At 35.0% G+C, this 72089-nt stretch overlaps 2 protein-coding genes and 1 non-coding gene across 3 annotated transcripts; all 3 read left to right on the top strand.

Annotated features, from left to right (window-relative positions):
- The first annotated feature begins 11484 nt into the window (after positions 1-11484).
- TRNAR-UCG (transfer RNA arginine (anticodon UCG)) lies at positions 11485-11558 on the top strand. The gene has a single exon. It is a non-coding gene; the product is annotated as a tRNA-Arg (tRNA).
- Positions 11559-49434: 37876 nt separating this feature from the next.
- On the top strand, positions 49435-50291 carry LOC127098468 (protein tesmin/TSO1-like CXC 3). Its single transcript, XM_051037077.1, has 4 exons — positions 49435-49694; positions 49781-49855; positions 49930-50050; positions 50124-50291. Exons 1-4 carry the CDS (start codon positions 49468-49470, stop codon positions 50259-50261), a joined length of 561 nt encoding a protein of 186 aa, XP_050893034.1. The 5' UTR covers positions 49435-49467; the 3' UTR covers positions 50262-50291.
- A 17864-nt stretch (positions 50292-68155) lies between these two features.
- On the top strand, positions 68156-70518 carry LOC127096180 (uncharacterized). Its single transcript, XM_051034787.1, has 7 exons — positions 68156-68188; positions 68921-69081; positions 69163-69409; positions 69608-69879; positions 69965-70039; positions 70114-70330; positions 70429-70518. Exons 1-7 carry the CDS (start codon positions 68156-68158, stop codon positions 70516-70518), a joined length of 1095 nt encoding a protein of 364 aa, XP_050890744.1.
- The last annotated feature ends 1571 nt before the right edge of the window (positions 70519-72089 follow it).

Raw genomic sequence — 72089 nt, 5'->3', positions numbered from 1 at the left:
AGTGGTATCACGAGCACCCGTTTAACTTGTGCTTTAAAATCGCTTATTAGATTATGGCTTCCAAACCTAAATGGGCGTATAATAGAGCATCTATTTTCAATGGAGAAAATATGGTTATTGGAAGGATTATATACGCGTCTATATTAATTCTATTGATAGAAATGTATGGAACGCCATCCAAAATGGCCCATTTGAAATTACTATGATCAATGCAGATGGTGCTGTCGTACCTAAACCGGAAGCACAATGGATTGCGGATGATGAGAAAAAATGGTCATATGATTGGAAAGTAAGGAATATTATAATATTTACTTTAGGGATTGATGAATATTACCATGTTTCTCATTGCACAACCTCTAAATCTACGTGGGAGTCATTGCAAGTTGCCCATAAGGGTACAAATGAGGTCAAACAAGCTAGAGTCAATACTTTGAACCAAGAGTTTGAACTCTTTCATATGAAGCATGGTGAAACCATTGCCGATACACAAAAGAGGTTCACTCATCTTGTAAACCGTTTGAATGCACTTGGTAAGCCAGTTTCTAATAAAATTGTTACTAACAAAATTTTAAGATGTATTAATAGGGAATGACAATCTAAGGTCACTGCAATCAAGGAAGCTAATAACCTCTTGACATTAGACACAACTACTTTATTTAGTAAGCTTTAATAACATGATCAAGAGCTCATGTGCTTGGAGAAACATGAGAAGAAGCTTAAGAAAGAGGAGAACAAAGAAAAGGAGGTGGAAAAGAAGTCAATTGCTTTAATAGCTTCTAGTTCTAAGTCATATACTAAAGAGCAAGATGATAGTGGAGCTAGAGATGATGACTGTTCGGATGATGAAAAAATGGAGTTGTTTGTTAGAAGGTACCATAAGTATATTAAGAGAAATGGAATAAAGCATTTAGACAAGAATATCATCAACTATAGAAGGCATTCAAATACCTCAAGGGAAGATGAGAATAAGAAAGAAAAATCTAAAGGTTCATGCTATAATTATGGAAGAGTCGGTCATTACAAGTCGAATTATCCATTGCTTAAGAAAGATAAAGGAAAGGGCCAACAAAAGAAGTCTAGCAAGCCTAGAAGCGCACACATAGCTTGGGAAAGTGATAGTGAATCCTCAAATAAGGACAACACAAGTGAAAACGATGAAATGGAAAATCCTTGCCTCATGGCCTATCATAACAAGAAGAATGTAAGTCATTCTAAATATGAACATATTGATTAAATGTCTTATTTTCAATTACATATTGCTTTTGAAAATCTATATGGTGAAGCCGTAGAAGCTTTTAAAAGGATGAATTAAATAAAAGAATATTTTCATACTTAGAAGCCAAAGATTTAGAAACTGAAAAAAAATGGAAGCTCTTAAGCAAACCATGTTAGAGGCTTCAAAAGTTGATGTTGAGGAAGAGAAGTATTCTTGGTTTGGTTGTGAAACTTGTCACATTTGGAAAATAAAGTTATTACCCTAAAAGCCAAATTGAACAAGGATTTAGAACCAAAAGTTACCTTCACTATTAATCTGACAAAATTTAAAAGTTCTCTAAATGTACCATACAAAAGGTATAATTTTGTTGTAAGGGAATCAAATAGCAAAAGTCACTCTCATCATCACTTGACTTGTCACAATTGTTTCAAGAAAGGCCATACCATTGATAAATGCAAATTTAGGAAATAATTGGTTCCTAAAGGTGTATTTCGGTGGTTGCCCAAGTGCAACAATGTTTCTGCTCACTCTTAAGGATCCAATGAAAATTGGGTACCTAGCATTGTTGCTTGATCTTGTAGGTTGTATGTCTCAGCTCCATAGAGAGAATGTGGTTTCTCTACACTAGATGCTCAAGGAATATGACGAGTGACATTTCCTTTTTCATTGACTTCATGACAAAGAAGAAGGGCTATGTGACCTACAAAGACAATAATAAAGGTACTATACGTGGTAAAGGTAGTGTAGAAATTACTTACTGTTGAAGAGTCTATGCATGTCAATTTTGATGAATCTTATCTGAGAAATGTCGAGAAAGATATTCCTTTTCATGATGCAGGTGTATCTTCAGAAAACATACTCAAAGACACCGAAGAAGGAATCTATCAATCTGAAGCAGTGAAACCTGAGAAGGAGGAAGACGATGATCCTGAAAAAGAGAAGGATGCGAGTCCAACTAAAGTGGATGAACTTCCCTTGGCTTGGAATACTTCCAAGGACCATTAAATCAACAACATTCTTGGAGACATCACCAAAGGCGTGACAACACACTCTAAGATAAGTCATTTATGCTATCACTTTGCATTTGTGTCACAAATTGAACCTAAATTGATGAAAGAGACCTTAATTAATGAGCATTTTCTTTTGGCCATGCAAGATAAGTCAAATCAATTTAAAAGAAATGATGTGTGGGATCTTGTCCCACCTCCACAAGATCATCAAATTATCGGCACTAAGTGGGGTTTTAGAAACAAAATTGGACGAAAACAGAGTGATAACAAGGAACTAGGCCCGACTAGTGGCTCAAGGATATAACCAAGAGGAGGGCATAAATTATGAGGAAACTTATGCTACGGTTGCTCGCCTCAAGGCTATATGCATTTTACTATCTTTTGCATGCTATAAATATTTCAAACTATTTCAAATTTATGATTGATGATATTATATTTGGTTCTACTAATATGCAATTGGTTAAAGAGTTCTCAAAGTTAATGCAGGGCAAAATTGAAATGAGTCTAATGGGGGATTTGACTTACTTTCTCGGACTTCAAATCAAGCAGCTCAAAGAAGAGACGTTTGTGTGTCAATCAAATATTGCCAAAAGTTTCTTCAAAGCTTTGGAATGGAAAATGCAAAGTCAATCGACACTCAAAAGCCCACTAACAGGAACTTAGACAAAGATGAAAGTGGTAAGGATGTTTACTTCAAAAGGTCTATAGATTTCGTTAGAAAGTTCTATTTCATGTGAGTGGATCCTCCATCTCTCATCCTATGACGTATTATCGTTTCACTCATCTCTTCGTGTGTAAGTTTTTGTTTCATATGTTGCTTATATGTCTCTTATATGAGATTTCATGTTTATGTTTCGAAATGTGTGGTACATTTGATAATTGATACATTTCATGCATGTTCACCTTCAAAAATTTCATTGTTGAACCAAGTGTTTCAATCTATATGTTTATAGTGACTTCATGTTATTAGTTCATCATCATATGTATTTCATATTGTTTCTTCACATTTGAAGTATTTTTTGATTCTATTAATGTTTGATCATGTTATTTATTTACTCTTGCATGAAAATGATATTTTTGCATGAATTTTTCTAAGTCCACAGTGTATGCCTCAACACAATCCATCATAGGTCGTAAGAATTAGTTGAGTTTCATTGTGGACCAAGTATTTTTGCATGCATTCTATTTTCATGTTCTTATGTTTCATTATTATTATGTTGTTATATTATGACTTTATTATGCTAAATTTGTAATGAATTTCAAATATTTTTGTCTTAACTGAATGTTTATTTTTGTTTATGCAATCTTCACTTTAACGTAATTCTATGTGACTGCACATTATCATTGGTCAGTTTATCTTTGCAACGCCTCTGAGTGTTATATAAGTTGTTATGAATTTTACATGATACTTCTCATGTTTTGTGGCTTTGTCGCTTTTTGATGTTGTCAAAACGGGAGAAGTTCATGCAATAAAAAAAGTCTATTAATGGGGAGCTATCATCAAGACATCAAATAATTCACACGTTTTGCCATCATAAAAAAGGGGGAGTATGTGAGTGCATTATCCTCTTAGAAATGTTCTGAATGATGTCAAAACTAGGACACTTAGTATTTGTGTACATTGAATCTTATTCTCTCTAGATGTGCATTTTCATCTTAGAACACTTAAAATCAGGTTAGAAATAAGTTTACAAGTCAAAATTATGGTTTTATATGAAAAACAAGGTTATGGGTCGACTCCTTCACTCTTGGGGTAGACACATACTGAAGGCCTTTTAAAATCAAAGTTTATGCCTTCTATGTGTCAACACATAACATTTGTGGGTCGATACATAACATCTGTGAGTTAACACATAACATCTGGGAGTCAATACATATTGAAGGCCTTTTAAAATCAAAGTTTATGCTTTCTATGTGTCGACACATAACATCTATGGGTCAGCAAATAACATCTAGGAGTCAATACATACTGTTTTAATTTTTTCCAAACTTGTAATTTTGCTAAAAATATGTTTTTTCAATTATTTCTTACTTACTTACTTACTTACAGACACACACACACACACACACACACACACACACACCACACAACACCACACAAACACACACACACACACACACACACACCACACACACAACACACACACTCACACACACACACACATACACACACACATACACACACACACACACACACATACACACACACACACATACACACACTCTCTCTTCTCTCTCTCTCTCTCTCTCTCACACACACACACACATACACACACATACACACACACACAAACACACTCACACACACACACACACTCTCTCTCTCTCTCTCTCTCTCTCACACACACACACACACACACACACACACACCATACACACAAATACACATACAAACACACGCGTACACACACATATATACACACAAACGCGCGTGCACACACACACACACACACCATACACATAAACACACACACTCTCTCTCTATCTCTCTCTCTCTCTCTCTCTATATATATATATATATATATATATATATATATATATGAAATCATTTTGTTGGGTGCCATCTGGAAATAATATTGATAAGGTCCAATTTAGGGTTTTTGTAATCAAATTGAGTTGTGTATTCTTTGGGGATTTCATTGATAAAACTAGTTAGGGTTTTCCCTCCAAGATCAAGGGTGATTTGAGGGGGGTTTTGCACAAGTATTTGCAATTTGGATTCAGCCGAGTGAAACCTTTGAAGAAAGGAGTTTCTGTCAAAGGAGTAGCGGTAACCATATAATCAATTCAAAGGCTTGGGACATGATTTTGCAATTTGGATTCATCCAAGTGAAATCTTTGAAGAAAGGAGTTTCTGTAAAAGGAGTAACGATAATCGGAGGATCAATTGAAAGGTTTGGGATACGATTTTGCAATTTGGATTTAGCCGAGTGAAAACTTTTAAGAAAGGAGTTTATGTCAAAGGAGTAGCGGTAACCGGAGGATCAATTGGAAATCTTGGGTCACTTGATCTTGCTTAAGGTCAAGGGAAGAGGAGAAGATAAAATCAATATCAAACTTAGGGTTTGGAGGTTTGGATTGCTATTTCTCTCTTGTATACTACATTTGCAAAGATTAATTCAATATCTCAATTCTATTTGGAATTGGGGGAAGACGTACCTATAGTGAGGACAATTGGGGAACTCCCTAAACAAATCTTCATATTCTCTCTCTCTCTCTCTCTCTCCCTCTCTCTCTCTCTCTCTCTCTCTCTCTCTCTCTCTCTCTCTCTCTCTCTCTCTCTCTCTCTCTCTCTCTCTCTCTCTCTCTCTCTCTCTACAATTGGATAATTCATTTTGTGTGCAATTTCATATACTGATAATTTTGTATGTGTTGAAGTATTTCAAACTATTTTGTAAGATAATTGCAATCTAAACAATTTCAATTGGTATTTCATATTATCAACACAAAGGAAAATCAGTTTGGTGTTTTTCAACATCTATATATTCAACCAACCCCAACCCCGACAATCATACTCTACTCTAAAGAGTATCAACATGTATATTTTCAGCGAATACCAACCCCATTACGAACTGTTAGATTCCGACTAATACCCGAATAAGCACTTTTTTTATTCATTTTTCCAAGAGAAAATAAGATAAAATCACCACTTTCAATCGGGGCACCATATGCATTTTAATTATGAAAAATAGTGGTTAGACTACTATGTTGTAGCCATCAACACACCTCTAATTGGAGTCCACTTGGAATGTTTTACATTAGGGGACACGCACCTTTGGGACCTAAAAGCTGACAATTGTATGAAAGTATAATTCTAACTGGCTGCAATTGAATGGAATTCTCAATTCTTAGGATATTAGAGAATCATACCACAAGTATTATACCATTTTCAAAACAAATTGAATATCATGAAGAATGAATAGGCCGATTTTGTTTTGCGTGCCTATTTTTTCTGCATTTATATCATGTAGGAACAAATGAGGATCTTCCTTCGTTTTTGTGTTGATCATCTCTTGTTCCTTTAAATGATTCATAAATCTTTTGATGTCCGAATAAGCGACACCATATCTTTATCAAAGTCATAATATTTTTCTTCCTCGGTCTTGAGAGCTAGACTTTTATTCTTTTTATGACATTCTTCATCATTTTCTAGCCTTTTCAGCTCCATATTGTGTTCCTGCAATTTGCCAAATAAAGTAGCCAAATCCAGGGAAGACAAGTCCCTATATTCATAAATCACATTGACTTTAGGTTTCCAACTACAATTTAAGCATATAAGGACTTTTATCACCAAATTCTCATTTTGAAATACTTTTTCCATAATTCTCATGTGATTCACAATGTGAATGAATCATTTTGTATATTCTGTATGTTTTAGTTAGATTTCATTATGAAGAGTTTGTAATCATGGGTTAATGTGTTCATCCTAGCCTTTACTTTACCTCGATTGTTCTTTCAAGGGTAACTTGAAGGATGTCTCACATTTCTTTTGCAATCTCGCGGTGAGAAACACATACAAACTCACCAAGACCAAGAACAATAATGATGATACTTTTATCTTTCAAGATGCAATGCATTTTTTTATTCTTTGGTCCACTTATCTGTATCTTTGTTAACCAGAACACCATTAACTTGATGTGAGAACAAAATGACAAATTTTCACAGCTTTCCAAATATCATAACCCATCCCCTTTATGGAGATTTTCATCTTCTCTTTCCACAAAGCATAATATTCTCCATTGAAGGATGATGGTCTATTGTGATACGTTTGAAGTCATTCTTACCTCATCGGAAAATTAGTCTTATATCGGGAGTTAGAAATGATACTACTTGTTGACTTGGTGACTCCAAACACATGCATGAAGGTGAGGTGAATTAGGATATTAGAAATTCGTGATTAATTTATAAAAACTTATACTTTTGAAAACATTCATGTTAGAGGATATGAATCAGATAGAAGAAATATTGAAATGAACAATGATACACATAAAAAATTAAAAATAATCAACATAAAGTAAAGCGAAAAAAGTTTAGAGAGAGTGCACCAAATATTGATTCAGGTTTTCCTAACGTTTTGGCCTACTCCCATCACCAAGAGTTTTCTCTTGAGGGTTCAACTAAAATCATATTTGAGCTCTTATAGGATCATCCCACGAACCTTCAACAACAATCAAATAAAACTTTTACACATGCTTAGCTCAAGAACCTTCACCCAAGCTTTTTCAAGTTTACCTTTCAACATTTAAGTCCTTTAACAAATACAAATCACAAGAGAATCATACTATTGAATAAAGAAAATTCAACAACAATTTAAACATAACTCTCACAAAGACTTTTTAGTCTACTAGCATTACGATAATTCTAGTGAAAAATAAAATTCAAAAGCAGATAGAGTAGAAGAAAGACAAAGAGGTTTCTATTCACATTTTTTTGGTGTAAAAACGAAATAAGGAGAAACCTTTTTAATATATAAATTTTTTGCTCAAAAAATAAAATGATCCATAGGCCAATTGATTGATTTAACCGATTAACCCTATATGGTAAACAATTAAAATATTTCAAAATACAAAAACTTAATAAAAAAGGAAACCCTGAAACACTTATACGACTTAATTGATTAACAACTTTTCTAATTGATTAAGAGGTCATTCACATTGCTTTATGTGATTGGACCAAGTCCTTAATCGATTAGGTAGTGTGTAAACTTTCCTATTTGATTAGAAAACAATTCTTAATCAATTTCATACAATCCTTGATAGGTTTTCAAGAAGTTTTATGCAATCAGAGAGTTCGAAAAAAAATTGTGTGTGTGTGTGTGCGCGCGCGCGTTTGCCTCGGTACTTTAAGTTCTACTCTGCATATTTTACATTTTAAAATGATTAATCTAATATTCTAAGTGCAAGACCAGACGAACTTTCACACTTTATCTCTTTCAGACTTCTAGATCCTTTGCTTGTTTCATTGACTTGATTAACACTTCAATTTAATTTTTGAATTGTCTGACTAATGAGGATTTAAATATATTCTCGATCAGGTGCCATCATCAGAAGATTCACTTGATAGTTTATATTAACTCCCTTATCACAAAGTACTATCAACATCCAAAATCCGTTTGAGGGAGAGGAGTGGTTATAACACCCGAGGCCGAAGAGGCGGGGAGTGGTCGCCCAAATTCACATCGGAATGAGAGGATCCTGAGGCTGTGCAGGTATGAGACTTCATGGTTGAAGGAAGAATTATAAGTATTGATTGGTACTACCTATACCAATAAGATGCATCTTCTTTTCAGTAGCCTAACAAATAAAAACTCCATAGTTAAGTGTGTTTGACTTGGAATAGTATTTGGATGGGTGACCTTTTGCGAAGTTTCCCGGAATGCGTGTGAGTGAGGAAAAACATGCTGAAAAGATCCATGTTAGTTTATAGGGTCAGCCGGTAATCCTGAAAGTATTATGGGGCGTTAAAAATGGTATTAGAGCATGCCTTTCCCAATACGATGTGGTTTGGGGACGAACCAAGCGAACAGGTGAGCATGTAACACCCGAGGCCGAAGAGGGTGGGGATTTGTTGTAACAATCGAGGCCAAAGAAGGTAGGGGGTGTTCACCCTAATTCACATCAGAATGAGAGGATCCCGAGGTTGTGCAGGTATGAGACTACATGATTGAAGGAAGACTTATATAGATTGATTGATATTACATAGACCAACAAGATGCATCTTCTTTTCAGTAGCCTAACAAATAAGAAATCTATAGTTAAGTGTGCTTGACTTGGAGTAGTATTTGGATGGGTGACCTTCAAGAAAGTTTCTCGGAAAGTGTGTGAGGACAAAATATACTAAAAAGACATGTGTTGGTTTGTGGGGTAAGTCGGTAATCCTGAGAGAAATCTAGGGCATTACAGTCATCATCAAAATTAACTGATTATTATATCTACAAACACATAGATCCACACCAACATCTCGGCGTTACCATTTCAACTTGTCCTTGATACAATAAAAAGAGCGACAACCCAAGATATCATCGTCTATCCAACAACATTCTTCAACATCGGTAGGGAGTTATGGAGACACTTTATTCACCATTTCATCGTTAATGTTCAATGAAAAAATGACGACCATGATTCATACATCTAGCTTGTTCCTCAAACCACCATGTTGCCTCCCCAACACTAAGTGATTACTTGATCTGACGCTCTAAACACTTAAGCAAACACCTACACTTTAGGGTCATCCATGACATTCTCAACAATAGTGGAATTGACTAAGTAGATATTTCCAAAGAAAAATGCCACACTGACATGGTCCATGTTAATGCGAGTGGGATAAAGCTCACTATTTCTTGGAATAAGGTCGATCACTAGTGGCCCAGTGGCAGAAGTGACATCACTAAGTTCTACGAGGGGTTTCTGCAAAGGAATTTCTAGGGTTCTGCTTGTTCAAACTCAGACTAAATATAAAAAATGAGAAGGGAGAAAAGGGAAATACCTTGATGCAATTTCGATAGTATAGATAAACTGGAGAAATACTAGATCGAACAATAAACTTGAATGTAAAAGGCTACACCAACAAAAAACCAAAGTCATTCCCTACGCGCATGGGACACATGACAACCATCATTGTAAAAAACGTTTTACTAGAACGACGCACATTTAATGCGTATGTTCCCCATCCCAACTACTCTTACTCAATAAATAGTCTTTATTCCACGTGCAAGATTACTACGATTCATACTTCTAGGATGACCTTAAATACTTTTACGACAACACTTCATGACTAACAATAAGGACTTGTGAGATAACTGTTCTAGACTGTCCAACGACCCATAAGACCAACCAAATCCACACAGGCCTAATCTCTTCGCGTTACCATACAAGTAAACCTGCCTCACACATCACCACACATAAGCATGAATCCCCTTTGCTCCGAGCCACATGATCTCCATTCAATGGCCACCCATGTTCTACGTTGGACAATAGAAAGACAATTACAATTGTCTCCCATATATAACTGTGATTCTGAGTCATGCTTAAATACGATTCAACTCACACATGAAAAATTCCACCTCAATCTCTTACTAACTTGAATATCAAAATGCTATAATTTTTTGCAAGTACTCTTTCCATCTACCAGAGAACAATCTCAACCTAATAAAAATCCTCTGATGCTCTTCATTACCTAATTTCGTGCTCTATTTCAATATATATTTAATATTAAAAAAGTTAAAGTACTAACTTAAAAATATTAAATATGTAATAGGAAAACTCAAAAACACTATTAGGTAATACGATCTACACTACACTGCTCTTAAACTATTTACTTTATTCTTTTAATTTAATCATTGTAGTTGATAACCCAACTATTCATTAAGCTACTCTAGAATAGATATATCCGTGTGTAAAAATTAAGTTTGGACAATCAATCGGTTTGTTGGGTTGATATCAGACTCAACTTAAATTCGATGTAAATTACAGTTTCATTTTAAAGACCCAATTTTGATAAATAAAGTTTTGATTTTTTACAAATCAGTCAAATCGATTTGACGGGTTAATGAGATGGATTTGATCAGTTTACTATTGCGCTAAACCCATAAAAATAACCTTTTTATTTATTTATAAAATTCACATATATTCATTTTTCTAATTTTTTTAGAAAACCTATCAAATAGAGAATTATTTTTTTATTATTGAAAAAAATTATTACTACATGATAATATTTCTAATATTATTTAGTATTAATTTGATGATTATCATATTTTAAACTATAAATTATATTTCGTATTGTATATTTTGTACTCTTACATAATGACACAATTGAATTATAAAAATTGATAATGTGACAATATTATGAATCCATTTTTATAATAGATCAACTTTATAGTAATAAAATAAATAAAATAAATATTAGTTGGTTTCAATCGAATTTAATTTTTGATAAGTTTAAAAAATTATCCGAATTTAATCAAATCAATCTTATACCATTCAAATTAAACAACTAAATCGATCTGACTCATTTACACAAAATAAAATAAAATAAATAAACGAGTCGGTTCGAATTTATTATCCCTAATAAAAATATTAACTCGCCTAATAATTTTCCAATATGCATTAGCTATTGTCCCGTTTATAGTAATTGGAAGATTTTTTATTAGTAAAACTTCCCCATTCAATTAATGAAATTCATGAGAGCGAGTTTTCTTGTTCCATGAAATGAGAACTGTTTCAACTAGTCCTATCAAAATAAGTATAAGCTAACACAAGTGACCGCATAGCGCAGTGGATTAGCGCGTTTGACTTCGGATCAAAAGGTCGTGGGTTCGACTCCCACTGTGGTCGATCCTATTTTTTAGGACATTTTTTTTTATTGTTGATGTCCTATATCTTGTTCTGTGCTGTCTGGGGAGGCGGAAAAAGTAGAATGTGAGTTGGTAGAAAAAAGAACATTAAAAAATAAAAAAATTAAGAGGTGGAACACTGGAAAAAAGTAAAACGTGTGTGTTAGTGAGTCACTGTGTGTGTATTATATATACCAGTTCCTTCAATTTGAGTTGCTGGAATTTGAAATTTTTAGTTTAATGTTTGAATTTCTTTTAATATCGGTTTATGTTTATGTAGCTTTTATTTGTGTGTGACATGTTTTATTTTGTAGGTAAATATTTATTTTTGCGGCTTCCATTAGTCATCCTGTATATTTCTCATATATATATTTTTTTGTGATCTGCTATGGGTAATTAGTTAGCATTGAGAAAACATCAATTTTGTTTTTTAGGAATATAGATCAAATATTTGGTAATGCCTCTTCCGGGAGATTTTAAAATGTCATCCCCAATTAAATCTGACATCTCCTACTTTTAAATTGGTAAAACTTTTTCGATTTGAAAATTGAATGAAATTTTTATTTGAAAATTTCGATAAATAAAAATAAAATTTTCAGTACGAACACAATTTTCGGTATATTAGAAATTTCAAAATTTTCGATAAGTTTCAAATAATTTCAAAAATTTGAAATTTACTAGTTGATATCAGAAATTTCAATCAAATTGAAATTTTTGGTAGTGTTATTTGTTTGAAACTTTAAACGCTCGGGATTTTGTCGATAATTTTGGATGGTTGTGATTGCACCGACAATTTTGTGTGGTTTAGAGTAAATGCAAAGTTGTATAAATACGGGGATCATCTGATGTTTGATAACTACATCTCAAAAAATGTCTCTTCCTCAATTTTCGATTAAGGCAGGAGTGTACTTCAACGGAGCTTCACCTGTCGTAGAGTTTCGACTTCCGGATGACACAACATCTCTCGCCGACCTGACGTCGAAGTTGAATGAATTGTTGTCTGATACCGGAAACAAAAATGTGAGAAAGACCGAGTTTCATGAAGATTGGATTATTACTGACAATAGGGTGAAATACAACCTTATTGAGTTGAAGATCGATGAAGATGTGAATGGTATGTGGAAATTATTTCGCAGGTAGGATAATGAAGATGATGAAACGTCCAGAATCATCTAGTAGCGTCTAGGTTTTCTTATTTATCACCGTTTTTAAAGTTATGTTTAAGTTATGTGATCGGTTATCAAATGTTAGTTTATGTTGATGTTCATGAATGAATGCTAAAAAATATGATCTAATAAAAAAGTTTCTGATGAAAATGTCTGAGTAATATACAAATAATACAAATAATACATAATATACAAAAGATGTCTAAATAGGCCCCCACGAGCTTTGCGTGCAGCCCGAGATAATCCAGTATAAACCTCGCCATTTGGGTTTACCAAACTCATGAGGTTATCCATAATAACTACAATCATCTGTAGGCACAGCTGGTCATCGACATCAGCTGTAAGAGACAGCGACAACACGTCATCTACAAGTACCCCAACATGAGAAGACCCAACATCACTTGTATCATCAACAAATAGGATGATGCGAGGGTGTGATACAATGAGGTACCAGTCTAAGTAACTATCCTCGCGTTGTATGGGGTGCTGAACCCTAACTGTCCGATCTCTAATGACATAATTAAAGCTGATGAAGTTACTCTTAAACCACCATTCGATGACCACAAATGGTATATCCGGAATTGGTCGTGGGATACTATGAACATAACCATACTGTCGCATACACCTCTCAGGAAAGTGTCTAGCAACCATGGTCTCCCATTGCATATAACCTGAATATAAGGAAGACTCCTCGAACTCACGGTGGACTATATGATCAGTTAAACATAAAAGACATATACCTCTCCCCGCCATACCCATAACTCCATATGGGCATCATACTCAATAAGCACCAACTGATCAATGGGTCCTCCAGGGAATCCTCCGTTAGTGTGCACAGAGGGCTCAATCGAATGAGATGTAACCTCTATGTTAAAAGTAACATATGGGACCGGATCAACAACAATAACATATGGCTGGACCACCTCTGTAACAACAACCTACACAATAACCTCCTCAACAATCTCATCTACAACAACATCATCTGGTACTCTCACCTCACCCGCCACCTTATCTCTAGGCTGCTATACTGGTCGTACTTGTCGGCGTCAAGTGTTACGAGATGCACAAAACCAAACCTACTCAGCCAACCGTTTATGGTGTGAACCGGATGGAACCACTCGTCCAACCCATATCTGGGAAGACTCGGTCTTAGTAACCCTAGCATAGTCTGTTGCTCTATCAATAACTCTGCTGCAATAGTGCCATCCATGCCTCTATATTTCACTACAAAAATAAAAAAATGTAACATAATTAAATATAATTACACACATTTCTAATACAAATTGCATTACACACATCGTATAATGTCAAATAAGATTCATCCATATGTCATAACACTTAATAATAATAGAAAATTCTATTAAACACATCATTTAAAAAAAATACCTAAGTTGGAAATGATACAAAAGAAAATGAGAAGTAACACTTAACCTTAAAATTACGTAAACTTATTGATCTAGTTGTAATATTGGATGTTAATAAAAAAATTGGCAAAATTTGTAGTGATATATTAGTTTTATATTTCATTTTAAAATAATAATAATAAATAATAACTCACTAATGTCACATCAATGGGTTGGTTCAACAAGCCAACAAGTTTTGAAACTCAAACTCAATACTCAAAGCAAAACTCTACGAGTTATTGTAGGTTGAGATGTTTATACCTATAACTGAACGAGTTCAGATATTTTATGGGTTAGTTCGGTTTATGTCGACGAATTCACGAGTCAACCCACACCCATGAACACCTTTATCTAGGAATGTATCAACACTACGACCGACACCTCTAAAAAGGTGTGTTTGTGTCAGTGTCGGACAACTGCGTCGACACTTTTGATTATGTTTAATTTATTTATTTTTTCAAATTATTACTAGTGTCGCCATGTCAATGTCGGGGTCATGTTCGAGGTGTTTGTGTTATCCAAGACAATGGACCATAACATACGCTTGTTAAGAATATGAGCTAATGAATTAGATTAACCTTTTTTTTAAACTTCTTTCCTTTAATATTTCTCTTCAATTATTGTGATTATTTTTCTACTGGTTTCTACTGCACAGAACCTTTCTCGTGAAGATTGACTCAAGAAACCCATTAATAAATATATACAATTTTGCATCCTTGCAGCATGGTCGAGTTTCGTAATCTACTTGCATAAGTTCGTGAAGTCAAAAGAAGTTATGATTCTTCATCTCAAATTATGTTTATAAAATACATTCAAATTGTTCCAGATAATGGAAAACTTTCATCAATAACTTGGATTAACACGTCATTTTCTCCTTTTTGCAAGAGGATATCCATTTCTAGTCTTAAATGTGACAAGGAAGTTTAATCATCTGCTACTGCAATGGTGGCAGGAACTAGACATTAGAATGAGGACTATTCCGTTTTGAAACCAGAAATGGAGAAGATTGTGAAAGTTACGATGGAATGTAGCTTCATAAGCGATTCAGTGATGCGACTTCTTGGATCAAAGGTTGTCAGCGTGACACATCTTGAATCAAATATGTTGATTTTGAACATGTACTTCTAATCTCTAGTACGGTGGGCCGAAAGAGGTGCATCTGCATAGTTAACACTCCAACATCTAAGTGAGTTTAGGATTCAAAATAATCATAGTGAGAGTGAAGATTATAGATTGTGTACCTGAAACCCTCTTGTAATTGTATTTATACCTTGGGCTGAATGGGCAGAAGTGATAGGGCTCCTTCTACTTTGGACACTCTTGCAGTTATAACCAACACTAATATAATGGTCGGCAACCCAACAGATTGGTCGGTCCTTCTAGTAAATCCAGCGAAGAAGATATGCAACTCATTTGAGGAAAGCTCGGTTCCTCTATATGAATGCCTCATTACGAGGTTAGGGGTATGCTTGCCCTTTTCTAACTTCGAGGTGGCTGTAATGAACCATCTGAAAGTTTATCCCTTGCAACTTCACCCTAGAGTTTGGGCTTATAAGAAAGTGTTCAAACTTTAAACGGAGCATAAATCTTTGAAACCTTATTTGGAGCTATTTTTATCTCTTTTACGTGGCCTGCACCTCTAGGGATGACACACGAGATCAGGATTTGCTCTTCTTTCTTCATCATGTCCCTTGGTTTGACGCTTTTACCAATGTTTGGGGTAATTTTCTTGAACTTTTCATGCTAGTGTTATACCCCAATTTTGTCCGGACATTTTAAAACTTTCATAAATTTGGTTTTATTTTCAGTTTGCATCAGCAATATAGCATGACATGAATTTCATCATAAATAATGCCTAAAATGTTAGCCAGAATAAATTCTCGAATATACAGACAAATTGGTTAAATCATTCCTCAAGTACATGCAAAATTAACGGGTAAAAAGTTTCGAAATCAAGCTTGCAAAAGTCAATATTATTAATATACAATTCACGTAGTTTAACTAATTAAATTAACTAATTAATTAAATTTTGTTTATTTAGTTAATTTGGATTAATTAATTTTAATTAACTTGATTATTTGATTTAATTAAATAATTTTGATAATTAATCTTAATTAACTTAATTAACCGATTTAATCAAACTTTAATCAATTAATTTTGATAATTAAATATTGATCGATTTCTTCCACTATCATAATTTTATAATCATTTCACCTTCACATCATTTCCAAACTAGACCAACTCGATTTTCTCATCAAATCAATATAACTTCTAAGAACATTCTTTTGTAACTTAAACTTCAGATAAAAAAGGGAATGGGAGGCGTTCGCCTCACTATCCCTCGAATGATTGAACGATTGGCGCTCGCCATATTGCTCGACTTTTTGTCTTCTGATTAAAACACTCTAATTAAACTTGGATAAAGGAATAGGTGGCACGCGCCTCATTATTCTTCGAGTAAGCAAGTGGGAGGCGTCCGCGTCACTACCACACATATTCGATTTTCGCAAACTATTTTTAATAATAATTTGAACGAAAAAGGAAATAGGAGGCGCTCGCCTTACCATTCCTCGAATAATTGAATGATTGGTGTGCACCATATTGTTCAATATTTTTCTGTTCTTCTTAAAAATACCAAACACACTAAACTTAATTCCTCGCCCCCGTGCGATCAACAACTTAACTCTTTTCAGAAAGAACATTGCTTAGTCCCTTATAATACGTACACAAACTAACGCTTAAGTCTCCACCGCGAGCATGCAAGCCAATGCTTAACCGTTAGGATGCGATTTAAGCACTTGTTCATTAAAACACATTCAACTTATCAAACCCCTTTCCTCGCCCCTGTGTGATCGAAACTATTTAAAAAAAATATTGTTTAATCGTTTCTAACGCGCACAACAAACCAATGCTTAAGCCTCCGTCGGAAGTAGATAAGCCAATGTTTAGCCTTTAGAACGCGATCTAAATAGTTGTTCCTTAAAAGATACCAACAAACTGTAGTTCCCCGAACTACGAATGCTCTAATTTTCTTATTTCACTATAAGGATATGTAGGAAGGAGATTGTTAGATCTTCGCGAGCACACTAATAAAAAACCTCCCTTTTCCCCCTTTCTGAGGTTTCCATCCATCTCTCTTTTCAATCTTTTTATCACTCGAAGAAAATAATGAACATTAGTTAATATTCAAGTCAGAAATTAGACTAAAAGGTTTCCGTTGTGTACAACAGACGTGAGGGGTGCTAATACCTTCCCCTTGCGTAATTGACTCCCGAACCCGAATATGGTTGCGATGACCATTATTCTATTTTTCAAAGGTTTTATCATTATTTTCCTATTCCTTTATTGAGATAAATAAAGTTCGGTGGCGAATTTTTTCGAACTATTTTTTCTGCGACCATCGCGAGGAATCATATTTTTCGAGATGCGACACCTAGTGAGACTTATTACTCATGAGTCTCACTTTAATTTTGATCGTCTTCAACTGCAATGGGGTTTACACGCTTTTGCAAGAGTGGTTTCTTGAAGTACTGGTTTCGAATTCACTTTCGTCGGCCCCGTTCTTCTTACCATGCCAGGTAAAGTCCTTTATCCTTCAAGGAGATAAAAATGAAGGAGGATCTATGTGCTTGGTATGAAGGGCTCGACTATGAAGAAGGATTTGGTCCTAGTGAAGTGTCTCATTCTCAGCAAAAGAAGAAACAGATTGACATCTATGTGATTATCAGTGCGCATGATCATGTAGAGATGTAAGAACTCTTTGGTGAGGATGAGGATATGAGGAGCCCTTTTTTTAACAAGCGTGACTTGTATCTTGCAAATAACTTGGATCAGATGCAAAATATTCTCATTCTTTCCAAGGACCAAGGTCTTACGAACGTCTCCTCGGGTCAAGTGGTGGAAACTTCTGTTGTTGTAGCTAATCATGCTTTGATGGTTCAGACGCTAGTTACAGTTACTTCCCTGGAAGTAGTTATGATTACAATCCCAAGTATAACTCCTTACGTGGAACAACTGACTACTATTGTTACAACTACTCTTGCTCTGATAGTTTAGACACCAGTTACAATTACTGCCATGGAAATAGTTGCGATTACAATCCCGAGTATAACTCCTTAGGTGGAACCACCAACTATTGTGATGGCTTACCTCTCGGTTCATACGCCTTCACTACCCCTTTCTCATATCAAGAGGAATCAGGGTGACTGCCCATCCATTCCTCTTGAAAAGGGTTCTTCTAAACGAGCTCATGTTTTAGAGGATGGTGATTCAGAGAATATTATTCCTTTCCTCCGACGCACTACCATTTTCCCACTTGGTTACCTAACACCTTGGAAGAATTCACTACTACTGTGGCCTCTAAGGACCTAGCTTTCGTCCAGAACTTGACTGCGGTTGACAGACAGGGTCTTTTTGAGGATGCTTCTCGTACCCTGTTCAGGGCTTATAACATGTGAAATAAACAATTTTATTGGCTCGATTTGAACCTATTTCAGAGTAGATTGATACATTTTGTATGGTTTTACGTTGGTATTGAGTTTGCATTTAAGGTACTTAGTAGTTAGATGCCTTTATGCGATAAAACAATGAAAAATGGTGAAAGCACGTGAAAAATACCCAGCTTTGACTGTCATGATGGGCACAACCCAATCATGATGGCGTCATGGTCCCAGATGTGCAGACTATTAGCCAAAAAGTGAAGGAACAAAGGAGCGCATGCTTTAGAACCATGGCGGACAGGCCGTCAACCACATTGACGCCCATCATGGCGTCGTCTTCCTAAAACCTCGCACCAAATTCTGCATTTTCTTCTTCCACTTCCCAAATTTCCTCCCACTCATTTTACATGTTTCAAGCAATTTTACTACGAGTCTTAGTGATCCGCTGTCGCGCGCGGGTCAAAACGAGTGTTTTGCAAAAACGTAGTACGACGACAATTTTAACTCGGATATCGTTCTCTCAAGGATTCTTGATTATTATTATCCAAAGGTAAATCGAATAAAGGGGGGGGGGTTGTTTAGTTTGGTGTTCGATTAAGAAAAAGTGATTATTAAAAGCAATTCTTGAAATAAGCTGTTATGAAATAAGTGATTATGAAATAAGTGATTATGAAATAATTCAATCTACCGATTCAGTTCCTACTATCATCGATTAATATAATTTTAATACCCTAAGCAGATTGTCTATTCCTATTTGGATACAAACTCAATGACAAGCGCGGTGAAGTTTGCGAGATGTATGATCCTATTGTCCGAATTAAGCAAACGGGATAAGTTTTCATGGATTAAGCAAACATGATTGATTAGACACAAAAACGAATTAAGCAAACGTGACGTGCCTATGTTAGGATCATACAATCAAGCAAATTGAATCAATATATTTCATGCAATCGAATTAAGCATACAAGAACACAAAATATCATTGAAAGGAATTAAACTAAAATTAACATTATAATAATCTCAATTTTTGGAACCTGAGTTACGACAGATCGAATCAGAGGGATTAGTTCTCCATGGAATTCGTACAAGCTTTCAAGTTTTCGTGAATAGTGATACCGTGTACTGTTTTCGGCTGCTTAGGTTATAGGAAAAGTAGAATAAACCTAATTTGGTCAAAACATAACCTAGGCCCAAACTAAATAACCCAACACAAAATATAAATCTAGTGCTGAAGGCTTCAACAGATTTTTCAATGCTACAGTCCGAATTAGCTTCTGACTTCTTCATGAAATTCGTAGCTCTTTCTCTTAGCTTTCCAACGACTAGTAGCACGCCTCGATCCGATACTCTTAGCTCCAGTTATGAATTTATACATGCAGACTGCTAATGCAGAAAATAAACTGCGAAAAACAAATAAGTGTAAAATTAAGATAAATTATAAAAACACATTAAAATGGAAAAATAACCAAACTAAAACATGGAAATGCATAAGTATAAATATAGAAGAATATGCATCAAAATGCACTGATCAAATTCCCCCACACTTGAACTTTTGCACTCCGAGCAAAATTTAAAATAAAACAAAGAAAACACAAACACATCATTAGTTACTCATCATAGGCTACAAGTCTTCTTCGGTTAAGTTTGCATCGATAGGTACTAATCTTGCACACTAAGGATATCATAGGAACACTAATCCATAATTGTGCAGTCATAAACCTCCTGAATACACAAATCAACTCGAATCATGTTATTATGTTAAAGCCTAACTTACTCATCCTTCTTTTTGCTCTTTTTCATTCAGGCGCAATCACATTAAGCCCGTTATCTCCACAGACCCATAGCAAGGTGACCGGTTAGTGACTCTGATCCTTTTTGCACGGGATTCTAGTACTTACGTGGCATAACCCTTTGTTTACTCAGTTGTAGTTGCGGGGGATCGGACCGTAATCCGCCCTACCAAGTTCAGCACCAGAAACCGCTGAACCAACTGACAACGAGTCTTATTTTCAATTTTTTTTGAAGGTTCTACATCCATTGGGTTAAGTGATCGGGTGAGGGTCACCAAACTTAGAAGGTGCATTCCCTTTTCTTTCTTTTTTTTTCTTTTTCGGAACACTCACTTATATTCATCGGCTTCCCTGCGTAGAGTGTGTGTGAGATGGTGCTGACTGCTTAAATAAACTACTCAAGAGCTGTCAGAGAATGAGAATTTAAGGCTAAAACATAATAAGAATTCAAATCAATTTCCATATGCAGGAGACTCACGGTGCTAAGACGATACCGATCTTGTGAATTTTTCCCATGTCTCCGCAAACTAATCTCAAATTAGTCAGTCTATAGCCTAAAAATTTCAAGAAGATGCATTTTTTTTATTTTTTTATGACTGAAAACAAATAAAACACTAACAAAAACAAGGAAAACAAACGAAACAAATGATTTCCCTCCCCCACACTTAAAATAAGCATTGCCCTCAATGAAAAGACATTACTAGTAAAGTAGAGAGAAGGAAAGAAAGACTCCCTGATCAAGTTGCAGGGTAGTTAGGTGCTTCCAAAAAAAGCTCCTCTATGCTGACATCTTCAGTCATTGAACTTTCATGGAATAGCTTCAAGCGCCGCCCATTGACTTTGAAAGTCTTGTTAGTATCTGCACTTTTTATTTCTACTGCACCATAAGGGAAAACATTAGTAATAACAAAAGGGCCAATCCATTTGGATCGAAGTTTCCTAGCCATAAGCTTAAGCGGGAGTTAAACAGTAAAACCTGTTGGCCCACAGAAAATTCCTTACTAGAAATCATTTTATCATGGAAGTGCTTAGTTTTCTCTTTATATATCCTAGAGCTTTCATAAGCCTCTAGTCTAAGCTCTTCCAACTGTTGTAATTGGAGTTTTCTTTCAATACCTGCTTGTTGCATCTCCAAATTACAACTTTTCACCGCCCAATAAGCACAGTGTTCTATCTCAACAGGAAGATGACATGCCTTACCAAAAACAAGTCGATAAGGAGACATCCCAATGGGTGTCTTGAAAGCTGTTCTTTGGGCCCAAAGTGCGTCTTCTAGACAACGACTCCAGTCCTTCCTGTTTGGCTGCACCATTTTCTCTAAAACTTGTTTGATCTCCCTGTTTGAGATCTCAGCTTGCCCATTAGTTTGTGGGTGATATGCAGTAGAGACTCTGCGCATAACTCCATACTTCAGGAGCAAGGCTTCCATGGTGCGGTTACAGAAATGAGTGCCTTGGTCACTTATGATAGCTCGTGGTATTCTAAACCTGCAAAAGATATTAGACCTGAGAAAATTTGCAACAACTCTAGAATCATTAGTCCTAGTGGGGATAGCTTCCACCCACTTTGAAACATAATCAACAGCTAGCAAAATGTAAAGGAAACCAAATGATACAGGAAAGGGACCCATGAAGTCGATTCCCCATACATCAAATACCTCACAGAAAAGCATAGGCTGCTGAGGCATTTCACTCTTGTGAGTGATGTTTGTACCTGCTATCTGGCACTCTTTACAAGTGCGGTAAGTCTCATAAGCATCCTTAAAAACAATTGGCCAATAGAAACCTGAATCAAAGACTTTTCTTGCAGTCCTTTGCAGACCAAAGTGTCCGCCGACTTGAGATGCATGAGAAAATTTCAAAATGGATTCAATCTCATAGTCGGGGACACATCTCCTAATTACTTGATCACTACCAAACTTCCAAAGATATGGATCATCCAAACATAATATTTGGCATCACTCTTGAGTTTGTGAATCTGTGATCTAGATGCACCTCTAGGAAAAACACCAGCAACAAGAAAATTAACAATGTCAGTAAACCAAGGTGTAATCCCATGCAAAAGAAAAAGCTGCTTATTAGGAAAGTCATCCTGAATAGGAAAAGGATTTGCATCTCTCTCTATCCTGCTCAAGTGATCAACCACTAAGTTCTCAACTCCACTTTTTTCTTTAATCTCTACATTAAATTCTTAGAGCAACAACATCCACCGAATCAATCTCGGTTTTGCATCCGACTTCTTCAACAAGTACTTTAATGCTGCATGGTCAGTAAAAACAACAACCTTGGAACCTAGCAAATATGATCTGAATTTATCAAGAGCAAAAACAATAGCTAGCATTTCTTTTTCAGTGGTAGTGTAATTTGACTGTGCAGAATCTAAAGTTCTAGAAGCATAGTAAACAACATGGGCAACCCTGTCAACCCTTTGTGCAAGGACAACCCCAACAGCATAATTAGACGCATCACACATAATCTCAAAAGGGAGGGTCCAGTCCGGTGGCTGGATTATGGGAGCGGAGGTCAATGCTTTCTTTAAGAAGTCAAATGCTTGTTTGCATTTGTCATCAAAGTTGAAAGTGACATCATTCTTCAACAAGTTTGACAGCGGAAGAGCTATCTTGCTTAAATCCTTGATGAAACGCCTGTAAAAACCTGCATGACCAAGAAAAGAATGAATCTCGCGAACGCAAGAAGGACAAGGCAATGTAGAAATCACATCTATTTTAGCAGGGTCAACAGAAATTCCTTATTCTGAAATTATGTGACCCAATACAATTCCCTGATCAACCATAAAGTGGCATTTTTCATAATTTAAAACGAGATCAGTTTCGGTGCATCTTTCTAAAATCAAGCTTAAACTGCTCAAGCATGCATCAAAAGAGGAACCATAGACAATGAAATCGTCCATAAAGACTTCCATGCAATTTTCAATGAAATCAGAAAAAATGCTAATCATGCATCGCTGGAAAGTGCCAGGAGCATTGCAAAGACCAAAAGGCACCCTCCTGTAAGAAAAAGTACCGAAGGGACAAGTAAAAGTGGTCTTCTCTTGATCTTCCGGTGCAATATGAATCTGAAAGTAACCTGAAAAACCATCAAGAAAACAATAATGTGATTTACCAACAAGCCGTTCAAGCATTTGGTCAATGAACGGTAAAGGAAAGTGATCCTTTCTCGTAGCCTGGTTCAATCTCCTGTAATTAATACAAACTCTCCATCTGTTCTAAACTCTAGTGGGAACAAGTTCATTCTTTTCATTTTTTTACCACTGTGAGTCCTGATTTCTTAGGTACAACCTGCACTGGGCTTACCCATTTACTGTCAGATAGGATAAATGACACCTGCTTCCAAGATTTTGGTTACCTCCTTCTTCATAACATCAAGAATCAAAGGATTAAGCCTCCTTTGGGGATGCCTTACTGCTTTCGCTCCGTCCTCAAGTAATATCTTGTGCATGCATATCGACGGACTAATACCTGGGAGGTCGGCTAATGTCCACCCGATTGCCTTCTTGTGCTTCTTTAAAACCTGCAAAAGCTTGTCTTCCTGATCGAAATCAAGGTTAGAAGAAATAATAACAGGGAGTTTTTCATTAGTCTCCAAATAAGCGTCTTTCAGGTTTTCAGGGAGCTGTTTCAGCTCTAAAGACGGGGGTTGCTCGATGGATGGAATGCTTGGGGCAGCCGGGATGTCAAGAGCATCAACTGCAAAAACAGCTTCATCGACAACAACTTCACCTGTAGGAAATGTATCAGGCTGCAAGGCAGCATCAATCTCAGCACACACAACACAAAGGTTGGTGTCAGTACAAGCAACACATGAGTAAATATCATCGAAACCAGATAAAGATGGAAAATCAAGTGAAAATAAATCAAAACAAGTGTCCTCAACCAGCTCAGATATCAATTCTATATGAAAAACGGAATGCTCTTCCAAGGGGTGTTTCATGGCATCGAAAATGTTAAATTTTGCAACAATGTCACCAAATTCCATGGACATGGTTCCATCGTCAACATCAATTTTTGTCTTTGCCGTTTTCATGAACGGTCTGCCTAAAATGATGGGAGCTCTGCTTGTCTTAATCTCTCCTTTCATGTCCAGAATGTAAAAATCTGTAGGAAAAATTAAATCGTTAACTTGGACAAGGACATCTTCCACTACGCCAGTCGGGCGTGCATTGCTCTTGTTCGCCAGTTGGACGATCAAACCTGTATGCTGCAAATAACCAAGATTAAGGTTATTATAAATAGAAGTAGGCATAACATTAATTCCCACTGCCAAATCAAGCGTGCAATTCTCGAATTTACTATCCCCGATGGTACAAGGGACAATAAAAGTTCCCGGATCCTTATGCTTTTGTGGCAAGAGCTGAGTGATGGTTGGAACATTTTTCTCGCCTGTAACTTTTTCAGATGAAGGATTGGGCTGAATAAAAGCAGAAATATTTCTTCCCAAGTTAACTCTCTCACTTCCTTTAATCTTCCTCTTATTTGTACACAAATCCTTCAGAAACTTTGCATACTTAGGAACCTGTTTAATTACATCAAGAAACGGAATTTTTACCGCAACTTTTCTAAAAACATCCAATATCTCTCTTTCCTTGTCTCCCTCCTCAATTCTTTTATTTTTCAGAACTCTATGTGGGAGGGGGACTGGTGACACATACTCCTTTTCTTTAATTTTTTCAGATGAAACAGGTTTAGATGGAGTAGGTTCAGGTTCAAATGTTACCTCAATAATTTTTTTATTTTTTTCAGGGGCTGTTTCTATAACCTTTCCAGATCTCAACGAAATCGCACTCACATTAGCATTAGAATCCCTTGGATTGACAACTGTTTGGGTTGGAAGCTGGTTCGACCCTTGGGCTTGCATGTTATTTATTTGAGTAGCAAGTTGTCCCATTTGCGTGTTCAAGGTCTGAATGCTAGAATCGGTCCTTTGTTGGAACTGGAGATTGTTGGCGGCCATTTGTTTGACAAGATCTTCTAAGGATGGTCCGGAAGGTGCAGGGGCAGCCACTTGAGGTGAGTTCTGTTATGGGTTTCCATATCGAAGGTTGGGATGGTTCCTCCAATTGGGATGGTATTTGTTGATGGACAGGTCAGGAGTATTATTGTACCTGTTTTGATTGTAAAGGTTGGCTGCATAAGCTTGAGGCAGCTCAGTAATGGACTCGTCTCTCAGAATAAGACAAGTATCAGTCGGGTGCTCATGAGAAGTACAAATACCACACACTGTTGCTGTTTGAGGTTTTGCTACTGCCAGCTGTTTGACTAAGGCAGTGAGCTCATCAATTCTAGTCTCTAAAGCTTTGTTGGAAGAAACCTGAATTTGATTCACTCCTTTGCTTTGCACATAATTGTCTCTAGTAGTGAACTGTTGGGAATTAAGGGACATATTTTCGATAAGGGCTTTGGCAGCAGCTGAAGTCTTATCAACAAGTGCTCCACCACTAGCAGCATCAAGAATGTTCCTATCCATAGGTGTCAAACCCTCATAAAAGTACTGGATGAGTAGTTGCTCGGTGATCTGATGCTGAGGGCAGCTGGATACCAAGTGTTTGAATCTCTCCCAATACTCGATCAATGACTCATTACAATGTCTAATACCACAAATCTCCTTTCTTATCGAGGAAGCTCTGGAGGCAGGAAAATATCTCTCTATGAACACTTTTTTTCAGGGCATTCCAGCTTGCAATTGAATTTGGCTCGAGATAATATATCCAATCCTTTGCTGCACCCTGCAATGAAAAAGGAAAAGCTCGAAGTTTGATGTGATCTTCAGTGATCCCTTTAGGCTTCAGTGGTGTAGAACACACCACCTGAAATTCTTTCAAATGTTTGTGCGGATCCTCACCTGCAAGACCACTAAACTTGGGCAACAAGTGTATTAAACCCGATTTTAATTCAAAAGGAACAACAACAACATTGTAAGAACAAAATTGTTCTACAACAGATTCCATGATTTTGATGATAACAAAGGATGAAACCGAAAATGGCACCCTAACGAAAAGTTTCTAAGTGTGCAGGGTTCTAAGGAAAGAAGGAAGAAATCATCAGATACATAATTATATCAGATACAAATTATCAGAAGACCAGAAGCATCTGAAGTAGAAACATGTTCAAGAAAGTCTAACTCTGAGCAAAACAGCAAAATATCAGAAGCATCTGAACAATAAGTACGCTCTAGAAGTTCTGATTCTGAACAACAGTATGTCAAACTTCAGAAGCTCTTGGCGCTATCTGAAGAAATCATCAGAAGCTAGATAGAAGACTCCAAGATTCTCAGATACACGAAGACTCTGATCATGGAAATACTAATGATGAAAGAGTAACGTTAAAGTCAAGTAAAGGATTGCAAATGGATTTCCTAATACAGAAAGAGACGTTAATCTCCAATTTCAATAAAGAAGGTACTATATGTGGTAAGTAGTCATTTCAAGGAGAGAAAGTTATCCTGGCAGAAGCTATTTATGTTATGGCGTAAATTCATTTTATTACTCATCAGTTTCAACTACTACCTCACTGATCTATATAAAGGACTGCAAATCAACATTCAGTACACAACACATACAAGAAAAAATATACTGAAACATCAACGCTCAAGAAAACACTCTTGCTCTCTAAATCTTCACGAAGCTGTTGCTTATAACGTGAATCACTTTGTTCTTACTATTGTAATATTTGCTTTCTTAGAAGCACTTTAGATTACATAAATCTTTTATCTATTGTTTGTTCATTTCCTCAAGTGACTCTGTGTAGTCTGTATACTTGAGAGGACTAAGAGATCTTTCTCTTAGACGTTGTTTGTAATCAATCTTTCAAGATTAGTGGATTAAGTCCTTGTTGAAGGCGAAATCACCTTGGCCGGGTGGACTGGAGTAGCTTTGTGTTATAAGCGAACCAGTATAAAATCCTTGTGTGATTTTCATTTTGAAAAAGCGCTTATTTTCCAAACAATTCAAACCCCCCCCTTTCTTGTTTTTCTCACCTTCAATTGGTATCAGAGCTCCGGCTCTGTTATTGATTTTCTAATCAAACACTTAACAGTGTAGAGAGATCCAGAAAGAGAAAAACTATGGCCCACACAAATGAAAAGGATAGTTACAATGCTAAGCCTCTTGTCTTTGATGGAGAGAAATTTGATTACTGGAAAGATAGAATTGAAAGTTTCTTTCTAGGCTATGATGCTGAACTCTGGGACATTGTCATAGATGGATACAAACCTCCTGTCACAGAGGATGGAGCTGAAGTTCCCAGAAGTAAGATGTCAGATGATCAGAAACGAGTTTTCAAGAATCATCACAAGGCCAGAACCATACTCCTAAATGCTATATCTTACAACGAGTATGAAAAGATCACCAACAGAGAAACAGCCAAAGACATACTTGACTCTCTAAGGATGACTCATGAAGGAAACTCTCAAGTCAAAGAGACAAAGGCTCTGGCGCTTATCCAGAAATATGAAGCCTTCAAAATGGAGGATGATGAAGCCATAGAGGCAATGTTCTCTAGATTCCAAACTCTGATTGCAGGTCTCAAGGTTCTAGACAAAGGATACACAACTGCAGACCATGTCAAAAAGATAGTCAGAAGTCTGCCAAAGAAATGGAGACCTATGGTTACTGCTCTGAAGTTGTCAAAGGATCTGAACAATATTAGCCTTGAAGAACTTGTCAGTTCTCTCAGAAGCCATGAGATAGAACTAGAGGAAGATGAGCCTCAGAAAAGGAACAAGTCTGTAGCATTAAAGTCCAGACCTGAAAGACGCAAACTTGACAGAACCAAAGCTCTCCAGGCAGAAACTGAAGATGCTGACAACTCTGAACCAGAAGACTCTGATGATGAAGAAGAATTGTCCCTACTAACCAGAAGAGTTAAGCAACTCTGGAAAAAGAGGAACAACAACTTCAGAAGATCAAGACCCAGAGGGGATCGATCAGAATCAACTTCAAAAGGTAAATCTAACAAAGATATTACCTATTATGAATGTAAAGAAACAGGTCATTACAGGAATGAATGCCCCAAGCTAAAGAAAGACAACTCTAGAAAAGAAAGCTTCAAGAAAAATACCTTCAGGACAAAGAAAGGACTGATGGCTACCTGGGATGATAGTGAATCTGGATCATCAGAATCTGACTCTGATGAACAGGACAACGTGGCACTTATGGCTACCACATCCAGGAGTAGCTCAGATGAAGAATCTGAAGAGGTATTTTCTGAACTTTCTCGATCTGATCTAGAATCTTGTTTGTCAGAAACTCTTAGCTCATATCAGAAATTAAAACAAAAGTTTAAAAACATTAAAGGCTGTCTTAAAGCAAAATTTGAAGAATGTAGTGAACTTGAGATGACAATTCTAGCACGAGAAGATACAATCAGATCTTTAACACTAGAAAGAGATGGAGCAAAAAGAAAAAGCTTAGAATTAGAAGAAGCGTTGTCTCAAGCACCACAAACTTCAAATAAAATTATTTTGAATACGAAGAAGCCTTTCAAGAATTTCTGAAAAATGGAATAGGTAGGAGTATTATGGCATCCATGATTTATGGAGTCAGTCAGAACAATAAAAAGGGAATTGGGTATGATCCTAAGGAAGATAAAACTTCTACCAGTGACCAACTTAAATCTCCCTTTTCATATCATTACACACACACACAAGAACAAAAATTTAAAAATGCTAGAAAACCCAAAGTTATAAGAAACTCTGGGAAAACTAATCTGAAAGGACCCAAGAGATTCTGGGTACCAAAAGATAAGATTGTGTATGTTGCAGATATCCTATGCAGCAAAGTTCAGACACCAGTCATGGTACCTGGACTCTGGATGCTCGCGACACATGACGGGAAGAAAGTCTATGTTCCAAAGTCTGGAACTTAAAGACGCTGGATTTGTAGGCTTCGGAGGAGATCAGAAAGGAAGGATCAGAGGCTCCAGAACTATTGGTAATGGTACTCTTCCCTCTATATCTGATGTTCTTTATGTAGAAGGATTAATGCATAACTTGTTATCCATAAGTCAATTAAGTGATAACGGTTATGATGCAATCTTTAGTCAAAAAACATGTAAAGCCATTAATCAGAACAATGACTCTGTCCTTTTCACAGGCAAGAGGAAAAACAACATTTATAAAATTAATCTTTCTGATTTAAAAGAACAAAATGTTAAATGTCTGATGTCGGTTCACGAAGAGCAATGGGTATGGCATAGACGCTTGGGCCACATTAGCATGAGGAAACTTTCTCAGCTAACTAAACTCGAGTTAGTCAGAGGCCTACCTAAACTGAAGTTTTCTTCAGATGCTCTGTGTGAAGCATGTCAGAAAGGAAAATTTTCAAAAACATCCTTTAAAAAGAAAAATGTTATTTCTACCTCTAAGCCTCTGGAACTTCTTCACATTGACTTATTTGGTCCTGTGAAAACAGCATCAGTTAATGGAAAGAAGTATGGACTAGTCATTGTTGATGATTACAGTCGCTGGACATGGGTAAAATTCCTAAAGCACAAGAGTGAGTCTCACTCTGTATTCACTAGTTTCTGCTCCAAAGTGCAAAAAGAATTTGATGCTAAAATTGTTAGAGTCAGAAGTGATCATGGTGGAGAATTTGAAAACAAAGATTTTGAAGAATTATTTGACTCTAATGGAATATCCCATGATTTCTCCTGCCCTAGAACTCCACAACAAAATGGAGTTGTAGAGAGGAAGAATAGGACACTCCAAGAGATGGCCAGAACCATGATCAATGAAACTAATGTGGCAAAGCATTTTTGGGCAGAAGCTGTAAATACAGCGTGTTACATTCAGAATAGAATCTCTATAAGACCCATTCTGGAAAAGACTCCCTATGAACTGTGTAAAGGAAGAAAACCAAACATTTCATATTTTCATCCTTTTGGATGTTCTTGCTTTATTTTAAACACTAAAGAACATCTGAACAAGTTTGATTCCAAAGCACAGAAAGGTATTATGTTAGGATACTCAGAACGCTCTAAAGGCTACAGAGTATACAACACAGAAACCAAAATTGTGGAAGAATCAATTCATGTCAGATTTGATGATAAGCTTGACCCTGAAAAGTCAAAGCTAGTTGAAAATTTTGCAGATTTAGAAATCACTCTTGCAGGATCTGATAAAATTCCAGAAGCAACTGTCATTCAGAACTCTGAAGAAATAAAATCCCCAGAAATCCCAAAGAAAGTCAAAAGTCGTATTAAGATATCTGAAGATTTGATTCTGGGAAACAAGGACGAACCTGTCAGAACCAGATCTACCTTCAGGACCTCTGAAGATACTCCTCTGGGACTAGTGTCTCTGATTGAGCCTATGTCCTGTGATGAAGCACTTCAAGATAACGACTGGGTTTTAGCCATGCAAGAAGAATTAGATCAATTCACAAAGAATGATGTCTGGGATCTTGTTCCAAAGCCCAGAGGCACTCACGTTATTGGAACCAGATGGGTATTCAGAAACAAGCTGAATGAGAAAGGAGAAGTCGTCAGAAACAAAGCTCGACTGGTAGCTCAAGGTTATAGTCAACAAGAAGGTATTGATTATAATGAAACTTTTGCTCCAGTCGCAAGGTTAGAATCTATTCGTCTTCTTGTATCTTTTGCTATTAACCATTCTATTAAATTATATCAAATGGATGTCAAGAGTGCATTCCTTAATGGTTATATATCAGAAGAAGTGTATGTCAACCAACCTCCAGGTTTTGAAAATCCAAACTTTCTAGAACATGTTTTTAAACTTAAAAAATCTTTATATGGACTTAAACAAGCTCCCAGAGCTTGGTATGAACGTTTAAGCAATTTTCTTCTGGAACACAATTTTATCAGAGGGAAAGTTGACTCCACACTTTTCTGTAAGAACCTTAACAATGATCTCATGATATGCCAGATATACGTTGATGACATTATTTTTGGTTCAGTTAACGCCTCTGTTTGTCAAGAATTCTCTAAGTTAATGCAGGCAGAATTTGAAATGAGTCTAATGCAAGAACTAAAGTTCTTTCTGGGAATTCAAATTAACCAAACTTCAGAAGTTACATATGTTCATCAAAGCAAATATATTAAAGATGTTCTGAAGAAATTTGACATGGCTAACTGCAACTCTGCAAAAACTCCAATGCATCCAACATGCATTCTTGAAAAAGAAGAAGTAGCTCAAAGGTTTGTCAGAAGCTCTATCGAGGTATGATAGGCTCTCTTCTCTATCTGACTGCTACTCGTCCTGATATTCTCTTTAGTGTCTGTCTCTGTGCCAGATTCCAATCAGATCCTAGAGAATCTCATTTAACAGCAGTTAAGAGAATTCTTAAGTATCTGAAAGGAACTCCTAACCTGGGCCTGATGTATAAGAAAACATCAGAGTATAGACTTTCTGGTTACTGTGATGCAGATTATGCAGGAGATAGACTAGAACGAAAAAGCACATCTGGAAATTGCCAGCTTCTGGGAAACAATCTAATCTCCTGGGCTAGCAAAAGACAGTCAACTATCGCTCTATCAACTACAGAAGCAGAATATATCTCAGCATCACTGTGCACAACTCAGATGCTCTGGATGAAGCATCAGTTAGAAGATCTGCAAATTTTTGAGAGTAACATTCCTATCTTCTGTGATAATACTGCTGCCATTTGTCTAAGTAAGAATCCCATTCTACATTCCAGAGCTAAACACATTGAAATAAAACATCATTTTATCAGAGACTATGTTCAGAAAGGGATAGTAACATTGAAGTTCATTGATACAGATCATCAATGGGCAGATATCTTTACTAAGCCTCTAGCTGAAGATAGATTTCTTTTTATCTTAGAAAATCTGAACATTCAAAATTGTCCAGAATGAAGTGTGGCTCTGAAAATGTAAAATGAGACTCTGACATAAACAAATGTGTTTCTGCCTCTGACTCTGATACTTCTACCAAGTTAAGAAGATATCTGAGTTAGAAATCTCCAGGAACCAATCCTTTGGTATTCCTGAAGATTAGATGCATCAACACGTGGAGCACTTAGCGTCCAACCCTAGAACTTCTAGACAGCTGTCCAGAAGAAAATCAAAGGGAAACGTTTGAGATCTCCTCGAGCAGTGTGCATACTGTTGGGATTAGACATTCATTAATTAGCCTTAATCATTTCTCCCCCAAGCGTGCTTACTTGAGCTTTGTGCTAACGCAATATTGTGTGTCGTTTTGCATGTGTTTTAACTTAGAGTATTTAAACACTTTTCTCACTTTTCACACACTTATCACTCTCACTCACTCTCAAACCCTCTCTAAAACCCTAAACCTCTCTGAAGCTTTTCTGCAAACTCTTCATCTTCTTCTTCAACTATGGATGCTCAACAACAAGAAGTTTTCAACTTCTCTCAACAAATGGAATCCACCACCACTGCCCAAACTTCAAGCATTTCAACTCCAATGGTTACAGGCGTTTCCATTAGTCCAGTATACAAGGAACCCCATATCCTTGATCGTTTACCTCACATCAACCTAGCAACTCCCTTTGAGGGTTTGGATGTGTTATGTGAAACACTGGTGGACTTTGACAACTTGAGAAGAAATGGAGTTGATCTTACTGAAGAACTTCGTCAACAAGGTTGGGGAAACTACTTCCAAAGGCTCTATGGCCCTGTTTACCCACTTCTCATCAAGGAGTTCTGGAGATTTGCAGATGCTGATGACCATTTCATCGTCTCCTATGTTTTGGGGGTAAAGATAGTAATTACTGAAGAGTCAATTGCTTCTTTGTTGAACATGGAGAAAGATGGAGGAAAAAGGATTTACAACATCAACCCTAGATCAAGGCGCGTTGCTGAAGTAATCAATCCAACCATCTTCAAACCCAACACTGAAGGAAATCCTTCAAAGAACAAAGAGCTGCATCAGAACCTCAGAGTGTGGCTCAAGATCATTCTGGGAACTATTCACCACCGCCCAACATCTAACTCCTCTGATTACATCAATGCAGATCAGAAGTGCATTCTGTATTGCATTCACAAGGGTGTGAAGATCTGCCTTCCTACACTACTCTTCAGATACCTAAGAGACTCTGTCAGGGAGACCAGAAACAACATGAAGCCCAGATCCTACATCCCTCTGGGAAGATTGTTATCTGATGTTTTCATCGAGAATGGGCTGGTAGATCATCTGGAGAAGGCCAAGCTGATGCAAGATCTGGCAATAGATACTGGGAAGCCTCTGAACGCCAGAAATCTCAAGAGTATGGGAATAATAAAGAAGATTCAAGTCAGACCCACGCTGGACACATCCTGGGATTCCTTGAAAGATTAGAGGAAGCTGCCTCATGGTCTTGCTAGGTTCTACAAGAATGAACCCAGAGATGCGGTTGCTATCTATCTTCAGTGTCTGCTGGATGAAGGTGTTGACATCTCTGACTTCAGCCTCGACGATTGTCTAGATTCAGAAGAAGACTTCGTCAGGTACAAGAGAAGTCTCTCTGAGAAGAAGATAACATCACAGGCAAAGAAGGCAAGACTTGGAGAATCTTCTGGAAGCAGATCTCCAGCTCCTCTGCAAATTTCTACTGGTACGTCTGTTCCTCCTATTTCCTCTGCACCTCTGATGGTTTCCTCTACTCCTTCCTCTAATCCTCTCCCAACACCATCCATTTATACAACCTCTGAAATCCCACCTTCAACCACCAGAACTTCACAACCTCCACCAAATGTTAATCTTTCTCACACTACCACTTCCTCTTCATCATCTTCAGCCCCAGAATCACCCCCATACCTTCAAATCTCCTCTGACCAAGAATACTCTGACCCTGACTCCCCAACCTTAGCCCAAATTCAGGCTCAAAACCTTGCTTCACAACAACCAACACAAACACAATCTGAAGCAACTTCACCTCCACCAGAACAAACAACCAACATTACTTCTGAAGACCAACCCTCTGAAACTCAACCCTCTGACCTCCACACCTCTGATATCACCCCTCCAAACACCTCCGCTGAACCTGAACCTGAAGCTGAATCTGAACCATTAGACTTAAACCCTCTTTACGCTTCACCCCAAAGATCTGAACCTCAACCTGAAGCAGAATCTGAACCTCTCACATTAAATCTCAGCCCTCCAACATCTCCACCTCATACCTCTGAACCTGACCTTTCTATACCTACCCTTGAGGAAGCCATCATGCTGGTCGCAGGGGCTTCAGTACAAAAGGTCAAGTCTCTGACCACTAACTCTGAAGTCAGTGATGATCCTGACTCTGTAAGGACACACTGGAACAGAGTCATTGGCTGGATGACCTCTGAGGCTTTTAGACTGAAGAACATCTCTGAACAAGTCAGAAATGGCTACATCAGAGATGCTGAGGCAAGACTTCAGGAAAGACTTGCAAGAGAAGCTGAAGCCAGAAGGCTGGAAGAAGAGAGATTAGCAAGAGAAGCTGAAGAAGAGGCTAGAAGGCTGGAGGAAGAAAGAGCAAGAGAAGCTGAAATTCTAAGGTTAAAGGAAGCTGAAGCACAAGCTGCTGCTGAAGCTGAAGCGCTGGCTGCTGCTGAAGCACAGCAGGCTCTGACTCAGGGGGAGTCTTCTTCTTCTATTATCCCTATGGTTCTCCAGACGCTGAAAGAACTTAAGCAAGATCAGAATGAACTCCGTGCCAGAATGGATAAGCAAGACACTGTCAACGACAACATTCAGAACATGCTGGCTATGTTGCTTCAGAGAATGCCTCCGCCTCCGAACCCCTAGGCACTTAGGATTTTTTTTTTGCTTGCCTGTTGTTTTGTTTGCTTTCTCTGATTCTGATGTTTTCCTGTTCTTGTTGCCTTTGTGCTTTTATCTGAATACAATGTTTTTCTCTTGAATTCCTTATTTTTTGCTATGTCTTTTTGATTCTGAAAAAAAGGGGGAGAAGTCATTAATTGCTCTGATGAAAATATTGTCTAAATACCTTAAGCATTCTGCAACATATTTTTTTCTTAAAAATAAATTTATCTAACCTGGACTTAAGAAATTGCAGAAGGTATCAAGAAACCTCTTTACTTAGAAGCTCTGGTAAGAACTTCTGAACTCCCTAGCACTATCTCAGGGGGAGCTCTTGTCTATCTGATCTGATATTTTATATGTTTCATCTGCTAATTAAGATTGTTTTGTCATCATCAAAAAGGGGGAGATTGTAAGAACAAAATTGTTCTACAACAGATTCCATGATTTTGATGATAATAAAGGATGAAACCAAAAATGGCACCCTAACGAAAAGTTTCTAAGTGTGCAGGGTTCTAAGGAAAGAAGGAAGAAATCATCAGATACATAATTATATCAGATACAAATTATCAGAAGACCTGAAGCATCTGAAGTAGAAACATGTTCAAGAAAGTCTAACTCTGAGCAAAACAGCAAAATATCAGAAGCATCTGAACAAGAAGTACGCTCTAGAAGTTCTGATTCTGAACAACAGTATGTCAAACTTCAGAAGCTCTTGGCGCTATCTGAAGAAATCATCAGAAGCTAGATAGAAGACTCCAAGATTCTCAGATACACGAAGACTCTGATCATGGAAATACTAATGATGAAAGAGTAACGTTAAAGTCAAGTAAAGGATTGCAAATGGATTTCCTAATACAGAAAGAGACGTTAATCTCCAATTTCAATAAAGAAGGTACTATATGTGGTAAGTAGTCATTTCAAGGAGAGAAAGTTATCCTGGCAGAAGCTATTTATGTTATGGCGTAAATTCATTTTATTACTCATCAGTTTCAACTACTACCTCACTGATCTATATAAAGGACTGCAAATCAACATTCAGTACACAACACATACAAGGAAAAATATACTGAAACATCAACGCTCAAGAAAACACTCTTGCTCTCTAAATCTTCACGAAGCTGTTGCTTATAACGTGAATCACTTTGTTCTTACTATTGTAATATTTGCTTTCTTAGAAGCACTTTAGATTACATAAATCTTTTATCTATTGTTTGTTCATTTCCTCAAGTGACTCTGTGTAGTCTGTATACTTGAGAGGACTAAGAGATCTTTCTCTTAGACGTTGTTTGTAATCAATCTTTCAAGATTAGTGGATTAAGTCCTTGTTGAAGGCGAAATCACCTTGGCCGGGTGGACTGGAGTAGCTTTGTGTTATAAGCGAACCAGTATAAAATCCTTGTGTGATTTTCATTTTGAAAAAGCGCTTATTTTCCAAACAATTCAACCCCCCCCCTTTCTTGTTTTTCTCACCTTCAAACATCATATTCAATACACAAGCCATTATAACTCACATCAGGTGCAACCAATTGCCTTAAGGTTCTATTGTCAGCCATTTCAAAAACAAGTTCAGAATCAGAAGCAAACAAGTTATGCAAATAGTCGGACTCAGAATCGGACTCAATTGTGGGTGATGAACTAGCCTGGACTGCTCTACGTTGTGTATGCAAAGTTCTCTCCACTTCAGGATCAAAAGCAACAAGTTCAGAACAGCGAGACCTAGTAGCCAGGACTAACGCACAGCAATGCAGCAACAATATTCAAAATGTCGACAATGTCCCTAAAAGTCAAAAACAAACACAAAGAAGGAAATTGATCAAAATAAATTCAGAAAAATAAAGTGACACCAAATTTAATCTAATGACTTAAAAATATAATTTTGAGATTTTTTTTTGATTTTTTTCGACTATATGAAAACAGTAAAAAATTCATAAAAAATAGAAAAAAGAGGAATTTGGGACGCAATTTTCATAAGACTGTCGGAACAGATTTTCAATCGGACGCAATTTTCCTAAATACTATTTTTTTTCACTTTTTGGACTCTAAAACGCGAGTTGGGCAGAACCGTGAGGAAACTAGGACCTAGACGCGTAGACACTAAACCTATGACTCTAAAAACGATTAATATAATCAAGAATCCCCGACAACGACGCCACATTGATCCGCTGCCTCGTGTCTTAGTGATCCGCTGTCACGCACGGGTCAAAGCGAGTGTTAGTGATCCGCTCATTTTACATGTTTCAAGCAATTTTCCTACGAGTCTCAGTGATCCGCTGTCGCGCGCGGGTCAAAACGAGTGTTTTTCAAAAACGTAGTACGACGATAATTTTAACTCGGATATCGTTCTTACAAGGATTCTTGATTATTATTATCCAAAGGTAAATCAAATAAAGGGGGGGGGGGGTTGTTTGGTTTGGTGTTCGATTAAGAAAAAGTGATTATTAAAAGCAATTCTTGAAATAAGCTGTTATGAAATAAGTGATTATGAAATAATTCAATCTACCGATTCAGTTCCTACTATCATCGATTAATATAATTTTAGTACCCTAAGCGGACTGTCTATTCCTATTTGGATACAAACTCAATGACAAGTGCCGTGAAGTTTGTGAGATGTATAATCCTATTGTCCGAATTAAGCAAACGGGATAAGTTTTCATGGATTAAGCAACCATGATTGATCAGACACAAAAACGAATTAAGCAAATGTGATGTGCCTATGTTAGGATCATACAATCAACCAAATTGAATCAATATATTTCATGCAATCGAATTAAGCATACAAGAACACAAAATATCATTGAAAGGAATTAAACTAAAATTAACATTATAATAATCTCAAGTTTTGGAACCTGAATTACGGCAGATCGAATCAAAGAGATTAGTTCTCCATGGAATTCGTACAAGCTTTCAAATTTTTGTGAATAGTGATACCGTGTACTGTTTTCGGTTGCTTAGGTTATAGGAAAAGTAGAATAAACCTAATTTGGTCAAGACATAACCCAGGCTCAAACTAAATAATCCAACACAAAATATAAATCTAGTGCTGAAAGCTTCAATGGATTTTTCAACCATTCTACAATCCGAATTAGCTTCTGACGTCTTCATGAAAGTCATAGCTCTTTCTCTTAGCTTTCCAACAACTGGTAGCACGTCTCAATCCGATACTCCTAGCTCCAGTTATGAATTTATTCGTGCAGACTACTAATGCTGAAAATAAACTAAGAAAAACAAATAAGTGTAAAATTAAGATAAATTATAAAAACACATTAAAAGGGAAAAATAACCAAACTAAAACATGGAAATGCATAACTATAAATATAGAAGAATGTGCATCGAAATGCACTGATCACTTAGCCTATAAATAGGCCCTCAGAACTCAGTTTTAGAGATCCAAGCTTTGTCATAGCCTTAAATTTACACGTACAATCATTTAAATCTTGCATTGAGGTGTTCTTGCAACCATAGTTTTAGGTGCTTAGAGATTTATTTTCTGCAAAAGCGTAGCTGCTATTTTAATTTTCTATTGTTGCTGATTTATTTTGTTGTTGTTGTTTCATATATGTACCGAAATTAAAGTCTCTGTTTGGAGTAGTTTATTTTATTCAAGTTTATTGCTATCCAGGTTCCATATTTTATTGCTTTTCTTTCACTGCTACTGTTCGTATGCTTTATTTAATGTTAATTGTTTACAATATGAACAAGATATATACATGCTTTATTTTTACTGCTACTATTCGTATGCTTCTAAGCACTCTCGATTTTGAGATCTTAAAAGGTTGTGAATGAAGGAGTTGGAAAGAAAACGTGAGTTCGTGGAAATTTAGGAATCATAAGTCGTTTCCCATAGATGACACCACTGTTCTGTTCAGGAACCAGAAATGAATGCAGTTGGAGAACTAATTATCTTGAACAATGGTGTCGATATCCTTCATGGTCATCTGGGGTAGACCTGTTTGGTTATCACTTCAACATCCAAGTTAGTTTCATATTCAAGATGAATGTAGTGAATATTGGAGATCAGAGAATGTATATTTCTCTTTGCATGCAGACAAATTTTATATCATAGGTCACATGGTGTGGATTTGAGAGAAATTGGTCCTTATAAACTTTGGGCATGTGAATTGTGCAGAACAATGACTCTTTTATCATTATGTTTGTTTTAGCTTTGTAACGTAAAACTTATTTTCATGGTATGGCCTAACATCAAAAGGTGCTTGTCATTATTAGATCCAAGATAATAATCTATTGAGTACTAAGCCTAGACATAATTAAAGGCTCAATATCCACGCATATTGTAGTAGGATCAATGTGGAGTCTCCCTACTTTATGAATATTGGAACTTGATCCTTTGTGTTCGTTAATAGTAACATATATCATTTTATTAGGTAACACATTGATCTCACGACGTTGAGACCAAAAAAAGATACAAAATGAGGGTAACATGTGGTAAGATTATACGATGAGTATAGAAGGATATTACTGACCTATGTATGTACATGATAGATACGTAATAATGAAATCTACCCCCCAACAAGCATTGTTACTATTAACACTAAAATCTCCAACTTTAGTTTCTACCTTTTATTTTATGTATTTTACTTTTTTGCATCTCAAACAAACCCAAAACACTTTTTTAATTAGAATAATAACCCATTGTTACATTGTCCTTAAAACCACGTGTCTCTGTGGATACCATAATTGTAAAACTTACTTTTGGTTCTAATGCAGCAAGACTTATGTGATGAATTCAATGAATCACTTCTTAGAACAACAACATATCCTTCCAAATATCAAGTCAATCAATATGTCTTTGATACCTAAATAATAAGGAGAAGATTTTGTAGAGCAGTAGAAACCTCTTGCACTTGAAAATTTTCAATTCAAAATCATCACTAAGGTCATTGCAGATAGGTTAGCCATGTTAGCTCCTAAAATTATTTCATAAAAGAGGCTTAATTAGTGGCAGACATATTTATGAGTGCACTGAGATTACATAAGAATTCATTAATAAGTTGGAGAAGCAATCATTTGGAGGTAGTTTTCCTTTGAAGGTAGACCCAATAAAAGCCTTTGATACTTAAAATTTGGTATATATTATTAAAGTTCTTGTTTGATTCGGTTTTGATCAAAAGTTTTATGATTGGATACTTATAATTTTACACTCAGTCAAACTATCAATCATACTAAATGAAAAAGTTGCATGATTTTTTTCTTGCATTATAGGAGTGAGGCAAGGAGATCCATTATATCCCCTGCTCTTCTGCATTGATGAAAATGCACTTAGTAGGTAGTTATCTATGTTCGTGGATCATGATAAGTTAACATGCATCAGTTGGTAAGACAACCATTCCTTGCCACATTTTTTTCAGATGACGTAATGAGATTTTCCAAAGATACTAGCAAAAATGGTCAAATTATTAACCATTTCCTTCAAGAATATGGTCAAAATTTTCGTCAACACACCAGTCCAATTAAATTCTGGTTTCACTTTGGGCCATACGCCATTTAACTATGTTGGAGTTCCTATATGAAAATGCAAGCCTAGAATTCATCATCTTCAGATCATAGTAGATAAAATATTGTCCAAGCTAGCTTTTTGGATGAGACTTCTTCTTTCTATGATGTGTAGGGTTCAATCAGCACAATCATTCATATAAGGCATGCTTTTGTATAGTGATAGCTCCGCAAGTGCATGGAAATATCGTTTGTAATATAAAAATTATCGAACCCACAATGTCAACCCACTGTTATATATTACTACTATGTTTATATAAGGCTATGAATGATTGTTTTGGTTTGCAAAGGAAATGAAATAAGTTGTTTCAAAATTAATTATGTGACAGGAGAGCAGAATGTGGCTCTCGTAAATCGTTAGCGCTTGCAAATTTGTTAATTATAATTAATATGGGACACTATTTTCTTGTAGAAAAATAATTGTTTAAGGAACCGTTTTCTTTCTCGTAATCGGAACCGAATTTTAGCCTATAATTTATACTTCCCATTTTCGCATGTCCAACGTGTTAAAGTGAAAAGGTTATTTTTAAAATTTTTTTAATTACTTGAGAAGTTGCTTAAGGTAGAAAGTTTAATTTAAAGATATTGTTGGCTTTTGCTCGTTCAGTACCAGATTTTAACTGCCTAAACGACAACTTTCGCGTGTCCTTTTATGCTCTCAAAATCACCTTTTTGAAAACTCAAATTTCCCTATTTAACTAAAAATGCTTTCACAGTGTAAATAATTGAAAACAAATTTTTTCCTATGGTCAGATAAAGGTTTTGTTCTTTCAAATCATGACCGATATCTCTAAGTTTTTGCTTTTGGAGATTTTTTATTTAAAACAGAAAATAATCCAAGTCAATAAACAATTCCCATTTAACTATAATTTTTATGACTTAATTCTGAGCACCATCACATTCTGGGCTGGACAAAATTAGTTGGACATGCTATTAACGTAACAGATACTATAAATAAAATTCATGCATGACATACTTAATATAATAACAATAAATAGGCACATGCAAGTAGTGAAATAAAATAAAGAAAACAATAAAGAAGATGGAACCTGTAACAGAAGAATACGTAATAATATATAAGAATGCTCTAAACTGGTACAGAGAAAATGTTGAATAAAATTATGGAAAAACTATGTTGGCAAAATTAAAGTGGAAACGATCCAAATACATACATAAAATCTTCAAATTCTAACTCAAACTTACAGTAATTCCTCAGTGTGAGAAAGTTAATGCTTTTACAAAAGTAATTTTCTCCCTAAAAGTGATTCTAAAAAAATTGGATGATCAAATCTAAACTGAAATTCCTATTTATAATATCCAATTTCGTATTGAGGTGTCTTGAAACATGTAGGAGAAAGTGGAGAAAATTGTGGAATTGGTTTGTTGATTCCTTCAGGGGTGGGCTAAAAATTTGGGCATTAACACCATGATAAGCGTCATGGTGATGATGAGTCGTCCTTCATGAGGTGGGAAGGGATGACGGGCGTCATCCAGTTGAGCCACGTTTTCTTCCACTTTTGTCCTTTTGATGTGACATTTTGCCACTTGACATGTCATCTTGGCAGTGGGTCCGCCATGACAGTACAAAAAGCGTATTTTGCTCCGATTTTTGCCATTTCGCATCATTTTCTTGCACAAAGACCCCTACATGTAAAATACCTTAAACAAACGTGAAATACCAACATAAAACCATGAGAAGTAATAGGAAATACCACAAAATTGCATGTGAATCGAGTCATAAAATGTGATATGTTTCTGAGTTATCAAACTCCCCTACACTTGAACCCTTGTGTCATACCCCATATTTATCCTACCTCTTATTTCTTTACTCTTAATTCATTTTACATGTTGCATTGCATAGTTTTAAGCTTCCTCTGCATCAACATGACCATTTCATTTGGTCACTCAATCTTAGATCGTCAGTAGGTCAAGCATTAGGTCAAGTATTTGGTAAAGCATTTGATTCCTTTTGGCCTTATGGGTTTTCATATGCACCATGTCATTAGATTTCAATTCTTTAATTTGTATTTGAGGCTAAAGTCCAAGTCAAAGGGTTTGACCTTTTTACTTTGAGTTTCCTATTTAGTATTTGCAATTTTTGGTTTTGCTCCCTTTTAGATTATAAATTTTGTGAAGTTGATTTTGGTATATTAATTAAATGTTAAATTTTGGTTAGAGACCAATTTCAAATTAATATGGCCATACTTTATTAAATAATTATTTCATATTAAAAACACAAAAATAGAGTTAGAACTAAAATTATTTTTTATTTAAAACACTTCACAATGGTTTTATTTTATTTTACATTTAGTTACATCCCCATAATAACAATTTACGAAAATGAGTGCAACGAGATGAAAATCCCAATTTGAGGGGGTCCCCACTTGAAGTCGTACACTCTTTTCATCTGCTGCAACACTATCTTCCCATGTGGTCCATGCATCCTACAAGAGGAATTAAATACCATGAGCATCGTACATACTCATATACCACAATACCATGCCATGAAATAGAAATACGAGGGCAATGAGTAAAACACATGACATCAAGTAATCCAAAATGAACTCACGTGAAAGAAGGAAATAAACTCAGTATGCAAAACAAGGAATTCACCCCATCACCCATCATTCAAAATCATATACATACACAAACAAATTAACAGAATGAAATGGAAATAAAAAAAAAGTGGAATCACATTTTGCACACACCATCCCTAATTCTCTCTCTCAATCCCTTGAAATCAGGGATTTGGGAAAAGTTACTAATCGTTTTATTCTCATTCAAAACTCTTTTTTTTCTTCTCATTTTTCTCTTGATTAACATGCTTCGGCAAACGAATTTGAAAATATCTTCAGTCACACGTATTTCACCCTCCCGTACACAATCTTTACTCTCATCCTTACCTCATTCCCACTCTCCTATAAATAAACCACTTCACTGACTCACAAGGACACACTAAAAAATACTAAAACTCTGCCAAATTTTACTCTCCGACACTAAAGCTCAGAGAAATCCACACTTACTCAGAGCTTCCCATTGAAGCTCTAAGCTAAAGGGGCTAGACCTCCTCACACTAACTCTTCATTACAACCTAACCAACAAATATCAACGACCAAAAACACCAGAGGTGAAGAGGAAAGCACAGAAAATTAGAAATAGAGAGAGGACGAGAACGTTTACCAGTGGATTCTTCACTCCGGTAACTTTTGGACGATAGCTTCCTCTCCTTTTGTTTCATTCATACTTGTAGCATCATTTTAGTATTATTGTTGGATGTTTCTCTTGTTAGGTTTTGACTTAAACTGAACTTAGTGATGAACTTTTTTGTTTTGCTTGATTCACGTTCTATTGACCTTGATTTTTAGTGTGGCTGCGTTTTTTTTTATTTCGTTGTATGGATGAAGCTTAATGGAGGGTTTAAGGGTTAAATTTGAGTGGATTTTGACATGATTCTCCATTCATCTAAAAAAAATTCAACAAATCAAATCTATTTTTATCGTTCCCGGGCGATCGAAAACCTTTTTCTAAAAAAGAACATTGTTTAATCCGTTCTACCGCGAGTACAATCAAACACTTTAAGCTTATAGTTACGAGCAAAAGCAATATTTAGCTGTTAGAGCGTAATTTAAATTGTCACTCAATAAAACAAACTGACTAAAACATAGTTTTCTACGCCGAACTAGAAAGCTTTGAGTTCCTTATTATACCAAAGGATATGTATGAGTGAGATCCGCAATCTTGTCAAACACCCTAATAAAAATGTTTTTGTGACCCCTTTTTATTTTCCTTTTCCACTATTTTATTATTCAAATAAAACAATTAACATAAGAAAATATTCAATCACAAATCTAACTAAAAGGTTTCCGTTTAATACAACGAACGTGGAGGGTGCTAATACCTCCCACTTGCGTAATCGACTCCCAAACCCAAATATGGTTGCGACGACCATCTTCATTTTCTTTTAAAGAGTTTTATTGATATTTTCCTTTTCCCTATTTGGAATAAATAAAGTTTGGCGGGGACTCTGTTCAAATAAAATTTCCGCGAGCGCACAAGCGCTTCGTGAATGATTGTATTTTTCGAGATGTGACACCTTGCTCGTCCTCAAGCAAGTCAACTATCATATAAAACAATAAAGTGCAGCAGTGACGGTATAAATACTCAAGGAAAACAAATCTTGTAAATACTCAAATGTGGCTATAAAATGGTTCGGCTAGAATTGACTTGGTAGGTACTAGTGTCGACACCAAGGATATTGTGACAACACAAACTACAATTGTGTTCACAAGCCTCCCTCCTATGCATATCACTTCAAATTATTCCATTGATCAAAGTATAATTTTTCTATTAATTTCATCCTATTTCTTTCGTGACAGTCACATTAAGGTCATTTATCTTACACACATGGTAGATGTTCTGTTAGTGATTATGATCAAACATCTTGTTAAATTTACATAATTTTTTTTCTTCCAAATATGTATTACTTCTTTTGAAGGTTCAACCACTTGATGGGCTAAATGACCGGGTGTGGGTCAACTAACTTAATAGATGTGGTATTCCCATTTTATTCATATTTAGCAACAAACTATTCACTTATTATTCTTCGACCAACCCAATGAAATGTGTGTTTGTAGATGGTGTCTGACTAGATATAAAAATTACTTGAGATTCACTAAAAAATAGAAGTTCATGACTAAGGCTCAATGGGAATTTAAACTAGCATGCATATGTGGGAGGATTGAGGTGTTGGGACAATACCGATTTTGTCGAATTTTCCCAAGTCTCCTCAACCTAGTCTCTCTGCTTTTTACAACCTATATACTTTCAAATCATGCTAAAAATCCTAAGTCTTTTAAAAAAAATTGGTGGGGCTCAAGTATTCAGGGAAAATCAACAAGTAAAAAACTGCATATAAAGGACTCGACAACACATACAATGACTTGATACACTAAGCTATACAATAAAAATTTAGCAATAACATAAATCTAAACTAAGGAAACAAATAAAACAAAAAATCAAAAGTAAAGAAAAGCGGTAAACTCCCCATACACGTAAATCTTACATTGTCCTCAATGTAAGGAAATAAGAGCAAGAAAGGAAGGTAGAACCGGTCAGATGGAATAAAGGTCGGCCTCAACGGGGTTTGCGCTCAGGAGGTGGCATGCCCAATCCCTACAAATAGTAAAGCATATCTGTTAGCATCTCATTGTGCATCTGATCTCACGGAGCTTCTATAGAGTCCCTTTTAGCTATCTCTATCTACATGTTGTGCATCTGCTGAGTCAAGTGTTATATCATCTCACCACTCTGAGTCTCAGCTTCCTATAAACTCTACAGCTGTGTCGTCATGGTAGCATGATATGCCTTTATAGCCCACTGATGTATGGCATATAATAGCTGATCACGCTCTGATTCCTTATCGTTGTGTGAAGATTTCTTCCCCTCCATATCAGTAGCATAATCCTCGATTAGCCGCTCGCATTGGCATCCAAATTCAGTCAATTAAGGGCCCCATCGAGGGACCTCGCAAGGGATACCGACATCATGTAGAAATCCTAACATGGCCGAAATTTGGTTATGACTAAACTCATAATACTTGTTAAACATTCTGAAACCAGAAAATTCCAACCGAGCCTTAGCTCGCGAGATTATTGAGATGAACCGAGGAACTCAAGTTTGAGTCGCTCATATGTATACTATCAAGACTCACTTCAAGACAATTTTACACAATTCAAAATGGCAAGTTAGCAATGGTAGCAAGATTAAATTTTGGACTTATAAATCGTCAAAGCTTGGTAACCTTGGTGATTTTCTCCAAATCCCAAGTCATTTGTGTCATCAACTTACCTCTATTGTACAAGACTTCATCATCAACTCAAATTGGAACATTCCTTCAGATTTTCTCTCTCTTTTTCCTAACATAACTACCAACATCTCCTCCATAGTTCTTCCTCTATGACAAAAAGAGGACAATCTGCATTGGAAAAACTCCATTTCATGTCGTCTTTACCTCAAACACGCATACTCTTTTGTGAATATGGTTCCTATAATCAAGGAGTGGAGTAAGATCATTTTGAACCCTATTATCCCTCGCTTAAATTCAACCCTCATTTGGATAATCCTCAATCATAAAATGCCAACTGATGATACCCTGGCTCGAAAAGGTTGCCAATTTCCCTCAACATGCAGCCTTTGCAAGAGACCTTTTGAAACTAAACATCCTTTTTTTTTACTGCACTTTTTCCCTCAATGTTTGACTTCTCCATTTTAAAGGCCTTTAATGTCCAAGTTCACCCTCCTAAGGATCCTATAATCAAAGAAGTCATTTGGTGTCCTTCTAACAATCCTTGGATTAAATGTAATACATATGGATCCTCTCTTAGTTTGGCTGGCCCTACTTCACATGGAGGAATATTCAGGTCATCCTCAAGTACTTGTATGGGTTGTTTTGTTTCTCTTATCTTCGAGCTCACAACTCTCTTTATGTTGAGCTTATAGGAATCATCCTTGCTATAGATCAAGTTGTCAATGGAAGATGAAACTTATAACTATTCTAGCTTTTGAGAATCCAAACAATGTTCCTTGGATTCTAAGCAATCGATGAAACAAATGTATATCATGAACAAATGTCTAGATCGGTGAATTTGTTATCTCAGACATATAAGGAAGAAAAATAATTGTGCAGTCATCCTTTCCTCCATTGGGTTATCTCTTGACTCTTTCACTTGGTGGAGTAGCCACCCTTTGGCTATTATAAGTGACTTGGTTAAGAACATCTTAGTATTGCCTTTTAATAGATTCTCCTAGCCTTTTTTTGTGCTACGAGGGTTTTGGTCTTGATCCCCTATTTTGTAATTCCCTCTTTTTCTTTTCAATAGATGAAACTTATAATAAAGAAGATACATATTTTATAATTTGATTTAATTTTTTTTCTTTTACCGATTAAGCATCTCCTTATATATAATAATATCTTATTTTTATCATTTTATTTTGCTAATTATAGTTCATCTAGTTCAATTGACATATAATAATTTAATTTCATTAAAAAGTTTACATAGAATATTATATTCCTTAAAAAAAATCCAAAACTCAAGATGATTTAATTTAACCTTTTTTTTTGGTTTTTTATTAATAATATAATTTATATTATTATTGAAATAAAAAAAGTTATAAATAAAATAAAATTTCAATTGTGTTATCTAACCACTACCACATCATCAATTAAATTGTCACGCCATAAAAATGACAATCAAATAAAGTGAAAGCTATAATTCTTAAAAAATTGAAATCAAATAATTAATTAACTTGATTTAAAAATGAAAGGATTAAAATAAAGAATTAAAATTACAATTAACCTAAATATTTTACTTAACTTATTTTTTCAATTTAAAAAAAAAATTAAACGATAAATTAAAATGATATTAATTAATATGCACGGTGATTGTGTTACCAAACAGCTACTACAATACCAAATTTTATTTAGTGCACCATGCCTATTTTTTCTCATTCTGTTATTATTTTTTCTTTTTAATTTGATAAAATGCCTATTTTTTCTCATTCTGTTATTATTTTTTCTTTTTAATTTGATAAAATAAGATAAGATATTTCTATAGGTTGTTACTTTTTTTTTTAGCAATTAACACTAGTTTGTTATAGTTTGACTTTGAGATTTTTGTTTTATTATATAAATAAGAAACTCAGTACAATCTATTCACTGATATTACTCTTAGTTTAACTATTACTTATAATACAAGAATATCAAAGTTTATTCTTTTTGAAGATGAAGGTAGCACCTGATTTCAACTTTAACCAAGAGGTTTGTTTGTTTCACCATCCACAATGAATGCATATTACCAACATTGTTTCTTGTATTTCTTGCATTGCATGTGCTTCTCTTTCAAAGTTTTATACTGAATGCCCAATAATGCTCTTTCAATGTGTCACGTTTACAATCAATTTAGAAGATTTTTTCTGTGGTGTGGATGGGATTTTCCGTGACTTGATTTAGTCTTTTTCATGTTTTTATGCTTGGTTAAATGCAAGATGAGTCTTTGTTTAAAAGAGTCTGATTCACTAATAGTATCAAGGCCTATATGCAGGATGGAACTTTGCATAACTATCTCACTAGTCTGCCTCCATTAGAGACCAACGAGTGTGCTGGAGCTACTTTGAATTCCCTTGCCTTTGATTTTTCTCCTACTACATCATATGATAACGTCTTATTTAATACTTTATATGATGAATCCATCGTTCCCATAAGGTCCTTGTCAAATATTCTTGTTTGTGAGTTATCATATTTAATGTTTTGTTTATTTGATACCTCTCTCTCTTATTCTTTGTTAGAAATAACCCCTTGGACACATCAATGCCTGAACTTTTTTCTGAGGATGCAAATAAAATACATCCACATGAAGAAGCTGATAATGTAATTCCTACCGAAGATTACTCACCTGACTTATTTTTAATCTCAAGTGATGGTTCTATGAAAGATTCAGTTGAGGGTGGAAATTATTATATTCAAGAAGTATGTCAGGTTGAGACAAACATTGAAGTTCCTGATAGTGAAATGCAATCTTTAGCTTTAATGAATAGAAATCAAATTCGGAGATGGAATGATGAGGTGAGAAAATCAAATCTATTCGCATGACTCTGATATAATGAATCATTATCATAAAATTTGCTACATTTTGTATTGCATGTCATAATAGACTATAATGTTATCATGATCTTTTGTGATTTATAAATCTAAAATTTGTTTCTACTTGTGTCAATGTCTATAACAAATCAATCATTGTAACTAATACTTTTGTTTTTATAGGTTTTTCGTACACAGGAGCTCGTTTTAGATAAGCTTGAGAATAGGATGACCATTAACGTAGCAAAATCTGATGAACAGAATGCTAGTAATCAAATCAGTCGGAGTAGTCTCATAATGCCATTTCAGGACCTAACGAATAAACAATTGAATCCTCCAAGCTTGAAAAGGAAAATGAATGATCATATTCATCTGGATGCTTCCTTCTTAACACATGAAAATCGGGAGGAAAGTGCTGATTTCTATCAGAGTATCCCCCAAAAGAAGATGAAAATGTAGTTAGTGATTATTTTTAGTCCATTACGATTATGCTAGTTTTTATGTTTCTTCATTCGTCTAACACCAAAGTTCCATTTTGCAGCCACAATTCAGATCCAACTGAGGAAGGAGGGGCATGCAATAACTGTAAATGTAGAAAAACTCAGTGTTTGAAACTGTAAGTTATAAGAAATGCTCCTTTTTTTTTGGTGACAACACAAAGATGAAGCTACTAATATATTTATTTTCCAGTTATTGTTCGTGCTTTGCTGCTGGAGTTTACTGCACAGGACCTTGCTCATGTCAAAACTGCTTGAATAATCACATTAATGAAGATAAAGTCCTGGAAGCTCGCAAGAAAATTGTGCCTAAGGTTGTAAGAAGTTCTGATTATTCACCTCAAATAAATTAAACGTGATTTGATATTAATGATATTCTTCTTGTAGGAGGACCCCAACAAAAGTGGATGCAACTGCAATAAAACAAGCTGCATGAAGAAATACTGTGAATGCTATAAGGTTTTCTCCATTCCATTGTTTATATATATATATAATATCATGAATAAATTTTATTTTGATTTATAAGGTTTTGTTTTGAAGGCTGGTGTTGGTTGCTCCCCAAGTTGTAACTGTCGAGGATGTGAGAATATACATGGTAGAAAGGATCATAATGGGAACAAAGTCTTAGCTTGAAGAAACAGAAGCATTACAAAGTCAAGATTTGATATGTTGATTTTTTGTTTTTGATGAGATCATAAATTTGATGTTCATTATTGATCTCTCTGTTCATTTGTATGTGACAGACCAATGCTTCCATATGACCTTATTTATCAATGGAAGATCTTGTACTGAATTGTTTAAAACAAGTGTTCAAGTTTATGTTTCTGCTATTTTCATTTTTATTTTCTGCAAAAGTGTTGCTGCTATTTTCATTTTTATTGTTGCTGATTTATTTTGCTGTTGTTGTTTCATATATGTACCGAAATTACGGTCTATGTTTGGAATAGTTTATTTTATTCAAGTTTATTGCTATCCACTTTTGCTTTTCTTATGCTTTATTTAATGTTAATTGTTTACAATATGAACAAGATATATATACATTCTTTATTTTTACTGCTACTGTTCGTATGTTTGGAAGGCACAAGAAGAAACCTTTTCTTAAACATTATTTTTGTTGCAATCATTTGTGTTGATTCCATAATATACAACTTCCACTATTACTATATTTATATATACAAATTTATATTATTAATTCTTATTTATGATTGTTTATGATTGCTCCATCCATCTCAACCAAACAGTTTTTAAAAATAAAATCTTAAAATAAGCCCCATTTTATTTTGTTATGTTTAACATTAATTCATTCATCTTGGTTTTACTCCAAAAGTCTTAAATCATTAAACTTACTATACCTTTGTAATGAAAAGCCATTGCATTTGTAATGAAATGCCATTGCTTCCTAGAAAAAACACTAGTGATTCGCATAGCCATAGGTGTGTTTTTGCAAGGAAATGATTTTTACTGGAATGCAATAATAGAAAAAATACATTTAACCTCAGATTCAAATGTGAGGTAATGAAGGACGTCGTGAAAATTGTAAACTTTACCTCTGTTTTATGAAAACCGACAAATATGTGAAAAAGGTCACATGTTCGATTCTCATGGAGATCTTTTTAGAATTCTGAAATGGCGAAAACACACGTCCCGTCGTTTTTGTAATTTCACCGATAGATATAGCATAGTTTCACCTCGATAATGTCATAAATTTTGGACCTATGAACGGTGCAGAAAAGTGACTCTTTTATCATTATGTTTGTTTTAGCTTTGTAACCTAAAAATTATTTTCATGGTGTGGCCTAACATCAAAAGGTGTTTGTCATTATTAGATCCAAGATAATATATTGACTATTAAGCCTAGACATAAGTATAGGTTCAATATCCACGCGTACCGTAGCAGGATCAATGTGGAGTCTCCCTATTTTATGAATATTGGAAGTTGATCATATGTGTTGGTTAATAGTAACATATATCATTTTATTGGGTAACACACTGATCTCACGATGTTGAAACCGAAAAAAGATACAAAATGAGGGTAACAAGTAGTAATATTATACGATGAGTATAGGAGGATATTGTTGACCTATGTATGTACGTGATAGATACATAATAATGAAATCCACCCCCAATAAATATTCTTACTATTAACGTTGAAATCTCCAACTTTACTTTCTACCACTTATATTCTGTATTTTACTTTTTTTATCTCAACAAACATAACACACGTTTCTTATTTAGAATAATAACTCACTGCTACATTGTCTTTAAAACCACCAGTCTTTGTGGATACCATAATTGTAAAACTTACTTTTGTTTCTAATGAAATAGGACTTATGTGATCAATCAATGAATCAATTCTTGGAACAATGACAGATACTACCAAATCTCAAGTCAATCAATGTGTCTTTCATACCTAAGCAATAAGGAGAAGATTTTGTAGAGCAGTATAAACCTCTTGCGCTTGAAAATTTTCAATTCAAAATCATCACTAAGATCATTGCAGATAGGGTACCCATGTTAGCTCCTAAGTTTGTTTCATAAAAGAAGCTTAATTAGTGGCAAACATATTTATGAGTACACTGAGATTACATCAGAAGTCACTAATAAGTTTGAGAAGAAATCATTTGGAGGTAGTTTTCCTTTGAAGGTAGACACAAGAAACACCTTTGATACTTTAGATTTGAAGTATATTATTAAACTTCTTGTTCAATTTGGTTTTGATAAAATGTTTTGTGATTGGATACTTATTATTAAAGTTCTCGACAAATAATTAAGTAAACCATGTAAAACACATATATCCTCCAAGTAGGATGCTACTCAACAACAATCAAACTCATATTTGAACCATATAATTGAAAATGAAATCATTTGATAAGCAACATAAATTATAAAATGCTAGACATTAAAAGCCTCAACAACATTATTAGTTTTGAAAAGTGGTTCATCATCAAAAATCAAAGGAAAGACATGCAACATAAAGTAAATAAAATAAAAACTTGTTCCCCTCGTGTTACATATCAGAGCGACTCTGACTATAAGACTCGATCAACAAGTAACTAAATAGGCATAACATTGTCCTCAACCTCAAGGTCCTACTCAGGTACCTGATTGTATGTACCCAAGAGGATTATACACGCAACAACATAAAAAGGTGGTGATAATACATTCAAATGATAATCAATGCACAAAACAATCAGAGTAGATTAACGCATCACAATCATGCACATATCAATATGCACCAAAATATCACGTATTCTTACTTCACCCATATCACGATCAATCACCAACCACACAAATCATACAAGATTATTCATCAATACACAACCATCTCATGTTCACAAACATTATGTAATTCAATACAACACCGACTCAACTCATGCTCGTCATCGCCCTCACTCTGAACCGGACTCACAACTCAACTCTATATGAATATGGTTCCGACTCAACACTTGGTTCTTCATACGAATCAGATCCATACTATGAACCTCGATCCCCCAATATGAGCTCCAATCCCCTACATTGAGCTTGGGACAAGTCATTAATCCCCACTATGAACTCGTAACTCGCCTCTTTCACAACAACGACATCATATGATGCATGGCATATAACAATGCAATAACAAAGACACAACCATGAATACAACCCCACTATAACTGTAAGAAATCACACAACAATAACAACAACAACATAGAAATGATTACAACCCTACTTTGACTTTAATCCATCACACATTCAACATATTACAAGTAGTTGTCACTGCAAACCACTCGTCTCATCAATCACTGGAAAGCATGTACAATAATTCACATAATTATACATAAAATTCAAAACATATATCACAAATTGAACATATATTCAAACATCAAGTATCTCACAGGGCGCTACCATGAGATAGCTCTACACGTTAGCTCTCTAACGCTTCAAACGACATTTCATTTAGACCTACACATATGCAATTGATTGACATAGAATGTCAATCGATTGACATCAACCAAATTTCCAGAAATTCCATTTTTCACAGTAACATTCATCTTCCTCATCCCATATCCCTCATACCTTATCCCAACCCTCATTATAGCATTCAAATGCATCAACTCACATTATATCATGATCAAACACATCAATTACTTACTGATTCACACTAATCTATCATTTTCATCATGAATTACTCAATTATGTTCAAACCCTAAAACATCCAATTTCAGTACAAAATTCATGATTGAATCAATTAGTTCAAGAACATAAAACACCATAACATCAAAACATAATTACACTAATCATTTATCAGATTATCATCAATAAATAAAGAAAAGAAAAACCTTATTGGAGGTTAAGGGAAACATCTCTACCCTTTCACTACGTCAAAAACTGGAATAGACAGCGCCCCTTAGAGGGCGCTTTATTACAAAAGCGCACTCTAAAGTGAAGAGAAAAAATAAGGAGCATACTATTGGAATAGACAACGCACTTTAGAGGGCGCTTTTGTAACAAAGCGCACTCTAAAGTGAAGCGAAAAAATAATGAGGAAATGGAGGGACACCAATAGAGGACGCTTTATTGAAAGCGCCCTCTAAGGGTAACCTTAGAGGGCGCTTCTAAAAAAGCGCTCTCTATGTCCATGTACATTTCCAGTTTATAAGGCGCTTTTGGAAAGCCTTAGAGAGCGCTTTTAGAAGCGCCCTCTTAGGCCCCCTTTAGAGGGCGCTTTTGTAACAAAGCGCCCTCTAAAGTGAAGCCAAAAAAAAAATGGAGGGACAACAATAGAGGGCGCTTTTGTGAAAGCGCCCTCTAAGGTTACCCTTAGAGGGCGCTTTTGAAAAAGCGCTCTCTAAGTCCATGTACATTTCCAATTTAGAAGGCGCTTTTGGAAAGCCTTAGAGAGCGCTTTCAGAAGCGCCCTCTTAGGCCCCCTTTAGAGGGCGCTTTTTAAAAAAAGCGCCCTCTAAGGTCCCCTTTAGTAAACATTAAAATTATAACATATACTGCATGTCTCTTTATTTTCCCTCTCTATAAGCTATTTCGTTTACGTAACTGGGTTTTCTCTCAACTGCGATTACTCTCTACTGCGATTACTCTCGTCCTCCGTTCGTTCTCCCTCCCTCACCGTCATCGTCGCCGTTCGTTCTCCCTCCCTCACCGTTCACGTTCACTGCGTTAACCTCTTCCACCGTCACTGTTCACTTTCTTCTCCATCGTTACCGTCACCTTTAAGGTATTTCTCTTCTCCATCGTTACCGTTCACTTTCTTCATGTGTTTGATTAGGGCATTTTCTAAACTTAGTTTTTCATTTTGTGCATTATGTTGATTAATGTTGTTTAGGACAAACTGAGTTTTTTATTTCTGATTGAAAACTGATATATTTGAAGTGTGTTTGAGCTTGTGCTTGGAAGTTTGATGATTATGGATGCAAGTTTGTTCATGTTCCAAACACCATAAGTTTGCATTGGTCTTTTGCATGCAGTAGGTGTGTGTGAGTAAATGTGTATGCAGTAAGTTTGTGCATGCAGTAAATGTGTTCACGTATTGAATCATTGTCTTACTTGGGTCTTATTGAATCATTTCTATATTACAGATAAAATGGCTAACCAAGACGATACCCATGCCGCGAATGAATCACGTAATAATGTTGAAAAAGAAATCAAACGAGGATTGACTGTTATGAAGTCAATCATTCGTGCAAGAGACAAGGGTGTAAAATTTGAAGTACATTGGAGTGCTGAAGACCAACTAATTGAGCCTAACGGTTCAATGTTGGCAAGTTACATTGGTTTCCTTGTTCGCCAACATATTCCGATTACATGTGATAATTGGAGAAGTCCGGACTTGAAGGTTGGCAAGGAAAAAATATGGTCGGAGATACAGGTACTTACCATATATTGTTATATGTTTTTTTTGTTGACTATTTGTTAACCATATATTGTTATAATATTACTTTATAATAACACACTCCATTTGTATGTTTTTTAGAGATCCTTTCACATCGATGAAAGCCGGCAAAAATATTGTATTCAATTGGCCGGAAAAAGACTCCGAGGATTTCGATCCTTTTTGTGCAACAAATTTCTCAAGGATGAGGAAGGAAAATTTGTTGAAGGAGAACGACCAATGAAGTATGCCGAGATTATTTCAGCCGATGAATGGGATAACTTTGTCGCCAAACGAAGAAACGAAAAATTCCATGTAATGTCTATTAATTATGGTATTATACAATTGTTAAGTTACTTGGTTCTAATATGCCTTAAACTTTTTTATCCAGGAAGTAAGCGACATAAATAGGAAAAGGGCATCAAAACCCGCGTATCCGTACAAAAAAGGGCGTACGGGTTATGCACGGTTACAACAAAGAATTGTGAGTATATTCAAATGCTATGAGCTTATACATTGTCACAATATGTTATAATTGATGATCTTATAATCTAATTCAATGTGTAGCTAGCCGAGGAGAAAAGTGACGCAACATCTCTTCCGGACCACGTATTATGGAAGGCTGCTCGGGTTGGGAAGGATGGGGCTGTCGTTGAAGCGGTCCAAAATGTTTATGACGAATGTGTAAGTATATGTAACATTATTTCTTTAATTATATCGAAAATTTTGTTAGACATATAATTCATTTCTAATCTCCTCTAATAATATTTCAGGAGACTTTATCCCAAACCGTACCTTCAACCGAGGTCCAGGATTGCAGGAGCGTACTTAGTCGAGTACTAAATGTTCCTGAGTATTCCGGTCGTGTGAGGGGTAAGGGTTTTGGTGTGACTCCGTCGTCATTTTATAAAAAAACAAAAACAAAAAATCCTACCAACAAAGAGGTGATGGAGACCTTGGCGGAGTTAAGGGCACAAGTACTCCAACTGCAAAACGAGAATGCAAGGTATAGAGAGGAAAGGTGTGCTTCCGAGGCAAAAGATACTAGTGACCGAGCTAGTATCAATCATCAACCGAAATTTCCCGAGGTAATTATATATGTTATTATGAAATTAAAATAGCACTTTTTTACTTGACACATATACAAGTTAACAGTAACATTTATTATTGGTTTAGGGCATTTCACCTTGTCAGCTGTATCTATCGTCACCAACTTATCGCATGGTTGGCAAGGGAAAAGTGCACAATACTTCGGGTGAATTACTTCACCATAATCCCCTCCCGGTGGGATTTATGAAAGTTTCGGTTGACCTCGTATTAGATACGGACGCCCGTCTACCATTACCCGACGTTGTTTCAGAGACAACGTTGATGCGAGATGCAGTCGGATCCTTTGTTGGTTGGCCGTCAGATCTAATTTTCCCTGATGCCGAGGTATATGTGTTATAAATGATTATGAATATTTAATATTCACATTTCAATTCAGCTACAATTATGATATTTAATCAATCCTTATTACATGGGAATGTTAGACTCCTACAAGACCCACCCCTAAAGCTGGTAAAGGGATTTCAAGACGCATCGAGTCGGTTGCATCTCAAAAAGAGGTACAAATATATATACCCATTGAATTATATACACAACGATTCTTTTGCATCACAAAAAGTAATGATTTATTTTATATGAATTTTTAGGTTCCCGGTCGAAAGTTGAAAAGCGATGGTAAGGATATTCCAACGAAGGATATTCCAACGAAGGATATTCCAACGACGGCCGGGACAAAATCTCAAATTATGATGCGTCTTGAGAAAATGGTGGAAGAGTCCGATATTATGGACGGGTCCATTCGTAGTATAGATTTTGATGAAGGTGTTTTCGGAAAAGCTCATTTCGAAATAATTGCAAAGGAGGACATGCAACAACTTTTTGAGCACGACGAATTGGGCATCGCTATCATTCATACATACATATGGTACTCCGATCAATCTATAATTTACTTAGTTGAACAATTTATTTACACATTTCAATGAGTAGTCTAATATTTATTATGTTTCTATTTAAGGTATATGTATGACAAATTGATGCGGGGAACTGAATTGTGTAACCGTTTCAATTTTGTTGCTGCTTCCCGTGTCAACGCAACGTTAATATCGAAAAATCCAACATCCGTAAAGAATGATCTAGTCGATAGATTCATGGCAGCCGGCGATAACACTACACGCAGTTTGTATTTTTTACCGTTTAATTCTGGCAACGGGTTAGATTTTCTTTCTAATAATTTCATTCTAATCTATGTATATCTTTTACGTAGAAAATTTTCATTCATCTAAATTTTTGTTTTATTTTACAGTGGTCACTGGGTGTTGGTTGCTATGGATCTTTCGAGACTAATAGTGTATTATCTCGATTCGTTATCGGGTGATTGGAGTAAATATCCGGGTTTGAAGAAGACGGTTGACACGTAAGTGAAATTCCCCTAAATATTCGTGTGTATTTCTATATTTAATTATGTCTGTCAGATTGATCTCAATATACGTTTTTATTTTGTTAGGGCAATAATAAAATTTAGATCGAAAAAGAATTACCGCATTAGGAAGGACATTACCTGGGTCAGAGTTCAGGTATATATTAAGTATCTTATTTTTGCTTATAATAGTGTTTGTTTTTTTGCTTATAATAGTGTTTGTAAGAAATTAACTATATATATATTATTTGTTTTTCTGTGTAGTGTCCTCAGCAAAATAATTTGGTCGATTGCGGATTTTTTGTATTGAGATTTATGAGAGATATCATTGCGTTGAATCGTATAGACATCCCAAAAATGGTATGGAATAATAACTTAGGGTTTATTTTAATATTATCGGATAACTCATCTAATTTGTTACTAAATCATGAATATGTTTTATTCTCTTAATTGTAGTACTTTGAGGAATACAAATCTTACTCAAGAGCTCATTTGGATGAAATGAAGGATGAATTGTGTCAATTCATTGTTGATCAAAGAATCATATAGCTAGGTTGTATATTGTTGTACATATATGTATGGAATGTTGTTGTTGTATGCTGTTGTTGTATATATGTTGTATATTGTTGTTGTACTTTTACTAAATCATGAATATGTTGTTGTATATTGTTGATCAAAGAATCATATATTAATGTTGTATATATGGAGGATTAATGTTGTATATAAATGGATTCATGTTGTATATATCAATGGATTAATGGTGTATAACATTGGATTAAAGGATGAAATCAATATGAATTTTACACTTTTGCAGCATGCGAACAGGTTACCAATTAAATATCCACTATTTTTCAAACAAATTTTTTTAAAATAACTAACACTTTAGAGGGCGCTTTCTGTAGGAAGCGCCCTCTAAACACTTTACATTGACAACTTTAGAGGGCGCTTTGTCCAGAAAGCGCCCTCTAAACACTTTACATTGACAACTTTAGAGGGCACTTTCTGCAGAAAGCGCCCTCTAAAGTGTTAGTTATTTTAAAAAAATAAGCGCCCTCTGAACACTTTACATTGACAACTTTAGAGGGCGCTTTTTCCAGAAAGCGCCCTCTAAACACTTTACATTGACAACTTTAGAGGGCGCTTTTTCCAGAAAGCGCCCTCTAAGGTGTCCCTTTATGGACCACTCCAGAGGGCGCTTTTTTCATAAAGCGCACTATAATGTGGCCCTTTAGACAGCGCTTTCTCCAGGAAAACAAAGCGCTGTCTTTACCTATGCCAGCGCCAGATTAGAGGGCGCTTAAAAGCGTTGTTATAGGCCAAAATAAGCGCCCTCTTTTCCCTTATTTGGCGTAGTGTTTCATAATTTAGGCACCCTTAGATGAATAATCTCCCCCATTACCTTGTAATTCTAGCAAAACACAAGCAAGTCTTATATGGTTCCTTATTCCTAAGCCATAGCTATCTCCCAATGATCTTGCTCTATATTCTCTTCTTTTCATGTTCACTGACAAATGCTCTAAAAAACCTAATTTTGTATTTCTCTACAAATATATACTAAGCCAATTAAATTCCTCAAAATTATAATTTTGACCCAACTAAACATCAGTTTCTCTCCATTAATCACCTAATTCTCTAATATTTCACTTTTTACCCCAACATTTACTATTTTATCAATTTCTATTAATTTAATTGATTAAATTCCACAAAACCTAATTAATCAAGCACAATTCACCATAAATCACGACACCGGCCAAACACGACATAAATCACATAAAATAATTATTTAAATAAATTAATCAATTTAAGTAAAATAAATAATTAAATAAACGGTTAATTAAGTCGGGGTGTTACGTTTTCCCTACTAAAAGACACCACAACAGTTGTACTTCTAGTAGGTTCGCTAAATGGGAGGAGGGTTTGTCAAGGAGTGAGTGGTAATCACCAAGGAAACTCTCTGAAAAGTGAAGAAGATGCTTGGAGAACTCAACAAAGTTGAAGCTAGCAATACTCCACAATGAGGGCCTAAGAGGAACAAATCCACCATCTACTTTTTCTCCCTCGTTTGCTACGGGAATATCTTCCAAGAGATTCTCTTCCTGCCTCAGATTCATGGGAGGGAGTGGTTCACCAGTCCGAAATGTTTCACACGGTCGCCTTCTGCCATTAGTGTGAAGATCCTTGGGAAAAGACGTGAGCAAGCTTGCCCGTTGCGGTATGGCTTGCATCTAAATCAAGAATTCTCTTTACCAAGTAAAATTCCATTCATATATTCTACAGGGGGGGGGGGGGGGTTCTATTAATTCATATAAAATAGTAAATAAGGGGTCAAGTAGAAATGTTATTTTCATACAGTAAAGCTTACCTAAGTACTTCTCTACCCCATCACCATCTTCTTGGTCCAAGATGATTAAAGTACAAGATCTCGGATTCCAGAAGCAAACCATAATCTGTAGCATTTCTTGCTCAATGGGAGGAAGAGCACTTTAATCTATCCCTTTGATAAGCTGGGGATCTGAGGTCCATGATAAAGGAAAGCGAGGGGCATCCGTCGCCCCAATGGTCACCAGAGAGGCATCGCCTTACCCCCTCACACAAACAAACCTATCTTTCCAATCCTCAAAAATTCTCGTGTAGGGCTATATCAAACGCATACCTAGCATGGCACTAAAAGTTACCCAACCACTGTTGAAGAGGATATTTGTGCTAAAGAAAGAGAAAAACACCCAAATGGTGGGGTATAAGGGCACCGAGATTACAACAGATTGTATGAAAGACTCTAAGCATGCTATATACATTGTTATTTTTGGGCACAAATATTATATACTTGCTTGATATTTAATATATTTTAAGGTCTTTTCCATTTCAAAGTTGCAAGTATGTTTTTGGTTGCATCATGTTTAATGTGATGTTAGAAATAATTTCTTTCTCTTCAACCACAAGGTGACATGAAATGGGATAACCGACAAACTTGTAGTAGTGCACAAAGCATATTAAATCTCCATTTATTATTTTCCAAAAGGTATCCACGCAACTTAAAATGACACTCAGATTTCCTCGAACCGGTGTCATCTCGTTTCAACTTTTAGATAGGAATTGTATACTTTCCACCTCTTTTGCATTTCAGTGTAACAAATACAAGTGTTTTATCTAAACTATCATCTTACCATCCGATTACAACACCGAACTCCGATTTGCCAACATTCGTACAGATGATCCATTAGAGCATATGATTAAGAACAACAAACTCTTATTCTTTTGTAATTTGGTTGCCAACATCTACCTTGGCATCAACCGGTTTGGCATCCGTACACACAATAAGTTTGAGGACAACATCAGGGTGCATCATGTTTAAGACAAATAATAACAGAGAATATTCAAAAACTATCTAATTCAACTTTGAACTAATCTGAAAATACTTTTCCGTAAGACATTCAACTAAAATCCAGAAAATGTATTTTCGGACACAACGTTCGATTTTTCAGTCCAAAAATCAGATTAATGGAATTAATGAGGAAGAAAATACATGTACATTAGCTTAAATTTCAGCTTCTTTTACTCCTTTTGATGTGAAAAAAAGGAGAAATGCTATTTGGAAGTAGAAAAGATGATTGAGTGTGGAAGGAGGTTTTGATAGGGTTTAAAGAAGAATGGTGTTTTTGATCATGAGTGAAACAAACATGCAAGGTGATGTTTTATTAAATTTTCTGCTTGACAAATTCGGAAATGCACTTCTAGAAGTGTCACTGACATGCAAAGGTGGATATTTTTTTTAAATTCTCACTTGACAAATCCGAAATTGCACTTCCAGATCTGTCACTATATTATTAAATGAACAAAATTATTGAAAGGATTTGTCTAGAAATACAGTTCTAGACTAGTTTTTTTTGGGGGGAAATAGGGGTGCGTTTAAGTAAGGATGTATTTTGATGTGAAATAGGTGTCTGAAAATGTACTTCCGGATTTGCATAAATACTTTTGAATTTTAATATGGTGTGTTATCTACCGTTTAGACTGAGAGAAGTAATCCTCTAAATAGATTGCCTGATGTTGTTAAATTACAATATTTAATAAACATGAAAACCCTCCCACAATCGTTAAAGATTCCGACCCAAGAAATCTGTATATCCTCCATCCGAATGTAAGCCCCAATGCCATTTTGGTTGCAAACGTTCTCACCTATAACAATTACCATAATTGGAGCCGATCAATGAGACAAACACTTTCATCGAAGAATAAGACCACTTTCATCAATGGAACTCTTTAGAAACTGCCTCCTACTGATCTAAATTTCGACCTTTGGGAGATAATGCTACAACATGGTACTTCCGTCGATTAATTGATCTCTTCCCCAGTTTCATTTAAATTTACTGTTTATTTCTCAACTTACAAAGCAATTAAATTGTTAACTTACTTTTGCTTGTGGCTCGTGTTACATTCATGACTTGCTTACCCAAAGATTGGAAATGTTAAGCTCTTCAACAATATCCAATGGGTTGCAACCTATCTACACTACCTGCTCAACCCTCTATACATACAAGCAACACTACTAATGATGTTGATTGTGCCTTATTAGATGATACTTTTCTTACTAACCATGTCCCTTCCCCAACTAATAATATTCCTACTGGTGGTCCTCCCATCCCTATACTTATTCAATTCATAATTTTGGGGAAGATTTAACATCCTTGGTAAAACAACCTTTAGGAAAATCATCTCGGGTTTCCGAACCCCCTTTTTACTTACAAGATTTCCACTGTTTTAATGTAAATACCAATGTTTCATATCCTTTATCTAAATACACCTCTTATAACAATTTGTCTTCTTCCCATATGTGTTATATTTCTGCTATCCATGTTAATCAAGATCCCTGTACCTATAAGCAGCAAACTGCTCAGTTTTCCCATTGGCAGTCTACTGTAAATAATGAGCTTTAACCTCTAAGAATTAATAAAACATGATTGGATGTAAGTTGGTATACAAGATTAAATACCACGCCAATGGGACTATATAGCGTTATTAAGCTCGCATAGTTGCCAAAGGTTATACTCATTTCGAAGGTATTGGTTTTTTTTGACACTTATTCTCCTATTACAAAACTAATAACTATTAGATTGCTTTTAACCATAGCTTCTTCTCAAAACTGATATTTGCACCAACTTGACGTCCATAACTCTCTAGCACAATCAAGAGATATGGATGAATGCTTTGCACCCGTGTCAATCATAGCAATCATAGAAATACCATTACCGAATTAAGTTATCAAATCTAGTAGTCTATGCTCCACTCAAAGCAAAAACTTCCCCTTCACACTGAGCCTTCTTTGGTTTTTGGCACTGAGTACTAATGTGACCTGACTCCCTACAATTGAAGCAAGTCAGCACATTACTCTTACAATCACCAACACAGTGAACCAACCTTCCACGGTTGAAACATCTCAGAGAAGCAGAGTCTGATTAATTAGTGCTTTTATAGTAAAATTTATTTATCTAATCCCTAACTTATTGAAGAAAACTGAAATAATAGATCATTAATTTAAAAATAAAAAATAAAAGAAAAATAAATATGCCACTTTTAAATAAATAAAAACATAAACTGCATTTGCTAGGATTCGAAACATGTCCTAAATTATTTTCCCTCAGTTATATTTTTAATATATTAGCTAAGGTCGAAATGTGAAGACCTTCATACCCAGTGGCGGAACTGAGGGGGGACGTGGAAAGGCCACGGCCACCCCACAACTTTTTATTTATTTTTAATTCATATATATTAAATTACTAAAACATCCTTATTTTAAATTAAAATTATTTTTTATTTTTTATTTTTTATTTTTCATTCAAAGTTAGGTTAAAATACAGATAAGGTAAAAAACTCCTACCTTTCCTTTCTTTCTCATATGGGTTTGCTACCGGCACCGGAATCGGAACAGATTAAAGTGATTGGCATCTAACAGGTAAAAAACTTTATTCATTCTTCTTTTATAAAAAGTAACAAATTAAAGTATTTGCTTGATTTGTGTTTTTGAGATTTTTAGGGTTCTTCTTTCTTGATGTGTTAAAATAATCTATATGAGATTTATTAAGCCAATTCATAACACTGTAATTTACAAATATAGTTATACACTATAATAAGGTTTATTTAATCATTGTTGCTGCTAATTTCTAATAGTGAAGTTACCGGTATTTGAAAACGGATTAAAGTTGATTAATTAAGTTTATTAATTTTTTTCTCTTTTAATTTTTATGTTCTCTAAATTGATTTTTGGATCTGATATGATATTATATGAAGAGTAAAGATGAATAATAGGAAAATTGATTCTTTTTTCAAAAGGAAAGCATGTGAAATTGAAAGAGAAGAGAGAGATGAAGAAATTATAATCCCGACATCCGAATCTGAAACAGTTTTTGAGAATCCAACAATTGAAGAGCATCACGGTTTTGAAAATTCTTTGGAACGCGATCCTGGAAAGCGTCCTCCGATTTGGCAATATCCACCAAATCAAGTGGATGCAATACGAAGAGCTTATCTAAAATGGGGTCCATATCAAATTCATTTAGAAAACTATCCTTTGTCCGATAACGAGGATCATCCGAGAAGATTTCAACATACTTGGTTTAGCATATTTCCATCATGGTTAGAATATTCACCATCTGAAGATGCCGCATATTGCTTACTATGTTACCTTTTTAGCAAAAAACTAAATGGACGTCCCGGATCACTTGTCTTTATTTCTATGGGGTTTAGAAATTGGAAGAAAGTTAGGAATTGAAAACATTGTTCCTTTCTTAAACACATAGGGAAGGATCCTTGCTCACCACACAACAATGCAATGAAAGCTTGTCAAGACTTGTTGAATCAAGATGGAGATATTAGAAATGTTATTCAAGTGCAAAGTTCAAGTCAAAGAATGAATAATCGGTTACGACTCAAGACTTCAATTGACATTGTTCGTTGGTTAACACTACAAGCTTGTGCTTTTAGGGGTCACGACGAAAGTAGCAAATCAAGAAATCAAGGTAACTTTCTTGAGTTATTGAAACTTTTAGCATCCTACAATGATGAAGTAGCAAAAGTTGTGTTGAAAAATGCTCCACAAAATTTCAAGTATACTTCACATCAAATTCAAAAAGAGCTCTTGCAAATTCTTTCTAGTAGGGTGAAAAAGAGTATTCGTGAGGAAATTGGTGATTCCAAATTTTGTATCGTTGTTGATGAAGCTCGTGATGAGTCAAAAAAGAAACAAATGGCTCTTGTATTAAGATTTGTTGATAAAGTTGGTTTAATACAAGAGAGATTTTTTGATGTGGCACATGTTAAAGACACCAATCTTTAACTCTTAAGGAAGCAATATGTGATATACTTTCTCTTAAAGACACCAATCCTTGGTGTTTCTAACATTCGTGGCCAAGGGTATGATGGTGCTAGCAATATGAGAGGAGAATGGAATGGTTTACAAGCCCTCTTTATGAAGGATTGTCCTTATGCATACTATGTTCATTGTTTTGCTCATCGATTGCAACTTGCATTAGTTACGTCATCAAGAGAAGTCAAACCTGTTCATAAATTTTTTGAGAAACTGATCTTTGTTGTGAATGTTGTTTGTTCTTCTACAAAGCATCATGATGAGTTACAAGCTACCCAATTAGAAGAAATTGCTTATTTGTTAGAGATTGATGAGATTGTAACTGGTAAAGATGCAAATCAAGTTGGTACATTGAAACGAGCTGAAGATACTCGTTGGGGATCACATTACGATTCAATTTCTAGCTTGATAAACATGTATGAAGCAACTTGTTTAGTTTTACAAAAATTGCAAAAGATAGAGGGAGTGATGCTACACGTGGGGATGCAGATAGTTGTTACAATTACTTGAAGGCATTTGATTTTATATTTATTTTGCACTTGATGAAAGAAATCATGGGAATAACAGATATGCTTTGTCAAGCCTTACAAAAAAAATCAAGATGTAGTTAATGCTATGAACTTGGTTCGTTCAACAAAACATCTTATTCAAGGTTTGAGAGAAAATGGTTGGGATATATTGTTTACTAAAGTGGTATCTTTTTGTGAAAAGCATGGTATTGAGATTCCTGATCTTAATGATGTTCATTCAACAACAAGATTTGGACGCTCCCGTCTTGAAGAGAATCAAGTCACAATTCAACATTACTTTAAAGTTGAAATCTTTTTCACTACCATTGACAAACAGTTACAAGAGTTGAATAACAGATTCAGTAAGCAGGCAATTGATTTGTTAACTCTTTCTTGTTCTTTATCTCCTAAGGATGGATATAAAGCTTTTAGCATTGATACTATTTGTTCTTTAGTTGAAAAATATTATCCTATGGATTTTAGTGATCAAGAGAAGAATAATTTGCAATTTCAACTCCAACATTTTCTATTTGTTGCTCGTCAAGCATCAAACTTGAATAATTTATCAACTATTCAAGAACTATGTTCATGTTTGGTTGCATCTGGACAGACTGAAACTTACTTCTTGATTGATAGACTACTCCGTCTTATCATGACTCTTCCCGTTTCTACGGCCACAACTGAGAGGTCTTTTTCAGCAATGAAAATTATTAAGACTAAGTTGAGAAACAAGATGGATGATGGGTTTCTTGGAGATAGCATGACAGTATATATTGAAAGGGAGATTAGTGTAAGCATTAGTTCGGAGTCAATTATTGACGATTTCAAGTCACTTGGAATGCGTAAAGCATTAATTTAAGGTAGTTTTAATTCATGTAATTTAAATTTTTAGTAATTAACTTTGTATTTATTTTAACTTTAATGTTTTATTTAAAATACTATTTACATTTTATTTATAATCTTTATTTTACGTTAGCGGCCATCCCAAAATATTTTATCTGACTCCGCCATTGTTCATACCGACAGTATTCTACTAAATTGTATGAGTAATAATTAAAATAAAAATTATTTTTTAGTTAAAAATTATTTTTTTAGCGTAGAAAACCTATTGCAAAAGTAGAAATAAGTAGATATCGATTTCAACTCGATAGACTGCAACTTGTATCTGACTGTAAAAAATTAGAAAATTAATTTTAAAATACAGCGAAAACGCTTTTCTAATTAAATAGAAAAATCTAATTTTCAAAAAGATAATTTTAAAATTATAAGTGGACATGCGACAACAAACATTTATACGCATAAAATCCGGTAACGCTCACGCGAAAGCGGACGGTACCTTTAATATTAAAACCGACAAAGTCACGCACTTATAGCAGCAACAAGACACGAGATGGCGTTAAAAATCAAATGGAAGGAACCGAAGAAAAACAAATTGAGATGGAGGGTCAAATGCAAAATACATGTTCTCACAAATATCATTAAATAAGGAGGATGAAGAAGAAGAATAAGAAGAGTTTGATTTCAATGATGATTGAGTTTTTATTGTTATTTTACTTTTTTAATACTAATTTTTTTATATTTTATTAATCACTTTAAATTGATATTTTATAAAAAATTATATTTATAATAATAATTTAAAAGTATTTTTATTAATTGTTAATTTTCGTATTTTATTAATTATTAATTATTTTATTTTTTATTAAAAAAATATTCTGCAAATGGGAATCAGGTCATATTGCTTTTAAAAGTATTTCTTTGAATGCACGTGTATAGATGTGAACCTATCTTATTGGAGTTAAAAGAAAAGGGATTTAACAATTAATCTAGTCATATTGCTAAAATAAATTATCACGTGAGCAAATCAAGTTAATATATCAGGACTATTGAATTAATAAAAATGGATGGATAACTAAACTTTAAAATCGGATGTCAATAGATTTTAATTATAAAGGAATGGTCAAATATTGTTTCTCGTTCTATTTTTATTTTATTTTCAATTTGATAAAAAAAATAAGATAAGATATTATAAGTTGTTACTCTTTTTTAGGATTAACATGAGTTTGTTAGGATTTGAGTTTGTTAGGATTTGATTTTGAGATATTTACTTTTGTATATAAATAGAAAATTTAGTGAACTCTGATACATTAATATTACTTTCAGGGTTAGTGTAACTTATAACATAAGATATATTACTAATATCAAAATTTATTCTTCTTCTTAGAGATGGAGATGAAGGCACCACCTCATTCCAAAGAGGTTAGTTTGGTTCACCACTTATCGACCTTTATTTTCTTGCATTGTATGTGCTTCTTTTTCATCACAACTTTTTATTAATAGCTATTAATTCTAAATGGTGTAAAACAATGAATAATTTAATAAACCCTAAATATTTTTATGATTGTCTATATACAGGATGAGGCTTTGCATTATAAATTCATATACACCTTTCTTCTTCTTTGGTACTAGTTACATTACTCACGTTGGTTGTTTATGATTGCTCCCTCCATCTCATACTAATGGCTTTTTAACAAAAAGAGAAATATTTTAAAATAAGGCCCGTTATACAACAAAAGTTCAAGGAAATACAAATGTATTTTATGATATACATTTGTAATGATCTAACTCTATTTGATCACAACATAAACTTACTACAATATCACTTTCTATAGAATCCTTTTTAGCTCTCTCTATGTACATGTTGTGCATCTAATTTTTTTTCTTTTACCGATTAAGCATCTCCTTATATATAATAATATATTATTTTTATCATTTTATTTTGCTAATTATAGTTCATCAAGTTCAATTGATATATAATAATTTAATTTCATTAAAGTTTACATAGAATATTATATTCCTTAAAAAAAATCCAAAACTCAAGATGATTTAATTTAACCTTTTTTTTTTTGTTTTTTATTAATAATATAATTTAATGCTTAAAGTATGTGTGTGCAATTTTCCCTAAATATTTTAATGGTTGGCTATATGCAGGATGAAACTTTGCATAATTATCTCACTAGTCTGCCTCCTTTAGAGACCAACGAGGATGCTGGAGCTACTTTGAATTCACTTGCCTTTGATTTTTCTCCTACTACATCATATGATAACGTCTTATTCAATATCTTATATGATGAATCCATCGTTCCCATAAGGTACTTGTCAAATATTCTTGTTTGTGAGTTATCATATTTAATGTTTTGTTTATTTGATACCTCTCTCTTATTCTTTGTTAGAAATAACCCCTTGGACACATCAATGCCTAAACTTTTTTCTGAGGATGCAAAAAAAATACATCCACATGAAGAAGCTGATAATGTAATTCCTACCGAAGATTACTCACCTGACTTATCTTTAATCTCAAGTGATGGTTTTATGAAAGATTCAGTTGAGGGTGGAAATTGTATTCAGGAAGTAGGTCAGGTTGAGGCAAACAGTGAACTTCCTGATTGTGAAAATCAAATTCAGAGATGGAATGATGAGGTGAGAAAATCAAATCTATTCGCATGACTCTGATATAAAAAATCATTATCATAAAATTTGCTACATTTTGTATTGCATGTCATAATAGACTATAATGTTATCATGATCTTTTGTGATTTATAAATCTTAAATTTGTTTCTACTTGTGTCAATGTCTATAACAAATCAATCATTGTAACTAATACTTTTGTTTTTATAGGTTTTTCGTACACAGGAGCTCGTTTTAGATAGGCTTGAGAATAGGATGACCATTAACGTAGCAAAATCTGATGAACAGAATGCTAGTAATCAAATCAGTCGGAGTAGTCTCATAATGCCATTTCAGGACCTAACGAATAAACAGTTGAATCCTCCAAACTTGAAAAGGAAGATGAATGATCAGATTCATCTGGATGCTTCTTTCTTAACACATGAAAATCAGGAGGAAAGTGCTGATTTCTATCAGAGTATCCCCCAAAAGAAGATGAAAATGTAGTTATTGATTATCTTTATTCCATTACTATTCTGCTATTTTTATCTTTCTTCATTCGTCTAACACCAAAGTTCAATTTTGCAGCCACAACTCAAATCCAACTGGGGAAGGAGGGGCATGCAATAACTGTAAATGTAGAAAATCTCAGTGTTTGAAACTGTAAGTTATAAGAAATGCTCCTTTTTTTTGGGTGAAAACACAAAGATTAAGCTACTAATATATTTATTTTTCAGTTATTGTTCGTGCTTTGCTGCTGGAGTTTACTGCACAGGACCTTGCTCATGTCAAAACTGCTTGAATAATCACATTAATGAAGATAAAGTCCTGGAAGCTCGCAAGAAAATTGTGCCTAAGGTTGTAAGAAGTTCTGATTATTCACCTCAAATAAACAAAAGTGGATGCAACTGCAATAAAACAAGCTGCATGAAGAAATACTGTGAATGTTATAAGGTTTTCTCCATTCCATTGTTTAAATATATATAGAATATAATGAAGAAATTTTATTTTGATTTATAATATGAATTACAATTGGTGGTTTTGTTTTGAAGGCTGGTGTTGGTTGCTCCCCAAGTTGTAACTGTCGAGGATGTGAGAATATACATGGTAGAAAGGATGGTGTGGCTGGAACAAAGTCTTAGCTTGAAGAAACAGAAGCATTACAAAGTCAAGATTTGATATGTTGATTTTTTGTTTTTGATGTTCGTTATTGTATGTGACAGACCAATGCTTCCATATGACCTTATTTATCAATGGAAGATCTTGTACTGAATTGTAACAAGTTTCATGTTGTTTTAAGATATAACATTATTACCTCAAAACTAATACTGGTGTGTATTGCTACACTATACTGAAATGTAGTACTAGTGGTATAGATAGCAATTTAGTAAGTTCTTTTTGCTTTGACAACATTATGAAACCATTAACCTTTCTGATTTCTGTTACATAGCCAGAAATTTACACGTACAATCATTTATATCTTGCATTGAGGTGTTGTTGCAACCATAGTTTTAGATGCTTGGAGATTTATTTTCTGCAAAAGTGTTGCTGCTATTTTCATTTTTATTGTTGCTGATTTATTTTGCTGTTGTTGTTTCATATATGTACCGAAATTAAAGTCTATGTTTGGAGTAGTTTATTTTATTCAAGTTTATTGCTATCCACTTTTGCTTTTCTTATGCTTTATTTAATTTTAATTGTTTACAATATGAACAAGATATATATACAATCTTTATTTTTACTGCTACTGTTAGTATGTTTGGAAGGCACAAGAAGAGACCTTTTCTTTAACATTATTTTTGTTGCAATCATTTGTGTTGATTCCATAATGTACAACTTCAATTATTACTATATTTATATATACAAATTTATATGAATTAATTCTTATACACCTTTCTTTACTCACGTATGATTGTTTATGATTGCTCCATCCATCTCAACCAAACAGCTTTTAAAAAAAAATCTTAAAATAAACCCCATTTTATTTTATTATGTATAACATTAATTCGTTCATCTTGGTTTTACTCCAAAAGTCTTAAATCATTAAACTTGTAATGAAAAGCCATTGCATTTGTAATGAAATGCCATTGCTTCCTAGAAAAAACACTAGTGATTCACATAGCCGTAGGTGTGTTTTGCAAAAGCAAGGAAATGATTTTTACTGGAATGCAATAATAAAAAAATACATTTAACCTTAGATTCAAATATGTGAGGTAACGAAGGACGTCGTGAAAATTGCAAACTTTATATCTGTTTTAAGAAAATTGACGAATATGTGAAAATGTCACAAGTTCGATTCCCATGGATACCTTTTTAGAATTCTGAAATGGCGAAAACACATGTCCCCTCGTTTTTACAATTTCACCGACAGATATATCATAGTTTCACCTCAGTTATCTATTAAATTTTGGACCTATGAACGGTGCAGAACAATGACTCTTTTATCATTATGTTTGTTTTACCTTCGTAACCTACAAATTATTTTCATGGTGTGGCCTAACATCAAAAGGTGTTTGTCATTATTAGATCCAAGATAATATATTGAGTACTAAGCCTAGACATAAGTATAGACTCAATATCCACGCGTATCGTAGCAGGATCAATGTGGAGTCTCCCTATTTTATGAATATTGGAAGTTGAACCTATGTGTTGGTTAATAGTAACATATATCATTTTATTGGGTAACACACTGATTTCACAACGTTGAAACCGA

Source organism: Lathyrus oleraceus, chromosome 6 (genome assembly GCF_024323335.1).
Source record: "Lathyrus oleraceus cultivar Zhongwan6 chromosome 6, CAAS_Psat_ZW6_1.0, whole genome shotgun sequence".
Classification (NCBI taxonomy): domain Eukaryota; kingdom Viridiplantae; phylum Streptophyta; class Magnoliopsida; order Fabales; family Fabaceae; genus Lathyrus; species Lathyrus oleraceus.
Note: the sequence above shows the minus strand (reverse complement) of the source record. Positions and strands in the feature narration are given on the sequence as shown.

Coding starts and splice junctions, on each gene's coding strand:
- LOC127098468 (XM_051037077.1), top strand. CDS start 49,468: ATGACCATTAACGTAGCAAAATCTGATGAACAGAATGCTAGTAATCAA. Junction 49,695..49,780: donor CCCCAAAAGAAGATGAAAAT/GTAGTTAGTGAT, acceptor TCCATTTTGCAG/CCACAATTCAGATCCAACTG. Junction 50,051..50,123: donor GCAAGAAAATTGTGCCTAAG/GTTGTAAGAAGT, acceptor TTCTTCTTGTAG/GAGGACCCCAACAAAAGTGG.
- LOC127096180 (XM_051034787.1), top strand. CDS start 68,156: ATGGAGATGAAGGCACCACCTCATTCCAAAGAG. Junction 69,410..69,607: donor TTCAGAGATGGAATGATGAG/GTGAGAAAATCA, acceptor TTGTTTTTATAG/GTTTTTCGTACACAGGAGCT. Junction 69,880..69,964: donor CCCCAAAAGAAGATGAAAAT/GTAGTTATTGAT, acceptor TCAATTTTGCAG/CCACAACTCAAATCCAACTG.